This window comes from Anarhichas minor, unplaced genomic scaffold (genome assembly GCF_050575085.1).
Source record: "Anarhichas minor isolate MPS153535 unplaced genomic scaffold, ASM5057508v1 ptg000024l, whole genome shotgun sequence".
In the NCBI taxonomy this organism is placed as follows: domain Eukaryota; kingdom Metazoa; phylum Chordata; class Actinopteri; order Perciformes; family Anarhichadidae; genus Anarhichas; species Anarhichas minor.
The window spans coordinates 15,611,238-15,672,185 of record NW_027466470.1 but is presented as its reverse complement, the minus strand read 5'-3'; the positions used below and the strand labels follow the sequence as shown (position 1 = coordinate 15,672,185).

Sequence of the window (60,948 nt, the reverse complement as noted above, 5' to 3'; positions counted from 1 at the left end):
CAGAACAGGTAGCACGGCAGACAAAACAACAGTGACAGAGGACACAGGGTTTAAATACACTGGGGAAGTGCAGGTGATTAGACAGGAGGATTCAATCAGGGGTGGGGCAGACAATCACACAGGGGGGGGGACATACAAAGACAGGAAGTGAAGAGAACACAGGACACAAGAGGCAGGGAAAGTCAAAATAAAACGGAAAAAACAACTAAACAGAACCCAGAACCGTGACAGGCGTGCTACACTGACTTTTTTTTTACATACTATACTTTGACTTTTTTAATGACATTTTTCGACATGTTATACTATGACGTTTTCATAACTTTTTATAACTATGACTTTTTTACACTTTTTTCGACATATTATACAATGACTTCTTTGTGACCTATAGGGTACATCCAAAACTATAAACTCATGAAAAATAATTAGTTTATCCATTGATACATTAAGGCTCAATCTCTCTGCCCAGACAAGTCCTGTGGCTAAATACAACATTCACTTTGAAAAATCTAATTTCAATGTTTACCCTCTGCTCACATGGTAATGATAAGATTGAAAATGCTGCACAGATGACAGAAAATGTGTTGATTTGTGTCGCGAAACACAGTTGAACAACATAAATACTTGTTTTTCTCTTCTCCTCAGCTATCCACTAATGCCTCCACATCTCTCTAGAGGATTGACCATAATAGAGCCAGTGACGGGCTGAAGCTGATGAAAAGCGGCGTTGTGAGCCATCCCCAGCCTTCCATGCGCTCCTAGATTCTCTTTACATCTCACTGAACTCAGAAAGTTAACAGGTCCTGGCAGTCGTCTGAATACCAGGGAGGTGCAGCCCAGATTTCCCAGTTAGAGTCTCTTTCTGGTAGGGTTGTAAACACCGGAGCTTAATTGGGGAAACTGGCCGGTGAGCAGCTTGATTTTCACCAGCCAATCATTGATGCTCAAAGCCCCGTGAGCTGGAGTGGGGGAGCCTGCAGGCCTCATAGATCATAGAGGAACGAAGATTTAACTATTCACAACCTCAGCAGAGTCGATTGTGAGTTAAGACTTGATGTTCTGGTTGAGCATCACATTCTACAACTTAATCTGTTTTTTTCTGCTCGTCCAAATTAGAGGATCACGAGTGATAAAGAGAAAAACGCCTATTGCTGTAACAATCGAACCGCTCATTAAAGCACTCTCGAACACTTGTAATTAATTTATGAATGCATGGATGGAGCCTCTAAAGCCTTAATACTGCTTAATGAGTCCGTTCTTTGTTTTTATGGACCATTACTGAATTGTGCTCTACACAAACATATACAGCTATCCTGGTGTTGCTGATGAGGCTTGATCTCTTTTTCTTTTAGGTGAAGTTTGCATTCGTACAACTGCCATTTGTGGCAGAAACTAGACGTTTCCACAGTTTAAGTATCTATTACTTTTAGCTTTGTGTCTCTAACTAGTCTTCATGCTGTTTTAATCAGTTTACAGCTGACTCGTGTTTGTGGAAAGCGAATGTGTGTCTTGTGCAGTAAGACTACCTTGTTGGTCAGTTATAAGAACACATTTGTTATCTTATTTATGTGCTCTAGCGTTATGTTCTGACATTTTCTATTCATGATTTGAGGCCAAATAGGAAATGGAGTTTTGTTTTTCCAGTGTGCCAACAGCGCTCCTTAATAACAACCCCCGTCTGCATCAGCTGAACTACACAAAAGTCCTCGGGAGCCTTTCAGATGTGAGAGATGACACACATATGAAAGTGTCTCTCGGGGCTGCAGGGACCTGAGGGAAGAGCAGGACGAGTGCCTGTTCTTCATCACATCACATGTTACATGCTCAAGACTTTGGATAGCGATTCTTTGCAGAGGTCACAGCGCTGGAGTGTGTTTATATGTGTGGGCTCCTGTGAGAAAGTAAGATCTATTTGAGAGTGCACACACACCTAACACATGTGCGCGCACACACACACACACACAGATTGATTCACAGTTTTGAATTGAATGTAACTGAATAGAAATCATGCTAGAATGTAATAAACCAGTCAAGGAGTGTCAGGAAAAAAACCTTCACAAAAAAAGAAAAGGTTTATCTCATCACCTTAACTCCAGCTACACGAACTGTAACTCGTTTTATTCTTGACTGGAGCCAGTCGTACAAACGAATGCCTGTACTTAAAGGGGTAACATCATAGTGCTTCTGCACATACATATGAATATCTGGAGTGCATACCAACCCACACACACTGTGAAGTAAGAAAACCCAGTTACTTTTTTTGTGGGCTGAAAATGTGTGATTCATTAAGTCATTCAGATTTGACTCCCCTTCCTATGTCACATGCAGTACATTAGAATATACCGCCTCCCATCTGAGTATCTCAACCCCTCGGCTTGGAAACTACCTTTGCAAAGGTCCACCATTATGTTCCTCAGAGCAGGGAGGGGGGCTTAAAGAGACAGGCGCTGAAATGGAGTGCTTCAGACAAGAGGGTGACCACAGGTATATTCAGACAGACAGTATAAGAAAAACAATGTGTCTTTTGAATATTAAAGCATGTAAACATGCTCTAGAGGAAAACCAAAATACAAGTAGGAGCCTGAAAATAAGCATGACATATATATATACACACATATATATACTATATATATATATATATATGTGTATATATATATATATATATATATGTGTATATAGCTGGGAAAGGGGACTGAATACTGAGATAATATGGTGACACGGTGAGGAGATTAATGCTTGCAGAACATTCAATTGCTGTCATGTTGATATGAATTGAGGTTGAGCAGAGTTTTAAAGAAAATTAGTTTTATCTTTTTCCTCATTGCAGGGTGAACATTTCTATTTGAACTTGCTTGTTGTGTCAAAATGTTCCTGTAGCTGCACATTTAAATTAAGAATCTGCTTCAGTCAGAATCATTTCTGTTGTCATTTTACTTAAAAACTCACAAAAAAAGTAAAAAATAAAACAGGGAAGTGTACGTTTGTTCTTGGCTATCCCATAAGGTCATTCCACTGTCTGTCTCGCAAGAGTATCAGACATATTTCTGGTTGTAGGAAACACCAGTCAGTCTGTCTGTAAAAGATAATGACACAGCAATTATTATGTAGCATTAATGTGCCTTAACAGTCAACTGTCCATTCCCTGTTTAGATAACTCAGAGACATTATCTATCTATCTATCTATCTATCCATCTATCCATCTATCTATCCATCCATCCATCCATCCATCCATCCATCCATCCATCCATGTGAGTAAGTGCAATTCCCAAAATGTCAAACTATCACTTTCACAATCAAATGTCCGTGTCTTGTTGGAACTCAGAAACCAGTTGTTTCTTTATGACTCATCCATTTGTTTGTCCTCTAGTTGCCTCAAAACTCAAATTCCAAAATGCTGACTATAGTTTGAATGACTTTTTGTTCCCACGGTGTCTCATTTAGCCTCCTCTGTATTTGGAAGTACTGGGAAGAAAAGAGGAATTTAGAAATTCCCCATTGATTCAATTTAAGCACTAAGGAAAATAACTTCTTCACTGCTAACATACTGCGTCGCCTTTATTTGTTTATTTAGCAGAATAGAACCAAAGTTCTGTTGATCACAAACCAAGAGAAACATGTTTAATAACGTCTATTCCCAGAATACAGCCGGCTTCATTCGACAACTATTGCGTAGTTAGATGTTAAAATAGCTCCGACTGACTTCATAGCTGGAATGTGCAATTAGGTGCCCTTGTAAAAGCTTTTTGTAAAAGGTTTACGCACCAACCAAGAGCTCTTCAACGATGGCTTTTCTTGAGAGCAAAAGGCAATTCCTTATATAGACTAATCATGTCTTTGCCATGTTCTTGCTCTCTGCCTGTTTAGACAGCACCGGGCCCCAAACATTTCACAGCGCTGAATCACAGCTAAGGCTCGCCCGCAGGGGGAACTGGTTTTATTAGCAGACTATTTCTGGACACTTGTCAGATTGCACTCCAGCAACCCTTTAGTCACTTTTCATTAGCGCTCACATTCAAGACGTTACAGAGTACACCGCGTTAGCTTCATACGCACTCATATTTCAGTGTGTGTTGGCAGAACCAGTAGGTCGTAGTGATTTGTAATGGCCTTTTGCACAGTCCAGTAATCCCACAAGGCTTTTTTTAATGCTACTGGTAATGTCACAGTCACTTTTTTATGCTATCATAATTGCATGATCAGTGATCCAGTGTGAGCTCACTGGTCTTTCCTGCAATTAGTTCAGCTACAGACCAGAGTTAGATAAAGGGGTATATTGTTTAAGCTTTCCCTCATAGGTGAGCACGACCAAGAATAAGGTTTCTATGAACCGTGGGGAGGCCCATTATATCACAGGGAAGTATGTATTGAGAGTAAGGTTTCCATGGAGAAAATGGGACGCATATGAGGGTCACTGCAGGTCATTTGAACATAAGGTATACTTACAGGAAAGGGAAAGTATAATAGGGTCCTTATAATGTAAGGACAAAATAAAGTCAGACCTAAAAAGGCACATCGTTGCGTAAGATCCAACAGCTTTTTCAGATTACTGCTCACATCTTCTCACAGTTGAAAAGATCAAATCTAAGTCTAAAGGTCTAATCCAACTAAATGGAACTACGACAAACTGTGAATTTCTTGACTTGCAAAGTGATCTTTTGAATTGACAAACATCATATGTGTAGTTAATGACACAAACAAAGATTTGTCATTTGCCATTGACTACTGTACATATTTTTTCCAAAATAAAGTCGCATGGGGGACACCGGAAGGGGAGGGACTTCGCTTCTCTAGGCCTCCACTGAAACCATTCAGTGAACTATACCGCTCGTCTCAACATGGCCGTTACCGTGGCTTGCTAGCTCGCTAGGTAACTCAAGGCTGCGTTACATGCACAAATGTAACGTTATCTTGTGTTTTATCAGTCAGGAAACGAAAGAACTAGCAACATCTACTGTTCGTGCGAGTGCATCCAAGCACTAAACACACAGGCATCGTAGCTTCAGCTTCACAAAAACGCACATTTTGGGTGAGCAGTCTTTGTAATTACATATTTTCACAGCCTTATATATCAACAGTTTTACGACAAAATGCGACTTACTTGACATGCAAAATTATCTTTTGAATTGACTAACAACATATGTGTAATTCATGGCACAATTCACACGGGATCATGAAGTTATTTGTTACTCGCCAATGACTACGGTGCATATTTTTTACCGAAATAGGTTCTCATGGTGGTACATCGGAAGGAGCGGCACTCTGCCTCTCTATGAGTATCTACATGCAGTGAAGTCAGCAGTAGCTATGAAAGGCAGCAAATAGAAAATATAGTGAAACCATTTTCATGCAAACTTCTGGAAAGAAGGATTTCCATCAAGGAAAGTGCTGCTACACTGAGGTCATTAATCAACACTTGCTTGAGGTGACTGGACACTGTAGTGCCTCAACAGCAGCTGTGATATACGTAGCTTCACAGCGTGGCACTACACGCCCTGCCAGTCAGACTGCACCCTCTGTGCTCCATGCGTGTGTGTGTGTGTGTGTGTGTGTGTGTGTGTGTGTGTGTGTGTGTGTGTGTGTGTGGGCGGGTTGTTGCTATTTGTCTAAGATGGCTCAGACACACCTGCAGACATGGCGAGGCTTGTCTCATCAATTTTCATGTAACTGTGCCCCGTAGCAATGAAAAGACACACCGCATGTTCAGTCAGATGGTCACGTGTGGTTTCAAGTTTATCAGACAAAATGTAGCTGCAGTAAGTGAGGATAAAATAACAGTGGTGATCTGATCATAGTTTAGATGAAGGACACATCCAGTGATTCCTTTTATCATCAACAGTCCTGTTTATTTTATTGTTTCATATGTTCACAGCTACTTTAAAAAGGCGTCAAAGGTGAAATCCCTCATTCATTACTTAGAAATAAGCATTGTTTTATTATTTTCCAAATTCTTGAATAGTAAATAATTTGGAGACTGAAACTGTAAAAGAAACATGAGCGAAAGAAACAGTTTTACTGAAATTAAACATTAAAGTGAAATTTGGAGTATAGTTATGTGAGCTGATTATATGCAGGCCCACATGACCACTTTCTGAGTTACTGTACGTTCACATGCACACATTCTACAGTGTTCGAGTCAGTGCACTTTAACTTCCCCCTTTCAGGACAGGAGAATAAATAGACTAGGCTATAGAATAGAAGAGGCTATTTAATGACAGCAGAACACTTATTTTTCTTTTTTCTTACTTGAATAAAAAAAAAAATCCTCTTTTGGTTGACTGAACTGAAAGGGCAATGAATGACCACAAGGCAGAGTAACTGTGTGCGTATGCAGTCCACATGACCTCACTCTTTCATATCTCAATTGCATCTGGCTCTTACACCTGGTGGTACTCACAAAACACACACACACTCTTTAACAGCTTTCGTTTCTCCTTTTGTATCCCTGTTCTGGGACTCTGAGATGGGTGGAGTGGTTGTTGCTGTAATTTTGTGTTATTTGGTGCAGCCTTACCTGCAACTTAGGTTGTTGTTGCAGGGTTTTCAGATCAGTGCACCCGTAGAGGAGCCTTTCTTTTAATATCTTAACATGGGGAGATTGTTTGGAGACACATTTAATAAAGGCTTCTTATGATTTTCACATTCAGTTTACCCAAATATCCCTCGCTGTCTGACATCATTCAGCGCTTGTGTGAGTAACGTAAAGCAACCACAAGAACCCAGTTTCCCATGCAGGAAACACATAAGCAAAGACAGAGGGCCCATTCTTACACAAAGTGGGCAGGGTGCAGTGACGTTGTGACCAAAACACACACACTCACTCACAGAGAGAGGAGGAGGAGGAGGGGAAACAACGGCAGAGGGGGAAACAGGAACAGAAAGTGAAGACTTGTCAAGATGTCTGGGTGAGAGGGACCAGAAAAGAGCAGAATCCAGATGTCAAAAGAGAAACAACAGAAGTGTGAGCAGCTGACTGGAATAGACAGGAGGGCCAAGCTGACCTGCCACTTCACATGTGCCTGTGGGGTAAGTTGTCGCTTTCAAAGACATCTTGAGTTCCAGCAACTTGAAATAATTTGAGACTGTTATTATGAGTGGTTTATATAAGCTGTTGATGCTTTTTGTTGTTTGCTGCTACTGTGGCAGGCTCCTGTTGAAGAAGTGTTGTTTTGGCAGCGGTTAGACTTGACAGGATGTTTGACAAGTTCCAAAGATAAGCTGATGTATTTCTTCCTGCCTTTGAGTGCCGCGGAGTGTCACTATAAGATCCTCTTCTTATTTTCTTGACTTTTTAAAATGAACCATTTGATTCAAATTTCGTTTTATAAAATGGAAACGTTTGTCCTTTGTTATAATCTACAGTTGCTCCATCAATCACTCACTTCCCATGGGTCTTTTTTTGGCTCAAACATTTACTGATGCTGGTTTTAGTTTCGTCCTCCTGCTTATTGCTGTAAGAATGTCCTCCACTTTGCTCATTTCACTGAGTCAGGATTGAGTTGACACAAGTCTGAACAGTAATGGGCTCGCACACATGCTCTTGCTCACTGTGGAGAACTGACTATCAGCAGGCCTGTAGCTACTCGAGCGAAACAGCTGCACTTAGTGATCCAAGACAGCTCATGTTTTCTGCAAAAAAAACAAACAAACGAGTATGGCCTTTACAGCTTGCTTGGTGGCTGACTCAAGTCAAACTGAAAATGTGTCCAAGTGTCTGTATTAATACTGACTGGTGAGGGATCTGCTCTGACCGTGTGCTCGGGGCGAGTCATTAAAGATTCCTGCCTTGCCTTCTGTCACAACTTTGTCTTTTAGGTCGCACATGTTCCTTAAAAAGCAGCAGGGGCTAACTGAGTGCAATCATAACATTTTTTTCTCAGCCCCTTCCTGGCTTTGTGAGCCCCAGAAGTGGCCTTTTCCTGTATATGAATGGCTCCAGGAGAGCACAATGTCATGGGAAAGTGAAGTACCCGGGCAGAATCTTAGAATGGCATCTCATTGAGATAATATGAAGCAGGGGAATATCTAGATCCAGTGGACTCATTTAAAAATGTGTTTAGAGTCCATTTCTTTCTACAAACATGGCGATTTTCTCTTAGTAAAGTACCTCTTCTGTTTTGTACCTTAAACCGCTAAACCCCAAACTAACCTCAGCTCAGCTATGCACCATTTGCATGGTGAACGCCTTCTGTTCCTGTCACACTACTCAAAATGGCCTGCTGAGAAAGAACTGTTAAGTGTTTCACTACCTGAGCTGGAAAATGTTCTATTTTAATGCAGTGAATGACTAAATTGTTCCTGCCTTTGTATGTGAGCTCATAGAAAAGACCAAAATAATATAACTAAGTGATTTAAGATCCGCTTTTTTTCTTTTTCTCTGCCGGTTAGTGTGAACACTGAAGATCGTTTTAGGCTCATCTCACATGAGTGATTCTTTCTGGCCGTTGCTACACTTATCATAACACTTGGTGACTTATCCATTCCATTTAATGACTTCACCCCTGATACCTTCTTAGTCATCTTTTAAATAGCTCGATCACACCTCTGTGCTGCTTCCGGCCGTTGTCTCTCTGCTACGGACTTGTTGTTCGGTGACTTTGGCTTGTCGTGTTGACAGTGTTTCTTATAATGTGCACACAAAGGTTCCTCTGCTCGGTCGAGCTCATCACAACAAGATGTACCGACAGCAAAGGAAATTACCAAGAATAATGTGGCAGTGACATCGTGGCTCACAACGAGTTTCCACACAAATGTAGCGCAATTAAAAGAAAATGAATGATTTTCCATCAAATACTGTTATGCCCATTATTATAAGTATTCATGAGCATTGAAGAGGATGATGGTCCACGCATATCTGATTTGTCTTTATTTTGAGTTATTTTATTGATTTATTTGAAAAATATGTTTTCTTCAAACCTTCGTCACGCGTCACATTTGTTTACCGGTTGTGAGCAGTTCAATCAAAGAGTAACGAGTACGTTGATGTAGACTAATCTCACACGAGGATATCGAGGAGATTCTTTCAGCTACAGAGCTCCAGAAACACATTTGACAACTTTTTGAAGTCAAGTTGAGGGCCTTCGAGCAGCAAAAGTATTGCATCATTTCCTGTTCGTATGAAACAATAAGTATGTTGGTTTCTTGTATACTAACTACAAAACAATACACTGCAAAGTACAGCACAGTATGGAACTACGACACAGCTAATATTTTTATTTAAACTTTTATTTGAAAGTTCTTTTTGTGGCCTAAAGGGAACATGATCATGTAATCCACCAAAGAATAAATAAAAAATAGTGGGAAATCTGAAAGACATGAACAGAATTTTGTGTAGCACTGACATACGTTTCCTATCCTCTTCATCATCTAATGACCTCTCAGGTTTGTTTTGGACCGCTTGGTTGGGAATCACATGATGTAAGGATTCAAAAAAAGATGAAATGGCTATAACTTGCACCTGAAATTCAAAAACAAATGTACTTTTGAGCTTCATGGAGCTCAGCGATGCTTGGTATAAAATACACAGCTGTGCATGTGCAATCATTTTTTTTTACTTTAATGTAAAATTAAGTAAACAAATATAAGTTAAACAAATTTAACCAAATATAGTAGCAAGCGCAGCTTCAAACATGATGATTTTATTTTAGATCCGAGAAAAACTTTCAATCTGACGTTTTAGGACTCTTGCTACTTAGAGAGCTCAGCTTCCCATTGAGCAAATGAACAGGAGGGAAGTTAGCAGGCTGGTAAACCAATTTCACACATGAGACGCAACGCACGGCGACAGCCACGCCAAATCTATTTGCTCTCCACTTGCAGGTGCATCTTCCTCTCTCTCTCTCTCTCTCTCTCCCTCTCTCTCCCTCTCTCTCTCTCTCTCTCTCTCTCTCCGCCTATGAAGCAGCCAAATGTGAGATGAAAATCTTTTCTCCCTCCTGCCTCCAGAATACAAAGAAGCTCTGTAGCCGAGAGCTATAGAGAATCTCGGGGACATACTTGAGTCAAGTGGTGTTTGAAATCATTTGAAAAACAAAAAAAAAGTTGTTTAACTCTGTTTACAGAAAGACGTCGCCTCAAGGCCTCAGACTTAATCAAACAGCCTCGGAGAAAAAGGGAACAATATCACTGGTGTTTCTAACACTGACTTTTCTTTAGCGGACCTACTTCACCACTTGAAGCACAGCCTTGCGTTTTATTCTCCAGGAGAGCTATTAGGAGAAGACTTAATCCGAGGCCAGAAGAAAATGTTACATTCAGACATTTATGAAAATGTAAGCCAGACCCCATCTATCTCCACCAATGGGAGCCATTAGCCGGGTATATTCAGATGAATCTCCTGCAGCGGGTCTCTCTCTAGCATACCTCTCTCCCTCCTCTTTTTTTTTTCTGACACTCTCCCCGTCTCAGCGGGACTCTTAGAAAGATTGGTTACCTCTATCTGGGTCTGTCCTTCCCTCAGACACAATCTACCTCTCCCCCTCCTCTCCTTCTCTTTGCCCCTGTCTTTCTCAGTGGGACTTTTAGAGAGATCTGCCCTGAATCCTGAATTACTCCTCTGCAGTATTAATGAAGGGAAAGCTGAAAATCTGAAGCTGACACTGACATGGGGGGGGGGGGGGGGGAGAGCAGGAGTAGAGACGTTTAAGGCGGAGACAGAACGATGGATTGGAGGCAGGGAAAGGAGAGAGGGAGGAAGGGCTGTCTTCTGGAAGCCAAATTTCTGTCCATGTTCACTTTTCTCTTTCTTTTGTTCCACAGACGCACAGAAATTGAACCACATCTCTACAGAATTAAACAGAAGGCAAAAGGGCAAGAGGACAAGAGACGACTCTCGAAGACAAAGAGAAAGAAATGCCAAGCAGCGTTAAGAAACTTGGCTAAAGTGAGGATTTGGGCTTTTTTCCATCAAGATCATCACAACTAGGCGATTTCAAAGAAAATCTAGTCATAAACAAATGTGCTCTTGGTCTTTTGGATTTAAAGAATGCGTTGGCTTTGTAACCTTCTCAGAGGGCACTTCAAGGAACGAGACATACATGAAGTCACCCTCCGTGCTTCCGGTGTTTCCATTTAACATAAACACCAGCCTGAGCACGTACACAAGCCTCATCAGACAGTGCTGTAAACTCTGATCTGTAGAAGAAGGAAACAGAAGCACATGAAAGTGCAATGTTAGGTCACTAAAGACGTGACAGACGATGGGTCGGTGGATGTTTTGAGGTTTACCAGATGTATATCCTGCTGCCTAATACGCACATTTATTGACTTACAAACTTCACAAGACCCTAAAGGATTTATTTCAACTTTACAACCGCCAGACATCTTCAATTAAAAGCCATGGATGGGAGAACAGAGAGCATCCAGGATTTCTTCAACCAAGTTTGGAGCTTTGCTACAGACAAACACAACCAGGGGGTGTATAACACCGTCTGCCTGGTGGTCCTCTTAGCTCTTCCCCTGTTGGTCCTCCTCACCACTTTGGTGGTGTGCTGCCACTGCTGCTGCTGTCGCCATGCCAACTGCTGCTGCAAAGACGCCATGGCAACCACGAGGTCAGAAATGAAGAAGAAAAAGAATTCGGAGGAAGACTTGTGGATCTCTGTCAAGGCGGGGCCGATGACGCCGGACAGGGTCGCCCTGAACATGGTGTAGGAATCCTTTTTTTTTAACTTTGAGATTTCTGATCTCGGGTCAGTTGGTGCAGTGGTGCAATGAGGGAGCGTCTCAAAAGTGTAAAACCCAAACTAGCCTGGACTCAAGAGACATTGTTCAAACAATGGGAAGGACCTCACAATGTAATGGGCACAGATTTAGCTTGAATGTGGAAACAGTGTACAGTTTCTTGTCATCATGTATTCATGTGTGTGGAGAATGTTTACAACATTTTGTATGCGCTTTTAAGTGTGTGGTACATAAGGGAAGAAATATGCAGAGGCATAAACATACCTGCAAGTGTGTGTGTGTGTGTGTCTGTGTGTGAGTGGGTTAGAGACAGTGTGTGTGTGAGAGAGAAGTACAGTGTTATTGAGAGCACTTTGTTCTTAGAGCTCCCATGTGAAATTTAGTGCAGCTGCATTTAGGAGAGAGAGCCAATTTATGGTCTGCCCGGCGTTCAGATGGTTGTAATACTGCCTACTTTTCCCGTCCAAGCTGTAATCTAGACTCATGATTGAGTCTCTCTTCTAAAAAAAAAGCCACTGATGCGAAAAAAGTTTTGAAGAAAACTATAACTTTGATTTATTTCCGCCTTCCTTACTTCATACTTAATATGATAGAGTGTGTAGGCCACATGAGAGACAGTTCTACTAGTTTTGACTTTTGAATGTCACAGCATTAAGGTCAAGTGAGCTTTAAATGCAGAATGCACAATGTAAGGAAAAACACCAAAAAGCATAACATAATATTTAAATATGTTGTCCTTTCAAATTTGATTGGCAGATATTATAATGCACTGATTAATACTAAACAATAAGCATATAGTCAGTAATGTTTTCTGGGCCTGTATCTGTGTACATTTGGGATTTAAGTGAAATAGAAAAATTGAGAGTGAAAGCTAAAAATGTTTAAAATGCTCCTAAGAGATCTTTATCTTCCCTGTATGTTTGTCAGCGTGGTCCTAAATGTTCTGATGCACATTTCCTATTATTTCATCACTGTATATGAAAAAAATATGATTGTTGTTGAGTTGTTAATTTCACATGTTAATTGTTACTAGAGATATTTAGGATTAAAATGACCATATCATATCACAGAGTGAAATGCAGATTTTTTTTTTTAAAACAAAGAATGAGCAACATTCAAAGTATTCAAAGCTATTTCTGAACTTAGTCAACGTATATTCAAAATATTCAGAGAAGAGAAACCCTAAAATAATCAAATGATTTGGGCTTCAAGTGGATTGTGCCTGAAGGCTCATATGTTTTCTAAGTGTATGACATCTCAAAGCCCAATCAAGCAGAAGCGCCTCAGTAGTATCATCATGTTCAGGCATTAGCCTACACAGACACTAAGTTGATCTTCTTGCTCAAGTGCTGCTGGGAAAACAGGCCCCAACTCATTCCATTACTGCTCAGACGCATGCATTCCCATGTGGAAATCGGGGGTTTGTCTCTTCTGCTTGATGCTCACAATCATAATCATAATTTCGAAAGCTTGCCCTGCAAAAATAAAAGCCTCGGTAGGCTGCTGTCGCCCACACTGAAAGGTTTGCCAAGAAGCGACATCGTAGACATGCTCAGAGGTTGGCTGATCATGTCACTGCGGTTTGTATGAGTCAAAGAATTTTTTGCATTCATGTTTACGGAGTTTCTATTCATTATTTTAGACTGCGACAGGCTGTCGTTAAAGATAATGATAAAATAAGCAGTAGATAAAAGATAGGTACGATTGGGAAATACTCTTCTTTGCATTCTTGCCAAGAGTCAGACGAGAAGCGTGATACCACTCTCATGACTGTTTGGTAAATATGTTATATCTTGTTTGTTTAACCCATAGAAAATATATTACATATAATATATATTTTATATATTATATGTTACACATTAAGTATACATTAAGTATACAAAACTACATCAACTAGATTATAAAATATAAACAGGCTGTATTTGTGATGTTAAACATTGTTTTGACATCTCTCACTTTGAACAGATTATATTATTTGTATGAGAGGAAGTATGTAAATCAGTTGCAGGCATCAAAAGGTGTAGGAATATCAAATATACATGATTTGTATGTGTTTTGCTTTCCCCCTGTGATCAGAGGGAACGGAGGTGGGAGCGTTTGTCATCTGTTTGAACAGCAAATCCGCCGTCACTGTAGTCTTCTATACGATAGCACCTTTTCTTTTGATCCCATCCAATTATGCATGACATTGTATATTTAGAATATGTTTTCTTTTTTTTTGCGGTGCTATGGTGATTCTTTCTTTTGAATGATGAGCCTGGCTGGGCTTTGTTTGTAGCTCCGCATGCATAATTTATCCTGACATAAAGAAAGACAATGACAAAGGACAGCACAACTTGGAAGATGACAGGGAGAGAAATCAAGTTTTTTTTTTAAGCTTTGTGGAAACTCATCTTTCTGTTTCAGACGTAAACTGAAGTTAACAGAGCCTTTGAATTTTGACATAAAGTCATTATCTTTGTGTGTGAACATGTCATATACTGTATTGCACAGGCCTCTTCATTCAACGTGGCTGCTAAGGCTCAGACAATGTGCTCCACAAAAATGCAATATTTTCAGCATACGTGAACAAAGCTCTGGGTCATTTTTGCAGACTGTTAACACTGAAATGTGACTGACTATCTAAATGTAAAGTGGGGGAAAAACAACAACAATGAGCTGTATTTGTTTGTGGCGCATCCACATACAGCATGACATCTGCCTGAAAACGTTCCTATTACACCAACATCAACTTTTACTGCAGTGAATTATGGAAAATAACTCGATAAAAGCGGTGACGGAAGGTTCCTAATGTTATAAACTGTGTAAGTAAACAAAAACAAAAAAACGCTGCAGAGGCAATGCAATTAATCAGCACTTCCGCCTCTAGTGATCTTCATGAACATGTAATTTTCATCATCGCTTTGATGACCGTAGCGGAGCAATCTTTGATGCAAGTAATCAGTTTGGCTTGAGGAGCAATTAAGGCTCAGATATGTACTTTGGAAATGTGTTGCATCTCATGGATCCTCACTCTTAATTAACCTGCGTGATATATTTGTCAAAGTATTAGCATAACTTAGCAACAAGTTTGTTACATTCTTCGATGCCTGAGGTGCGACATATTATTAGTCATCTTTTCACTGTTGCATCTCGCTTTCGATCAGGAGGCGTATCCAACTCCCTGACAAATCGTTTTTCATCACTGAAGTGTTTCGCCAATTAGTAAGCTGAACACAATAATCAATGTGCTGACAGCATACTTAACACTTTCAGTTGAGTGGTTCCCAAACATTGTTGGGTACTCAACCCCTCATGGCTCAGCTGACATCTACTAGTATCCCCATTGGCACATTTGTGACTGAGCATGAGAAGTACATGTAAATAGCCACATTCAAGTCACCCAGCCATGGGACGTAAAGTAAGCTGGCCATGCAGCGGTTCTGGCTCTTGACATTTGCTGCAAGAGCATAATTTAGTAAGAGGTGCATCCGACACCTAAACTTTGTCTTCTTAGGTATTACATAGGCTGCACCCTTGGGCTGCAAAATAAATTGTATTCAATGTCAACGTACACCAGTGGAAGAGCGTCACACCCTCGGCCCTGATGTCAAAAACCAACAGTAAATTCTATTTCTACAGATGGCACTTTGCAGCCTGTGCATGCAACTGATTATCTATTATACATGTACAACCAGCTTCCTCTCCATAGACTAACTAGAACTCACCAGAAAAGAGGACTCTGCAGACAATTTAACAACAATGACTGACAGTAAATTAGAAGTCACTGCGGCGGGTGTAACACGCAACAGCCACATAAATTGAATAACCTGACACTTCTTACAGAATCAACAGTACATCATCAAGGCCAACACAAAGATGTATAATACAACAATATAGACAATACAGGCCACACACATATAGGAGAAACTGCAAGTAGCACACACACACACACACACACACACACACACACACACACACACACACACATGCAGACAATGTGTTTGTTGTTGTAGGCTACTCACCTGTCTGAATGTCCGTCTGCCAGTCTTGAGCACCTCAAAGTCCTCCACAGTCTGCTCCAGGTTCAACTTCTCCACTCATTCATTCTCAAAGCATAATATACCCAGCCCACCCAGCCTCTCTGTCCCAGTACAACCAGTCACCACTGTCAACAATTCACCATTAGCATGTTAACAATATGCACCCGTGTGTGTGTGTGTGTGTGTGTGTGATTCGTGCTACTTTATCGTGCTCACCCGGGGTGCATTAAACCAGTGATTACTTAAGGTAGATACAACTTGTATTATAAACTATGCATAATATTGGTAACCTTAACCCATAATGGCGAGCCCCGGCCCAGCTGCGACCGCACCCCGCTGTAAACATGCACAACATGTATTTCTTCCAGAGTGTCACCTCTCTCTCTGTGGAGCTCTCACCTCCTGCAGCCGCACACACACCAGCAGCTTCTTCTCCACTGCAACTGCTGATTTATCTCCTTCGTTCTGTTCCAGTCTCATACAGTGTATCGTGAATTTCTCAAGTCTTTTTAGAGGGTTAAGTACCAGTAAAGGTAAAATTACCTATTTAAAATAATACACAAGTAGTCTACACATAAAACAAACTCATTTGCCGCAGTAAAAAGAGAAAATTTGATTTTTTTTTTTGCGTTAAAACCTCAAAAAACCTTCCCTGCAATACCGGCAAGGGCCACTAGGAGCTTGACCTGGTTGAGAAACGGTGAGCTTACATGGCAACAAAATGAACACTTCCAGTTCCCTGGTATCAAAGTCAATGGGTTTTTTTGAATGAGTTTTTGTTCAGATGTCTAAAATAAGGTCTTTGATTAACACAAGCTTCAGAGATTTTAAAGTAAATGTAAAATACCTCAGTAAATACCCCTGTTGCAAATTTTGAAGCTTTTAATTGTTGTAAAAAAAAAGTTGCGAACAAGAAGCTAAATTAGAATTTATCTTCTGCAATAATCCCAAAAAAAACAACGTCATCCCTGCACTCTATAAAGTACCCTTTAATGCAAGACTTTGCAGCATTATCTTGGGAGGAGTCGGTGGTATTTTTTATGTTCTCATTTGCTTTTTGACAAACAGAAGTTAACTTCAAAGTCTCTTCTCTTCCTCTCTCTGCTTCTCGTTTATCTGGTTCATACTTCTCTCCTTCCATTTACAGCTCACACTCCACCCCTTAGAACAAACACTCCCTTGTTACAACATTACCAAGTTCTCTTCTGGAAAAAACACATCATACTGAACCCAAGGTGTAAGCTTTACCGAAGTCACATGGGCAGACAAATGGGCACGCCTGCAAGCACATACTGTATATGTGACCACACAGAGTAGACACATGGAAAGAAAGAGCTCGGCTCTTTCTCCCCTCTCTGTTTATGCTGCCGCTGAGCAAACAACTTTGCCTCGCAGAGCAACGGCAGGAACCAATCTCCTTAAAGTAATTCGCAATCACTGTGGCTGAAAAGGCCTTTCGCATCAATGAGCTTTTGTGAGACATTTCATTTTAAAGTTGAAATGAAATGCCATGCTAAAAATATTTGTTGCCAAATTTTCCGCTGAGCCCTCTCACACTCCTATTTAATTTAGACGAATAAGCACTCAAAACACATTTTCTTTTTACTTCTTCCTTTTGGCTTTCGATGAAGAAACGGCGTTCTCGAATTAGTGCAGTGTTTGTTTGAATAGATCATATCTTATAACTGTATCTTTTTTGTGTGTTTAAATGGTGGAATGTGTCGTGAATATGACACATTCTAGCAGCTGTGTGAAATGCTGTCTACAGATTATGAGATGCAGGATTGGGAAACTGTTGTGAGACCAGACGGCAAACAGTCATCGGTCCCTGCAAGTACAGTTGCTCAATTCAGTGTGATGAAAGTGTTGCACTGTGGTAACACTGCAGATCTAGACAGACAAACTATCAGTGTGTCAGCACTATTTCATTGCAAGGCGTCGACAATTCGGGCAAACAGCTAAAAAGCTGATTTTGTCAAAGTAGTAATGCAACTTAGCTTTGTGAGGAGACTGAGATGTTTGTCATCAAACTAAGAGCTACTAACAGCCTGCTGATTGGCATTGTCATTTTGTCAACACTCATAGTCCCCAGGGGATGTATCCCAATGAATTTGGTGATCCCGACTTTTCCTCTAGCACCACCAGGAGGTTCTTCAGAGTGAAATGACTCGACAACTATTGGATGGATTGCCTTGAAATTTGGGACCGAAAATTGCAAGCATGTCTGTAGACAGTACGTCTCTTGTGTTACGGTAATATAGCAATACAATATTCATTATAAACTCTCTCCCATACTAATCGTTTAACCTCTGCAAAAAGATAGGCTTCTTGTTTATTAACCTATTTGTTCAATCTGTATCCCTTAAGACCATAGAAAATTACAATATCTCAATGTAACAAAACCTTTATTCATTTACTTATGTGTGGTACGAATATGAATGGGCAGCTATAATGTAACTCTGACAATGCAATTAGTAAAACAAAATAGATTCATATACAGATTTTTTAATTCCTCATTTCTGACCTTGAAAATCCTGATTGAGGATTGGCTGGAATACAAACTTATGGGCCATGAAGGTTTCAAAAGACACTTTAGTAAAATGTATGCGGATCAGGGATTTTAGATCAATCCTGGCAGGTCAGCAGAAATGTTGATTGATGTGCTCCATCTTTGTCTCATAAAACAACAGTTTGTAATAAATGCGTAAAAATTGTACTGATGAAATAAAGTCAAAGTCAAAGCAGTATTAATAACCTTTGTCAACTTTCCAGATTGAAAACAAGGGTTTGTTCATTAAGTCCCTGAGGATGGGGCAAACACACGTCATCCTTATTGACGTTTGACGCAGGCACATCACATTGATTGATATGCGCTGTCGGTATCCTATGAATGTAAAGCAGCAGCAATATGGGCATTCAAGACAGCCGTCCATTGTTGTTCTTTGGCTCGTCCCACACACGCTAATGTGATGTGACAGTGTTTGCGGCAGCGACGACTAAATGTGACACAGCCAGCCAACTTCATAGTCAATAAACTCAGGGCAATAACTCGCCGATCGTTCACACTTGACCTTAAAACAAAACACTTTTTTTTACATTTATGTTGTTATGACAATACTACTATACACAAGAAAAGTTGCTACTGAAATTCTTCATACAACAAAAAATAAACAAATATAATACAAAAACCTTTGTAAAAGTTCAAATGAATGCAGTAATTGAAGAAAAATGGGATTTCTTGCATCCGAATTTAACTAAATCTACTGTTTCCTGATTTATAATGAAGGTTACTACCAGAATCAGTGAAACAGAAGTTTTTAAGAATAACTATTGCATCATAACTGATAAGACTAAATGTTAATAATTAACTTCAGTTCACTTCAAAACAACTCAAAGGCATTTTTCTGTTCGTCGCCCTCCAACAACCACCAGGAGTTTCTGATTAATCCCATTGTTTACAAACAGATAATAAGTTACTATTGCGTATTGGCATTTCTCTCCTCGCCCAAACAAGTGGACATATTGTCCAAGAGTTGAGACACACAGAGGCATGTAGACCAGTGGGGACATAGGTATGTACGTATGTACAGAAACACCCAAATCTAGCGTGATGGCAGGTTATTGGGACTGGTGACGACTGTTGCAGTTGAAGTGGGAGGTGCTCTATTATTTCTTTTGGAGGTGTATGGCTCTGCTCTTCTCTCTGGCCATCAACGATCGCCTCTTCCTGCTGGACAAGGCTCCCACGGGTCGGATCTTCATCTCGGTGAAGTCGAGGGACACCAGGTGGCCCTTCCACGGCTCCCAGTTCACTCCCTGACAGCAGCACAGCAGATTAAGCGAGAAAGAGATCGAAGAGGGAAACGCAAAGTATGGTTAGAGGGTGATGTTGGCGTGATGAGAGGGAAGGGAGAGGGGAAATGAGGGAGACAAGAAAAGGATGGGAGACAGAGTCACAGAAGAGGCAGGCGGCAATGACAGACAGGCGGAATGACAAACACCAATAAACACCAGCCTCTGGCTTCATTTCATGTGAGTACAAACTTGTTTTGACTGTTATTGCATTTTGCCGACAAACATTGCGAGAGACATCTGCAGCGACAATATTATGGATGAAATCTCGACAAGAGCAGAGAAATCCCCTGGCATTTTCTTCAGTATCAGACTCCCTTAGACATAATAACTGTTGTTGTTACCCTATCAGCCTGGCAAAAACACTTATGCTTTATAGCTGGTGTGAGAAATGTGTTTTCTTATCACCACTGATGGATTGAGGCCATTTCTGCTTCATCTCGACAGTCCGAAAACAAAAAAACAACCAAGAGTGGGGTTGGGGCGGAGTTGTCTTTGATTGCTGACCAGGGAACAGCCTCCCGGTCATCATTCTTTTTTTTGGGTTCTTTTTGCAGCATGTTTTGAAAGAACCCCCGAATAACACGACGGCTAGTTGTTTTTGTTGTGCTTCACTTACGCAGTAGAAAATTGAGACAGGAGAAGCAGCTCGCTGTGAGTGGCAGTCGTACAACTACTAACTGTTTTTCCTTTAGCACAAGGAAAAACAAAGAGAAGAAAACAGCAAAAACTCCTCCTTGAAACCTCCAATGAATGGAGCCTCAACTCTGAATTAATAAAGGACACTCAATTAAAATTTGATTTTCCACATTGACATTTTGAGCTACATAACAGTTTAGATATCCACTTATTATTCACGGACAAAAGTTCCAAATATAGCTTGACTTAATGAAGCAGATTCAAACTTTGCAAGTTGGAGAATGAATTAATTTGCTGGCAAGGATGGAGTGAAGGCTTGATGTTTGACAGTCTACAGCCTTATCTGTATAAGTTAGTATAAGTCTGTCATCACAGATTACAGTCAGGGCCACTTAAAGCCCTGGAGTGAGTGAGTGCGTGTGTGTGTGTGTGTGTGTGTGTGTGTGTGTGTGTGTGTGTGTGTGTGTGTGTGTGTGTGTGTGTGTGTAGAGGCACTTATTCATGCCTTAGTTAGGAGTTCTTAATAATATTTCAATAGGATGATTCTTGTTTAAATGTATGTGTTTTGATGTCCTTTGAGCTGTGTGTGTATGTGTGTGTGTGTGTGTATTGTTTTAACTCTAGATGCTGAATCTCCCGTCTGCACAACACATCTACTCTTGGTTATTAATAAAGAAACCTTGACCTTTGTCCTTGACGTTAAACCACCAAAACCTGTTTATGTTTGTTCTTTTCAATACTCTTTTCAACCCACATTGGAAGATCCACAACACTGAAGCACTGAATCACTCTCACTCACCAAACTGTGCCTGTTGTCTCCCCACTTTCCGTTGACGTTGGCAAGATGACAGTTTTTGTACCACCAGGCGCCACGGTGGGTCAGGGCACAGTTACCCAGGGCGATGTCATTGTCATTATCAACAGTAGTCCAGGGCCGGCCTTGGTGGTAGGTCATAGCATCACCTGGGATCATCAACAATAATTAACAAAAATTGTCTGTAGACTTTAAACGTTAGAAACTCTACACAGAACAGTCTGCATGTATACCTTCCTCTATCAACAATATACTCTCAGATTTTGCTGCTCACTCCTTTTTCTTCCAAGTGCTCCCTGATGGAAAACATTTAATAAAAAGCCAAAAATAGAGCGATGCAGTGTATGTTGTTTCAGAACACTGTGTAATGTTTAGACCCAACGTCCCACTTGCTGTGCGTCTGTATGTTTCTGTCTTCAAAGCCCATTAAAACCCTGCCTTCTTCTTCCCTTTAAAACTGCAGCCTATAACTGACTGAATGCAAGTTTCTCAAACAAATACTAGCACAGACCACCTACTGTCGGTGTGTATTAGCTTTCTCAGAACCCCACACACTGATGGGTGGGGTGCCTACTGCTTGTAACCCCTGTATTCCCTGCCGGTCTGTCTCATTGCCATCCTTGCCCTCTCTTCTTCTCTATGACTCTTTCTATTTGAGTTAAGTGTCAGAGAGTATATACATGTGTAGAGTATGCTGTGAATTGTATTGCTGGTAGTTTGGAAAAGATTCTAGGAGTAAAAGGCTCACCTGCTGTTCCACTGTATTTGCCGATAGTGAGTTTGAATTTCTGATTGGCCGGTGCAATCTTAAAGCTGTCGTACACAGCATAGGCTCTCTCAGCACCCAGGCCCAGGTCAAACCTCAGCTCATACTGAGTAGGAGTGTTGGTGAGCTCATATATCTTATCCAGACCTGAGGGAACAGCCAGACAGAGTGAGAGTAAGAAGAAATACTCCATTACCGTTTCATATGTGCATGTTTCGATGTCCGCAGAGAATCAGCGCTCACCAATCCAGAACTCCTCTGTCATGTTGCCAAACCCGGCTATGTACTGTCTCCAGCGCTTCATAAAGTCAAGTTTGCCAGAGGTACGTCGTTGGAGCACCTGAATGCAGCGAGCACAGGATATTCACTCACAGCTGTTACACAAATGTTTCCAGGTGGTTACCGTCTCCACCACCAAAATTCCAGTAGCATCAACTACAATCATTAACTGGATACTCAAGCCTACTGGGACAATATTTCCATAAAGTTGGGGGGACTGTCTTAAAAAGAATAGTCAAAATCAAAGCGTCAAAGGTCCAGATATCTTGACTTTTAGTCCTTAGCTCTAAAGTCACTGGGTCCTACATTACCCATAAGGCAACTCAACAGCATGTAGAAGTCATCAGGATATTTTTTTATACCATACTTCTTTGGCTTTTTTAGCCAAAGAAGACATTACACAACTTTTTTTAGAGGCTGTGTGAGTCAGTGGAATACCCCTTTAATATGTACTGCTATAAATTCTGCCCACATAATAAACATTACTGTCAATAAAGTTATAATACAAAAATAAACAATACTATTAATATCCTGAAGCCTTATTCAAAAGATAGTCTTTCCTTATTTTGATATGTGCAGTTTCATCAGTGATTCATACCAGCCAGCCGCCTCCATCAGTCTCCATGTCACAGTAAGCCTCAATTGGTTTGGAGCGGTCGTTGTTAATATAGACGGTGTAGATATCACTCTTCTTGTTGCCATTCTTCATGATCTGAATGCAGTCCATGGGGAAGGGGTACAGGATGCCAACTAGGGGAGAGGTGTGACTGTATTATTAATGTTTATTTAATACTCGTGACGTGACGTTACAGCGCAGAATAACATGTCACACAAACTGACTGATAAAATGATAAAAATAGAAAGGAATCCGAGCAAAGAGCATCATACACAGAAAACAGTAGTGACTCAGTAGGCAGCAGTGCACAGACCTGTTCTGAAGATGGTCTCCACCACCTTGCTCCTCTTGTTTCCCCTGTAGGCAATGATGGTGACGATGTATCTCTTCCCCATCTCCAAACTGGATACAGCAAAATTGCTCTCGCGGGCGCCAAGCTGCATTTCAACCATCTGGAGAAAAAAAATAAATAATAATTGCAGTTAATCTTACTGAACACATGACATGGTATTGAGTTTCAATTAGAGACAGACATTAAGTGGGCTCCTAAATCTTTATATAAAATCTTAAAAGAGTGTCAAGTAAAAGATCGATCACCTCATCCATGAATCCAAAAGTAGATTCATTATACGTCTGACCACAAGGGGTCAGCATTTAACAGAGCTTAAATTGAACATGCAGCTTTGCTGTTGCCTCAGCCTTTTTCAAGCAGTGAAGAAACTGTTTTCCAAATGGTATTTGTATGCTTGAAGAGACATAGTTCAATACTTAGTTCAATATTCCCATTTGGCAAAAAATAAGTCCAAATATATTCCGACACAGAATCTGTATTTACAAATTGTGAGACAAAGAGTGTAATACCTTAGTTGTCGCACATGTGAATATGTTTCGGTTTGGAGTCAATTATATGGCTAAGTACCTCCATGTTGCCATCCTCATCTCTGTAGGTGAGCATGTACCCCTCAATGTCAGCAAGAGGAGGAAGCCAGGTCAAAAGAGCAGACTCCAGCGTCACATCTGTCGCCTTCAGCTCCTTCGGGGCATCAATGTCTGTTGGAGTGTAAATCAGAGTGGATTACAGCACAGGGACATGGAGTACACTGTAAATTCATGAGTACATCTTTACTCAGGTCTGGATTGGGTAAGCAGAGGATTTGTGATGCTATTTACTTGAGTTTCTTCAATAAAACTGGAATAAAATAATCAATCTTGAATGAAAAGAGTCTCTTAAATTAAACAGCTGTTTTAACATTTTTGTTAAATCATCATTTTACCCGAACCTCTCATTGGTGCTTCAAAAAATTAAGTTTTTCTCACACTTAAAATAAGTGTTTCCTAGGACAGACATAACTTTGCAGTGCGGTATTAATCCCTCTTTATTTCCTTTTTCCACTTCAATGACAAGTTCAACATTAATGTATCTAACTCTGTAGCTTTTCAGCCTCTCTCCACCTGACACACAACACCAGAGATGACTACCAGCCTGCGAAGTTACAATTTGCCTGTGCAGATGAACTGGCGGTTATTCCTCTGCCTTGCTTTGGGAGGTTTGACCTGAAACACACGCTGAAATAATTTGTCTGACACAAAGATGCCTGCTGTCACCGTGGCAGCTTTAACCTCCCACGGCTCAGGGAATCATGTCACCATGACGTACAAAATCAGCTCAAGCTATCTATTATTTATTCAAGTCAAGACTCATTCTTTCAGTCCTCTTCTAGTATAAATAAAGCTGCTTTTATTCAGGATTCATCCTATTCTTGTTTTTACCAACGCTGAACAAATTTAACGGCTTTTCTGGTAATTAAATTGTAGTGGGAGAAAATCGTGTGAACAGTCATACATTTTGTAGGATCAACAGTGGAAACAATGACGCTGAAAAAGTCTGTGGAACACACTGGTGTCGGTTTGAGACCGTTCTAACAGACGTATTAATGGTGCTTGTTACTAGGTCCTATAAAATCCCAAATGTAATAACACATGCTTTTATGTGTCCCAGATGATATTGTCTGACACAATGGCTTTCCTATCTGAACCCAGCACCACGTTGGTCCGTAGCCACAGACCGTTTCTAATGAGTTACGACAAGACAAGTTTATAATCCCAAACTTTGCCATTTGCTGCCTAATTGAAAAAGATCCAGCTTTCCCTTAGAGCTCCCAGGTGATTTTACAGATCATCTGGCTCACACAATGATACTCCTGTTTGTAACCCGTTCACCAGGTGCTGCCGCTGCTATTTTTACCCCACGCTAAGTTACCAGACATACCCATTGACATGGCCTCGCCTGTGGGATGCACTTCCTGCCAGAGTTTTGGTGCTCCTTGGTAGTTTGCATCAAATTCATTTTGACTTTGTAAGAATTGTCCGGTTGATTGAATCAAAGATCATAGGTCGTAAGAATTGATGGATTGCTGTTTTGTGTGCACATTAATCACAAGTATCATCATTATTAAATGAATAAATAAAGCAATTTTCAACTACACTAAACATCAGATTAAGGCCTCTCTTGATAGGATAAAAATAGCTTTGGATAATTACCATTGGTAAATGTTTCCATATGCAGTTTTTCCTGTGTATCAATATCCTTGAAAACAGAAATCTAGACTGCCAGAAGTGTAAAATCAATTACCTCTTTTAAAGATGTTAACTGACAAATAGTTAACAGAGAGGAGAGCTTTATCATAACTATAAGAAAATCCTGCCTATTCGTATTAACCTGTCTGAGCTTGTGTTGAGATCTTCCTGCTGGCTTTGCTTCCCTTGATGGCCCAGATGTAGACAGTGTAGAGGACACCAGGCCTCAGGCCAGTCAGCCTGTAGGAGGAGCTGTCAGACCCGGCTGGGATCTCCCCACTAGAGCCCTCAGAGGAGCTGTAGGTGAGGACGTAGCCATCAATTTCTGCCTGGACTGGATCCCATGACACGCTGAAGCTGGACTCTGTTTCATCTCGGGCGGAGAGGTTAGCGGGAGCGTCCAGTTCTAGAGGGAGTAGTTAGTAGAGGATATTAATACACTACTGATGCAAACTACAGTCTACAGACCAGTCCATCAACTTGTAGACACAATCGCTGAAGCTACATTTAAAAACCAGGTGTCAGGGAATCATTTAGGAAAGTTTTTAAAATGTATTTTTCATCAAGCACATAACCCAACATTTTGGCATAAGCTGGTCAGAATGTGTTAGATTTGAGACCTGTCTGAGCTTGTATTGAGCTCTTCCTGCTGGCTTTGCTCCCCTTGATGGCCCAAATGTAGACGGTGTAGAGGCCACCAGGCCTCAGGCCAGTCAGCATGTATGAAGTACTGTCAGACCCGACTGGGATTTCCTCACTTGAGCCCTCAGAGGAGGTGTAGGTGAGGACGTAGCCATCAATTTCTGCCCGGGTGTGATCCCAGGACACCCTGAAGCTGGACTCTGTTTCATCTCGGGCTAAGAGGTTAGCAGGAGCATCCAGTTCTTGAGGAAGATGTTAGTTGAGTTGGTTATTATACTACAAAGATGCAAACTACAAGAACTACTGATGCAGACCACAAAATGTAATGTTTCATTTCTCACCTAAAGGCGAACAAACAAAATCTTCTGGCATGCATTTGATAAAAACATTAGTAATATGATGGTCATTACAAGAAAAATGATGTTTACCTTCATATATTGCATCGTAAAAATAAATAAATATATATATATATATATATAGATATACCCTCTATATATCTCTCTCTCTATATATATATATCAGATGCAATATATGTTTAAATCTTTCCACTAGCTTTGTCCCAACTCACTGCCCAAATGTAGACAATGTAAAGGACACAAGGACTCAGGCAGTAAGCTTGTAGGAGACATCATGGGATCTCAGAGGTGTCTCTGTGCTTGAGCTCTCATCAGAACTGTAGCTAAGCTTATGTCCATTGAACTTTTGACTGCACTTTGTCTCACGACACACTGATGATGGGCCAAGAGTTTAGTTGAAGCGCTCAGTGCTGCATATGGAGTAACGGTTACAGCAAGAGCTAAGAAAACCTGTTAACGGATGAATCCTTGTAGCTCAGCCAAAAATGCTGTAAGTTGGGTGCAATACCTGTTTGGAAGATGTTATGGACTGAGCACATTGTGACTATACTTGATTGTGCATCACTCGGAGAAAGAGCATCATAAATCATATCTATCCTGCTTTTCCCTGGAGGAGGGAGCCTGGTGCACCTGCATCTTGCAGGGAGGAAAACGAAGATTGGTCAGAACATTTGGCCTTCTGGGTTTGCTGAAAATACCTTGTATCTCTGCCCACTAATAAATCCAACTCTTAACTCCAAGCCTCCAATTTTCCTCTATCCATGTATAGGTTCTATACAGAATGGACTCTGTTCAAAATCCCAATCATGCAAGCAGCTGCAAGGAGCCCTGGTTAGAAGGTGCTTGTCTGGTGGTGGACAGCAGGAGTGAAGAAGTCAGTCAAACTGAGGAGGGATTCCTTCAAGGCATTCAGTTGTCCTCTTCTGGCAAAAAGTGTATTTTTCTATTCAGATAATTAGGCAGCTGTTCCAAAGATCCAGGGAAATTTGGATTTCACACACCAGCGAAAACGTAGGACAACAACAACACATTAGGGGAATTGGGTGCCAGTGAAGAGACAGCTGAGCCAAAGAGTCAATCTTCAATCCAACCTTCATCTGTGGTCACAAACGTTGGGTAGTACAGCACATGTAGATAAAATGATCATATTATTGGATAAAAGAGGCTGAGATGAGGTTCCCGAACATGTTGGCTGACCTCAGTCTGAATGACAGAGTGAAGAGTCTCTTTCAAAGTAGCAGGTAGAAGTGTTTTGGTCACTTGGAAATAGTGGCCCTGAGCGCCCTCTTATGCTCCATGCATGAGTGGCTGAGGGGAGACTGCAGGGTAGTTGCCGGACACGCTCGAGGGATTACACCTCTGAGCTGGAGTAAGTAATTGGGGAAAAATGGATGTCTGGGCTACCTTGCATGAGAAGTTGGCAAGCAGATAGATGAAGTGATGGATTTGAAAACTTCTTTAAACAAATAAGCTGATTATTCTTCCATGTGAGAGACACATTTTCCTTTTGGGGTTTACAAGAGACTTGTCTTGTCAAAATAACTGTAGAAGGTATGATGTATTAAACATAAACATGGCCCCACAAAAGAATATGTGAGGGGCGTATTTAAATCGAGGCATGGCTTTAATTTGTCGGTTTAACAGAAAAGGGTAGAGACCTGTGTGAGCTTGTGTTGAGATCTTCTGGCTGGCTTTGTTTCCTTTAATGGCCCAGATGTAGACAGTGTAGAGGACACCAGGCCTCAGGCCAGTCAGCCTGTAGGAGGAGCTGTCAGACCCGGCTGGGATCTCCCCACTAGAGCCCTCAGAGGAGCTGTAGGTGAGGACGTAGCCATCAATTTCTGCCTGGACTGGATCCCATGACACGCTGAAGCTGGACTCTGTTTCATCTCGGGCGGAGAGGTTAGCGGGAGCGTCCAGTTCTAGAGGGAGTAGTTAGTAGAGGATATTAATACACTACTGATGCAAACTACAGTCTACAGACCAGTCCATCAACTTGTAGACACAATCGCTGAAGCTACATTTAAAAACCAGGTGTCAGGGAATCATTTAGGAAAGTTTTTAAAATGTATTTTTCATCAAGCACATAACCCAACATTTTGGCATAAGCTTGTCAGAATGTGTTAGATTTGAGACCTGTGTGAGCTTGTATTGAGCTCTTCCTGCTGGCTTTGCTCCCCTTGATGGCCCAAATGTAGACGGTGTAGAGGCCACCAGGCCTCAGGCCAGTCAGCATGTATGAAGTACTGTCAGACCCGACTGGGATTTCCTCACTTGAGCCCTCAGAGGAGGTGTAGGTGAGGACGTAGCCATCAATTTCTGCCTGGACTGGATCCCATGACACGCTGAAGCTGGACTCTGTTTCATCTCGGGCTAAGAGGTTAGCAGGAGCATCCAGTTCTAGAGGAAGATGTTAGTTGAGTTGGTTATTATACTACAAATATGCAAACTACAAGAACTACTGATGCAGACCACAAAATGTAATGTTTCATTTCTCACCTAAAGGCGAACAAACAAAATCTTCTGGCATGCATTTGATAAAAACATTAGTAATATGATGGTCATTACAAGAAAAATGATGTTTACCTTCATATATTGCATCGTAAAAATAAATAAATATATATATATATATATATAGATATACCCTCTATATATCTCTCTCTCTATATATATATATCAGATGCAATATATGTTTAAATCTTTCCACTAGCTTTGTCCCAACTCACTGCCCAAATGTAGACAATGTAAAGGACACAAGGACTCAGGCAGTAAGCTTGTAGGAGACATCATGGGATCTCAGAGGTGTCTCTGTGCTTGAGCTCTCATCAGAACTGTAGCTAAGCTTATGTCCATTGAACTTTTGACTGCACTTTGTCTCACGACACACTGATGATGGGCCAAGAGTTTAGTTGAAGCGCTCAGTGCTGCATATGGAGTAACGGTTACAGCAAGAGCTAAGAAAACCTGTTAACGGATGAATCCTTGTAGCTCAGCCAAAAATGCTGTAAGTTGGGTGCAATACCTGTTTGGAAGATGTTATGGACTGAGCACATTGTGACTATACTTGATTGTGCATCACTCGGAGAAAGAGCATCATAAATCATATCTATCCTGCTTTTCCCTGGAGGAGGGAGCCTGGTGCACCTGCATCTTGCAGGGAGGAAAACGAAGATTGGTCAGAACATTTGGCCTTCTGGGTTTGCTGAAAATACCTTGTATCTCTGCCCACTAATAAATCCAACTCTTAACTCCAAGCCTCCAATTTTCCTCTATCCATGTATAGGTTCTATACAGAATGGACTCTGTTCAAAATCCCAATCATGCAAGCAGCTGCAAGGAGCCCTGGTTAGAAGGTGCTTGTCTGGTGGTGGACAGCAGGAGTGAAGAAGTCAGTCAAACTGAGGAGGGATTCCTTCAAGGCATTCAGTTGTCCTCTTCTGGCAAAAAGTGTATTTTTCTATTCAGATAATTAGGCAGCTGTTCCAAAGATCCAGGGAAATTTGGATTTCACACACCAGCGAAAACGTAGGACAACAACAACACATTAGGGGAATTGGGTGCCAGTGAAGAGACAGCTGAGCCAAAGAGTCAATCTTCAATCCAACCTTCATCTGTGGTCACAAACGTTGGGTAGTACAGCACATGTAGATAAAATGATCATATTATTGGATAAAAGAGGCTGAGATGAGGTTCCCGAACATGTTGGCTGACCTCAGTCTGAATGACAGAGTGAAGAGTCTCTTTCAAAGTAGCAGGTAGAAGTGTTTTGGTCACTTGGAAATAGTGGCCCTGAGCGCCCTCTTATGCTCCATGCATGAGTGGCTGAGGGGAGACTGCAGGGTAGTTGCCGGACACGCTCGAGGGATTACACCTCTGAGCTGGAGTAAGTAATTGGGGAAAAATGGATGTCTGGGCTACCTTGCATGAGAAGTTGGCAAGCAGATAGATGAAGTGATGGATTTGAAAACTTCTTTAAACAAATAAGCTGATTATTCTTCCATGTGAGAGACACATTTTCCTTTTGGGGTTTACAAGAGACTTGTCTTGTCAAAATAACTGTAGAAGGTATGATGTATTAAACATAAACATGGCCCCACAAAAGAATATGTGAGGGGCGTATTTAAATCGAGGCATGGCTTTAATTTGTCGGTTTAACAGAAAAGGGTAGAGACCTGTGTGAGCTTGTGTTGAGATCTTCTGGCTGGCTTTGTTTCCTTTAATGGCCCAGATGTAGACAGTGTAGAAGACCCCAGGTCTCAAACTAGTCAGCCTGTAAGAGGTGCTGTCAGGCCCCACTGAGATCTCCCCACTGGAGACCTCAGAGGAGCTGTAGGTTAGGATGTAGCCATCTATTTCAGCCTGGACTGGATCCCATGACACGCTGAAGCTGGACTCTGTTTCATCTCGGGCGGAGAGGTTAGCGGGAGCGTCCAGTTCTAGAGGGAGTAGTTAGTAGAGGATATTAATACACTACTGATGCAAACTACAGTCTACAGACCAGTCCATCAACTTGTAGACACAATCGCTGAAGCTACATTTAAAAACCAGGTGTCAGGGAATCATTTAGGAAAGTTTTTAAAATGTATTTTTCATCAAGCACATAACCCAACATTTTGGCATAAGCTTGTCAGAATGTGTTAGATTTGAGACCTGTGTGAGCTTGTATTGAGCTCTTCCTGCTGGCTTTGCTCCCCTTGATGGCCCAAATGTAGACGGTGTAGAGGCCACCAGGCCTCAGGCCAGTCAGCATGTATGAAGTACTGTCAGACCCGACTGGGATTTCCTCACTTGAGCCCTCAGAGGAGGTGTAGGTGAGGACGTAGCCATCAATTTCTGCCTGGACTGGATCCCATGACACGCTGAAGCTGGACTCTGTTTCATCTCGGGCTAAGAGGTTAGCAGGAGCATCCAGTTCTAGAGGAAGATGTTAGTTGAGTTGGTTATTATACTACAAATATGCAAACTACAAGAACTACTGATGCAGACCACAAAATGTAATGTTTCATTTCTCACCTAAAGGCGAACAAACGAAATCTTCTGGCATGCATTTGATAAAAACATTAGTAATATGATGGTCATTACAAGAAAAATGATGTTTACCTTCATATATTGCATCGTAAAAATAAATAAATATATATATATATATATAGATATACCCTCTATATATCTCTCTCTCTATATATATATATCAGATGCAATATATGTTTAAATCTTTCCACTAGCTTTGTCCCAACTCACTGCCCAAATGTAGACAATGTAAAGGACACAAGGACTCAGGCAGTAAGCTTGTAGGAGACATCATGGGATCTCAGAGGTGTCTCTGTGCTTGAGCTCTCATCAGAACTGTAGCTAAGCTTATGTCCATTGAACTTTTGACTGCACTTTGTCTCACGACACACTGATGATGGGCCAAGAGTTTAGTTGAAGCGCTCAGTGCTGCATATGGAGTAACGGTTACAGCAAGAGCTAAGAAAACTTTGCCTGGAACAAGAACACGAGAACCCCTATTAACGGATGAATCCTTGTAGCTCAGCCAAAAATGCTGTAAGTTGGGTGCAATACCTGTTTGGCAGATGTTATGGACTGAGCACATTGTGACTATACTTGATTGTGCATCACTCGGAGAAAGAGCATCATAAATCATATCTATCCTGCTTTTCCCTGGAGGAGGGAGCCTGGTGCACCTGCATCTTGCAGGGAGGAAAACGAAGATTGGTCAGAACATTTGGCCTTCTGGGTTTGCTGAAAATACCTTGTATCTCTGCCCACTAATAAATCCAACTCTTAACTCCAAGCCTCCAATTTTCCTCTATCCATGTATAGGTTCTATACAGAATGGACTCTGTTCAAAATCCCAATCATGCAAGCAGCTGCAAGGAGCCCTGGTTAGAAGGTGCTTGTCTGGTGGTGGACAGCAGGAGTGAAGAAGACAGTCAAACTGAGGAGGGATTCCTTCAAGGCATTCAGTTGTCCTCTTCTGGCAAAAAGTGTATTTTTCTATTCAGATAATTAGGCACCTGTTCCAAAGATCCAGGGAAATTTGGATTTCACACACCAGCGAAAACGTAGGACAACAACAACACATTAGGGGAATTGGGTGCCAGTGAAGAGACAGCTGAGCCAAAGAGTCAATCTTCAATCCAACCTTCATCTGTGGTCACAAACGTTGGGTAGTACAGCACATGTAGATAAAATGATCATATTATTGGATAAAAGAGGCTGAGATGAGGTTCCCGAACATGTTGGCTGACCTCAGTCTGAATGACAGAGTGAAGAGTCTCTTTCAAAGTAGCAGGTAGAGGTGTTTTGGTCACTTGGAAATAGTGGCCCTGAGCGCCCTCTTATGCTCCATGCATGAGTGGCTGAGGGGAGACTACAGGGTAGTTGCCGGACACGCTCGAGGGATTACACCTCTGAGCTGGAGTAAGTTATTGGGGAAAAATGGATGTCTGGGCTACCTTGCATGAGAAGTTGGCAAGCAGATAGATGAAGTGATGGATTTGAAAACTTCTTTAAACAAATAAGCTGATTATTCTTCCATGTGAGAGACACATTTTCCTTTTGGGGTTTACAAGAGACTTGTCTTGTCAAAATAACTGTAGAAGGTATGATGTATTAAACATAAACATGGCCCCACAAAAGAATATGTGAGGGGCGTATTTAAATCGAGGCATGGCTTTAATTTGTCGGTTTAACAGAAAAGGGTAGAGACCTGTGTGAGCTTGTGTTGAGATCTTCTGGCTGGCTTTGTTTCCTTTAATGGCCCAGATGTAGACAGTGTAGAAGACCCCAGGTCTCAAACTAGTCAGCCTGTAAGAGGTGCTGTCAGGCCCCACTGAGATCTCCCCACTGGAGCCCTCAGAGGAGCTGTAGGTTAGGATGTAGCCATCTATTTCAGCCTGGACTGGATCCCATGACACGCTGAAGCTGGACTCTGTTTCATCTCGGGCGGAGAGGTTAGCGGGAGCGTCCAGTTCTAGAGGGAGTAGTTAGTAGAGGATATTAATACACTACTGATGCAAACTACAGTCTACAGACCAGTCCATCAACTTGTAGACACAATCGCTGAAGCTACATTTAAAAACCAGGTGTCAGGGAATCATTTAGGAAAGTTTTTTAAATGTATTTTTCATCAAGCACATAACCCAACATTTTGGCATAAGCTTGTCAGAATGTGTTAGATTTGAGACCTGTGTGAGCTTGTATTGAGCTCTTCCTGCTGGCTTTGCTCCCCTTGATGGCCCAAATGTAGACGGTGTAGAGGCCACCAGGCCTCAGGCCAGTCAGCATGTATGAAGTACTGTCAGACCCGACTGGGATTTCCTCACTTGAGCCCTCAGAAGAGCTGTAGGTGAGGACGTAGCCATCAATTTCTGCCCGGGTGTGATCCCAGGACACCCTGAAGCTGGACTCTGTTTCATCTTGGGCCAAGACGTTAGTAGGAGCGTCCACCTCTGTGTGGGGAGTTATGGTTAGTAGAGACTACTAAAGGACATCACGACATCCAGTGCATACATAACAACAAAAGCAAACAGCTAATCCAAATCAGTATAATGCGATTCCCTCTTACACATAATCTTCGGTCTCTGTGTAAGAGGGTTGAAACGTCAAACTTGGATCAATGTGTTTTGGTCCTTTAATCAAAATGTGCCATCAAGAAGATGAAAAAAAAAATATAAATAAAATGACTAACCAAAAATTCCCATGTGACAGGTTTCGAATCCAAGTTTGACGTTATATCACATTGTTATATAAGCAGGCTTACTATGAGTACACTATGAGCTATGTTAATTAGATAACATGCAAACTACTATAGCAAATAAAAGATGGTGACAGAACATTGTTGCAGTGAAGAGAAATCTGAACCAGTGATGTTTCCTGATACGATGTCAGTGCTCTGGCTTTCAGATGAACTTATATCTCATCTCAGCTGCTCCATATCACTCGGATTGTTTGTATTCTCCAAAAACAGGCAAGGAAATGCACACACACTGAAGATATGTAGCTAATTATTTCACACATCTGTCCCTCATCATTACATAACAATAACAACAATAATATGAATTGCTCTTTCCCATATTGCTCATGTTATAGTTAATTATGATCACAATTGCTAAGATCACCAGCTAGCAAAGTGAGTTTCAAGCCTCTTCAGATATTTGCATGCAAGAGCCATCCCGCCGGTTGATGTATGAGTGGTGTTATTGGAGCTAACGTGTCTGCTAAAAGTTTTTGGCTTCTAAAGCAATTTGGATGTCCGTCAGTTGGTACCCAAAAGCCTTCTTTTTCAGCTTTTTTCTTCAGAGACATGAAGGCAAGCAGACAGCAACAGCTGCTAACCTTCACAACAGCAAAGATGAAGAGACAGGATCAAATTGCAAAATTGCTGGCTTTGTTAAAGAAGCAAAATTGGCTCTTCTGAAACTTCTTTAAGACATTCAGCCCCAGGCTAAACTAAATGGCCTTTAAACAAGGTGTCCAGCCTAATTATATTAAATAGCCTTTTTCAAAAGTTTCTGTCCTTGCAGATAGACAAATCTGTGTGACTAAGTGATAAGTGAAGAATTTCTATGCTTTTGACTTCTTGCCACCACAAAAAAAGACACGGAAGAGTGTAGAAAACCCACACAGTGAAGATCAAAGTTTCAGTTAAAAGCGTCTTACACAAAGGAGTTTAAGAAAAAGAGGCACTTAAAATATCCTTCTCTCTGCTCACAGGCTGGAAAGAAAGAAATTAAATACGCTGACTGGGAAACTTGAGATATCGGAGACTCCCAGGTCAAAGTTGTGAAATTTCTCCGATATAACCAAAAATGCTGGATCAGGTATCGGCAAATACGCAAGTCTATGCATCCAATATCACATCATCATATAACTTATGAGCTCATTTATGCTACACAACAACACCAACATGTGTCACTCGCTATGCGATTATGGCTGATCAGCACAACACATCTGCAAACTAGCACTACACACCTATGGTTCACCACTCTTATGCAACCTATTTTCCCCCTGATATTGCTCCATTGTGAACAACAAATACATGTTGAAATCGGCAGGAGGAGAGCTAGTTAACGTTAGCTGTTAGCAGCAGTGGGGCAGCACTCCAGCTTTGCTAAATAACGGAGCTAACAGCTAAAGTTAACAGAGGTTGCACTGAGTTACATTATGATGCGCTCAAGCTAAAAATTAGTATTATGCGAAGGTAAATTATACCTTTATGATGATGTGTTCGAATGTAATCTTGTAAAATTTTGTTTTTGTAGAGAAACTTGAATAAATACAGCAATATAAAAATATATAGTAGAGAGGGAATTTTCACCCTCTTTAAACTTAAAAGGTCATTCTTGAAGATCTTTAATTGTGGACACACACAGAAGACCAAATTCATCGACCACTCCTGTAATGAACCAGGGTCCCATTCAAAGTTTACCTGTTTCAGCTACTATTGAACTCTTCGTGCTGACTTTGTTGCCCTTGAAGGTCCAGATGTATACGGTGTGGAGAACTCCAGGCTTCAAGCCAACCAGCCTGTACGAGGTGCTGTCACGTCCTACGGGGATCTCGGTGCTGGAGCCCTCAGCAGAGGTGTAGCTCAACATGTAGCCATCTATTTCTCCCTGGACATGATCCCATGAAACTGTTGCAGTGTCCTCTGTTACTTTAGTGATGATCAGGTTGGTAGGAGCATCCATGTCTGAAGAAGATGAGATTAAAGTAGGAATAAGAGACAAGCCGACAAAAAAAAATAAGGAGTTCTTGTTCACTTCACTGATCCTTCCCGTCCATTCACATTGGCTAGAAACTCAGTTGAGAAGCACAATCTAACAGCACCCAGGGTATAGAAAACAGAAACCAAGTGACATAACCCTAAGATATTGAACACACTGTATATTGTTTGAAGGTTACAGATATAGAGGGGTTTCACTCTATATCTGTAAAAGTTTGGTGAGGCTTAGGCGTTAAAACGACTTGCCTTAGGGAAAGATCAGGGGTTGGGTTAAAGAAGGACTTTTTTAAGATTAGCGAACCACGAGGTTTGGGTGAAAATGATTACTTAGTCAAGGTAAGGGGACCTTAATCCTCATGGTTACAATGATTATCACGTCGTGAAGGTTCAGGGACGATCGTGATCATGCTCTGAAAAAAACATAACAATAGTGACTATCATTTGTAAATTGGAAATGAACAGCGGTCTCCCGAGTTGAAGCCTGACGTGTTGTTGATCCATCCTCCCTCTGCGGCTCTACAATCACATCACTTGACTTCCTCTTTTGCTCCTGACATATAACTGCTACGGCCACTAGAAGGCTACAGCTACCAGAGGGCTTTGTCACCTGAACACAAACATAATGTTGTTATATAGCTGAAAAGACTAATGCTGTTGTTCTCCTTGGGATAACAGCCTCAGCAAAACCGGAATTATTGTATTGTATTGTATTATTACTTAAATTGCACGGGGCAGGATGAGCATAGTATGACAATAGTTTCATGTACAGTATGGCTAGAGTGAGTCTGAGTTTAGACTCTCGAACAAAAGTCCCAAAGGAAGAGCTCTGTGAAGCACTTCAAAAAGGACATCACTAGCCCACAAACCCAACCGATGGTCTGGTCCTCATCACTGAGCTCCACAGGATGAGCTGCAGTGGGACGAGGACACAGCAGCGCAGCAGAGCCTCTGTCTGTGGGCTTGAGGAATCACTGGAGGCATATGGGAAACGCAGGCGGAGCAGTTGGTGGTGCATGTGTGTGGATGGGTGTTAGTTTCTGTCGAGGGAATCTCGATGAAAGCGAAGAGAGGGAGGGAGACAGAAAATAAAAAGAGCCACAGAGGCACCGTAAGAGAGACAGAGGAAGTGAAGGGGAATGTAAAAGCAATCATCATTTCGGATTATTCCTCTGTGGCAGCGGCTCAGTGGAGGGTCAGTCTTGTGTCAGTGCGCAGTCTGCATCATGAAAACTGATTGATGATGCATCCAGGAGAAGAAAGGAACCACGCAGCTGTCTAACTCTGTACCCCCTCTTTGTCTTTCTCCTCTTCTCCCGTTGGCACTTTTCTGTCCTTGTGGCTGCACTGCTTGACAGTCTGTCATGAGCTAAACCACAGGAGGAATTTATTACAGCTCAATTTTATTCGGGTTGGGTGTTTCCTCCGAGGCCTAAAAATGAGAGGTCAAAAAGTAGTCTAAGTGGCCCTAAGTGAGCGCTACTAAGGGAGCCCAGAAAGCATCACTACGCATACACAATGACACAGCATCTAAATGTTTGGTTTCTCTGAATACTACACTGAAGACTATGAAGTGACTGTGAGGCCGTTCACACAGACTGTGTAGTTTTTACTATTACAACAAATAATTTCACTGTCTCACACCAGGACTGTGTGAGTATGACTTGACACACAAACCACATGGGCCACCGTAGGATTACTGTCCATCAGCTGCAAAATCTAGGTTTTTTTGTAGAAAAAAAAGGACTTAATTAAAAAAGGTTTTTAGGAAGTTGTGAATCAATTCAGAATCTCAGAAGAATCTTGATTGTTACATGAATATATTTGGTTTGTAACCATCTGAATGAAGCTTGTATTCAACCATGCCTCGTTGTCCAAATCAAAGGTTTCTCCTCCCTCTTTGGTGTTATTTTGTTTCCCTCTGCAGCTCCTTTGGCTCTTATAGGCAGTACAGCTGCTTTCTTGGCTGTCTGATATATTGTTTTTTCCAAGCACGGCTACTTTCTAAAGGATCCCTTGCATTTGCTCTGAAGTTACAGTGTGTGATGGATTGAGTTTCTCCAGACGTTCTACCCCACTAGCTGCAGAGCGATAGTGGCTACCGGGCTACAGAATACGAGCTGTGGCTTCGGTCGTTTGGAAAACAGCTTATCCATTATGGCTGGCATGTTCAGCAGAGGCATCGACCACAAGACGCACAGTAACGTGCCGTCTTTCATCATGTACAGCCTCACCGTACCGTGGAACCCATACAGTACGTCTGTGGATGGAGCCCAGGGAAAATATGTGTCGATAGGTGCCGTTCTTTTAGACACTATACGTCAGGTGTAACATATGTATTGTTGTGGAGTCCTCTGGCTACCAAAGTCGTTATGTGTTTATTCAACAATCTATTTGTACCGTATGCAGCTCGTAATTCTTTATGACAGGATTGACTTTTTTGTCAAATCTAGAAGTGGCAGTAACATACGATATGGATGACATGAAATGCTGCTTTTGCCATCATAAATCATCCATCATTATCCATCCACTGTACTAGCAGGCATGCACATGTCACAGTTTTGATAAACCCATTAGACCAACAGTTATTTTTGTATTTTTTTAATTAAGCTCTACAAATGCTGTCAAAAAGAAACTTTTGAAGATACAGAGCTGTATGTAGAGCTTAAGTATGTATCCATAAATAAGGGCACAGCTTGCAGATATTCCTCCAAATGCCAGACATTACTATAGCTTCATGGCGCTCACTGTGTGTGTGTTTGAGAGAGAGAGAGAGAGAGAGAGAGAGAGTGACACTAGAGGGAAAGGGGAAGAGAAGGTGAACTATTGCACGCCATGTTTCTGTAAAAAAAAATTCAGCCTACCCAAACTCGCCAGACCCGCCGGACCCACAGACTGTGGTTAGACTCCTGCGCATCACTACCACACATAGAAGAGCCTTTCCACAGACACATGCCTGTACACACACACACATGAACAGGCCAATAGTGCTGTCTCTTTATAGTGTTGTTATCTTTATAAAATGTCCCTTCTCACATTTTCACTTGTCATATTTCTGGCACCTACTGTACAGAGCTGATGGACAAGTCTGAGCGGACAGGGTGCTCCCACTGGGCCACATGAGGTGCTATAGTGTGTCCAGATAACACAAAGACTAAACATTCTTCTCCTCTACCAATGCCAAGTCCATCTGCTTTTGGTTATACAGCCCATGGTGGTGACTTTATTGAATCTGAATCAGCGGTGCAGCCGTGGTGGGTTGCGTTTATACGATTTATAATCTCTTGGCAGCTTAGTGAATGTGAAACGTCTGCTCCGGAGAGAGAGATCCATTTGACTCTGGTGTGTTTCTAAATGTTAGCTGTCATTGAATCATTTTATTCTGGAACTGATGGCAGTTAAAAGACACCAGATACAGCCACCCACAGAATATCACACACACACTTACACATTTATATACTATAAATTAATATTATATTATTGTATTCTTCTATTCCTGCTAATTTGTTCCCATCATTTCTTGCTGTAACCGTGGCACTTACGGTCCTCATTTTCTTTATTGCTGTTGCTTTTTTCTACATTTCCTCATTTAGATCCTTTTATCTCTCATTGCATTCGACCACGCCGGCCCAATAAAAACAGCATGGTGGGTGAGATAATAGGTGTGTGTGGTCTCTGTTGCACCACACCAGACATCATGAAAGCAGCACATCCTCGCTGGAGAGCAGAGCTGGGGCCTATCCTCCTCAATCACCTCTAAGCCTTTTCATGTAACACCGAAAATGAAGGATTGTAGCTACTGGAGTGGAGACAAGCCACTGTCTGTCTGGTGCAGATTAGCACATTCCCTCACACACACATGCAATTACTACACGAGTAGGTGGCACACTCACGCGCAGAAAGATTAGCAGTGACAGAGGCCCTTGAGTACCTGACTGGCTGCAGATGAAGAGAGGTGAGTCTTGAAAATACCTAGCTAACACTGATGACTAAAAACCATTAAATTGGCTGCCTCAGGGTCAAAAAAATGAAGAGCCATCAACCCGGAGACTGCTTTTGAACTGAGTGAGCTCCAAGGGTGGATGAGAGCGCAGGTGGGCGAGGAAAAAAAGGAAGGGAAATGAAAGGCAGAAAAGTTAAAAATAACAAAGCACGAATGAGCAGAATAATGGGAGAAACTGCTGACATGTCATGCCATTGTGGACTATTCCTCAGTAACTTAAATAATAACATTAAGGAACCTGAATAACATCACCAGCTGTTAAAGTGAAACTGTTAAATTAATTCCTCCTCACGTCCTAAAACCAAATGTTAGACTAAATGCGTCAAACTCAATGCCACACTGGTAAAAAACAACATTACCAGTTGGACTCAGTATGGACCTTCTCACCTCAACCATCAGGGAGCATCTTGTAGTCGTTACACCATTCATATCATGTTTCCTCTTGGCGAACAGGCTCACCACAGCCATTACGACCTGTCCAGATTAATAGGCTGCAAATTCCAGCCTTACATCATTAACCCATAATCGTGCTCCTTGCCGGCTGTATTTATTATGCTATTATCATTGGCTGTGTGTGGAAGGGAATACCAGGATGTATCATACCGCATGTCACAATTGTGCATGACAGATTGTGTTTTTCCTATTAGGTTCTGCCCATAGGTGAATTACTGGTGGCTTTACAAGAGCTAAGAACTGTTGTTGATGCTGCATCCAATTCAAAACTAAGTGGAATATGGATGTCCTCGCATTTTCTTTAATGTGTTTCACTCCCACAAGTGGCTGATCTTTCATTTTGAATGTCATCCAATTCAGACATAGTCGGTGGTGGCACAAACCCAAGTCTCTGCCATTTCTGCAGCGAGAAAATTTGCGGAAAATTGGTTCCATTTTGTACTTACCGATAACATGCAGAATTGGCACTGAGTAACACATTAGGTTAAATGGATCATGGACGCTTATGTGTTGACACTGACCTGTGGCACCGGTGACAGAGGAAGGTTTTCCCTCAGTAGTTCCTTTGATGGCCTGCACTGAGATCTGGTACTCTGTTCCTGGAAAAAGACCTGCACGAAGACACATTTTTTGACCTTGATTATATTTTTGTTCCACCATTCCACATTTATTTTTCTGACTTTTCTTTCTTTGCGAAATACTCGGGATGCTTTCGTCTTGCCAGTCCTAAAAATCCATCAAACTATCCAACTACTATCTGAGAGGGAAATTCACTATTTGGTTAACTTGATCATAACTTGTGTCCACAATGAGGCCATAATCCATGAGGAAGCTTCTCAACTAGACATTGCTTAGTTCTAAGGGCTTAGAAGTGAAAATAGCAGGGAACCACTGCTCTATACTGTGATCTGTGTTGTAATGATATGCAACTTAAATATATGATAAGATATGCAACTTTTTTATCCATTTGCATTAGATGCTTTTATTTTATTATTTTTATTTTATTTTTATTAAATATATAATGTATTGATGTGATACAATTCAGAGCTGTATTTGCATATACTGTACATGCATACTGAGTGTATGTGCAAGAGTATATGTACTTTATGTGTCTTAAGTAAGTAATGATTATAAAATGTAGCAATTTCTAAAGGAAAGTGCTTGGCAATAAAGGCATTTCCCACAAAGTATCAAACAGTCAGAATAGTAACAAATACCAGAGTAAATAAATATAATTAAAAATTATAATAATGTCAACAGAAGGGCAAAATATCAGTTAAGAAAAGCAAGGAGTATAAGTGAGTACTTTGAAATGCATGATCATGTTATGAGAGGTGGGGCAATATATTAGGGGCAAAGACAGCAAATGGCCTCCCTTCATTTAAAGGCAAGCTCTGGTAACACCCGGTACTAGATACTGGTTAGCCAGCCTCAGAGACTTCAATATAAGGACACAACAATTCATTTTTAATTCAAATCTTTTTATGTATTCAAAACCACTTCTTGTATGCAAACTATATATAAAAGCTGCAATGATCAGCTGACTACTCGATTAATCGAAAAATAATTGCCTACGTTATTACGTTGTTGATATTTGATAAAATGTTAATTAAATGTTATTAATTTTTCTTGCAAAATGTCAGGAGATGCTGATTTCAGCCTTTCAAATATGGAGACTCCTGCTTTTTTTCTGTTTTCCATCATATTAAAGTGAATTGAATTGACAAAACAAGACTTTTAAAAGACATAACCTTTTGGATGGTTATTTTTCACTATTTTCTGAACCAGAACAAACGATTAATGGAGCAAATTATGGGCAGATTAATCTGATATGAAAACAATCATCAGTTGCAGCACTACTGTCTATTACAACACCTACCAACAATAGTGTGTTTGGTGCGCGCCTCTTGGTTCCTCTGTACGTTCTGCTCCTCCTCCTGTCCTGAAGGGTGAGTGTGTATGAGCCTGAAGTGATCCACTTCAGCCGACGGGTTCTTCCAGTCCACCTGGATAGACACTTCTGTCTGGCCGAGTACTCTGATACCATCAATAGCGGAGACATCTGGGTAGGACACAAGTGTTGAACAGCAAGGTGGAACTGGAAGTGCAGATCTGACCCTTAAACTTGAAAGCCTTAATTAAAGCCCCTGTAATCACAAGCACCTGCTCTGCTCTAGTCCCACGTCCTTGAGCTAGATGATGAATCCCTTTCACCATGAAATGTGACCTTCCTGGCAAGGGGGCCTCACAGGAATATATCTTTTTGCTATCAAGAAAATATCATATACCAAACATGATATTATTATAGTAACATGATATAATACCACATACTGTGTATTACATCTTCACTTCAATGTCAGGAAAACTGCACACTGAAGTTTATGCATGGATGTAAAACAAATACCAGCACCGAACCCCTCTCAATTATTATTATAGGAATCATTAGGAATGATATAAAATAGTTATGTAAGCATTGTGCATTGCTCATATCACATGATTTTATCAAATTCAGTGTAAATAAAGCAATTGTATTATTGTTTTTCTTTCTCATGTTTCGGCCCAAGTCATTACATAAAAATGTGCACATATTTTAAGCAACATTTAAAAGGTTGAGCCAGCAAGTCTGGAGAAAGATTGTTGATTTTCAAACTCAATACCTAAACAAATACACCCTCATTAATACCCATTCATACTCTGATGGCAGGGGCTACAATGCAAGGTGCCACATGCCCATCAGAACTAATTAATCATTCACACCGATGGCAGAGCCTTTCGGGAGCAATTTGGGGTTAAGGGTCTTGCCCAAGGACACATTGACATGGACTGGAGTAGCCGGGGATCGAACCGATCTTCTGATTGAGGGACGACCCGCTCTACCTTCTGAGTCACAGTCGCCCGCATGATCAGCCCTGTTGTTGATTGGCTGGAATTGTGTCAGTCAGAGGCAGAGTTTGTTTTCCATTTACAGAGCCAGGGCTGCGTTTGAACACACATTTTTTTCAGCACACACACAGAGCGGACAGCTGGCAGACGATGAGAAGATATTTGACATTATTTGACAAAAAGGGTATTGGATTATAATAGCTGACTGCACCTTGAAGTGCAGAAACACATCACTGGCTTAACTTGTCTCTATGATACTGTGATTCTATCCTACCATACCATACCCCTTCTACCAAACCCAGACATAGGTATTTGCCAAAGATAAGTTTACAATATTAACATTGCAAGGAGGGATGTCAGAAGTTGCAGCATATGGTGAAAAAAGACCAAAACCATAAAACAAATGGTACCAAATGAAAAGAGTTTGCATATTATTATGCCAGCTATTGGATTTTCACTCACACCCTCTTTTGAAGTCGATCATCGTTTGAAGTCGAAAACTATGTGACCAGTCTGCCTCATGCCGTGTGCTCCTCACACAACCATAAGCCAGATGATGCCGTTTTTTCCCATGCCCTTATGGGAATGCCATGCTCTGTGAGTTTTTCCATGGGTAACCAGGCTAACCACACATTAGAGTCAAAGTCAATCTCTCCCACTTTCTGTCCGCCTTGCTCATGCTCACAAATCCTAGTAATCTCTTTCTCTTCACATCTGTCTCTACCACATCTGTGAGCAAGTCCGCTTTCCATTATACACATCCGCGTAGCCATTTTTCCTTGTAATTACCTTTAAATGTAATGGTTAAAAAACCAGCACTTAATGAAACACTAAGTAATGACAGGCCTGAGCTTGTTCATTGCTTTTTAGCATAGCATTTCCGTAAAAGACATTTCCGGTAGATTTAAAAACAGGAAAAAAACCTCCACATCTTGGGTAAGTCACTGCAAGTAATTCTTGCTGTGTACTTGCCTCTTTCCTTAAAACTAGACTCTAAACCTGCAACATCTCCTTCCTCTAAACATATAAGAACTTGACTTTTAAGTGTTTTCATGCCTCATCATGCCCTCACTTACATTTGGCCTCAAATGTGAGCGCTTAATCCACAGAAAATCTAACAGAATCCACCAGACCTGCAGGCCATACCTGGCCTTTCTGTCACATCAGTCTTTACTGGGTCACTTCTGCCTTTGAATCTACACCACCAACACATTTAAAGAAAACACGCAGCTCACAGCCCTCTCACACTTCACCAGTAAAGGATCCTAATCTGCGTCATGCACACATTTTAAGACCCCGTTGATGTTTTTCAGTCCCACTAACTGCGGTCTGTTCTCACCTGTGGTAGCTTCGATCTTTTCTGCTTCACTTTGGATCTTTTTGATGACGGCATACACCTGGAGAATGTAAGTGACTCCAGGAGTCAGTCCTGTGATGAGGTAGGAGTTCTCTGTGTTGGAAACCCGAACCTAGGATACAGTGGTTTGAGACAAAGGTGTAAATTAAAGAAAATGCTTCTATGCTACATTTATTTGACATACCCATACATTTTTTACACATAAAAAAACTTACATGCTCCTGGGTACTCTCATCATTTTTGGGATGGTATGTCAGAATATAATACTCTGCCCTACGAACTGATTCCCACTTAACCAGGAGGGAGACGTCGGTCACCTGGACCAAGCGCAGACCCTGAGGACTGTGGACTGACAGGGAACGAGAGGTAGACAAAGACAAAAGAATTAACAGAGGTTGTCGCATATTTTAATAAAATGCTCCATCACTTTAAGGGGCGACACCAAATAGTCGAACATTCCACGATTCCATCCAAGGAGCCCGATTCATCTGCCACTCTCATGGAAGAATCGTCACAGTGGCGGAAAAATGTGGTTAAGAAACAAAGGATCATTCCATCCGGGTTACATGGGGGTGCTGAATGTTTCATTTGACACAGAATTGCTTGATTTCTTCAAATTAATCAGTCTATTCGTGAAAAAAACTCATGTGTTTTCAATCAATGCGCTTAGTGTGCATGAATAAATCACCATTATACAAGGTTGCAATTTGCAGGACCATTGGAGCAGTACTTGGCGACAGCCTCAGAAAGACTTAATAACAATACCATAAGGCTACTGTTTCAGGCTTTTCAAACACCTCAATGAACTCAAACTTATAATAAAACCAGAAAATAATGAACAAAAGCGATGCATTGTTTTGAGGTTTCTTCCCAAATATGAGATGGAAACAAGAAAAACATTCTGTGAGTATAATAGAGGGAAATAAATGTTAGATGGGTGGTAAACACTTCCTTTGGCAGTGAAGGAATTCACATCAGGTTGCCGTTCCACAAGGCAAAGTCAGGAAGCTTAATATTTTTCTCAAATGCAGCAATCCGTTTCCATCCAGTCACAGTAAATATCCCCCTGTTGCTACTCGAAGCACAACCATCAACAATCTCTACCCTCAAATAATATCTCCGCACAGCTGGGGTGAATAAATTAACCTATTAAGATTGGAAAAAGTAGAAACTAATAGTGATTTGTGTCTTATCTGAGGAAAATATAACGGAAACAACATGTTTGGACTTCTTAAAAAGGCTATAAATCTGCAGCGAGTGAGCACTAAGGAAGCACAAGTTAATGTTCAGGACAAATGAAATGGGAATTAAGTCAGTTTCTTTCTATTTGGTCCTCTGTGTCCTATTATCTTTCCCATCCGTTTGTGAATATTAAACGTCTCTGAGACAATTCACTTACTCACAGAACTTGGAAAAGTGGCCAAAAATGAAAGGGTTCACTTTGTTGAACATAATCTCAAACATTTTTGAGGGAGTCAAAGGAGCTACAAAAAGAACGTTAAATCCATAGCATCTGCAATGTGTTGATATGGCGCTAAAGAAGTTACTATGTTCGCTTTTAATAATCTCACCCGCTTTATATCGAGATTATCTCATTCGATGCGGTTGCTAAATCTGACGGATAGACAAGAGTTCAGGCTACAAAAGGTGTATAATTGTTAAAGCACCACTGATTCTCTAAACCACACGGCATCTGCCTTTGATAGTGGAGCTAAAAAATAGTAATATTGAAGCTATATTAACATCAGTGGCAAGGAATGAAACTGCACTATACTGGATGTATAGCAGGCTATATCTAAAACCATAAGTAATGTCATCACCCAGGGAGCTGACTGACATCCATCGTCCAGGTGCTGAAATGGCAAGTCGCCACATAAAACAAAGAATGTCTCTTCTTCTCCCAGTGCTTATTACCACTTCTGCTACTAACAGCTAAAAACAACACGATGTATTTTTTGTTCTCCTACCTCCCACTTTCCCTTCCTCCCTAACTTTCCCTCTGACATGGTGCCACTGTTGATGTTGGACTCCCTTCAAAAAGCACCTACACACGAAGCTGCAGATCTGTTTCTAGCTGTGGTCTGCCTGTGCGGAGCAAAACTCAGCTTGAAGAAATCAAATCACGATCAAGGGCTTGACATAGCTGACCTACTGTGAAGACGGGGGTTCAGGACCTGAAATTGGTTGTGGAGCTTCTTTTGGTGGGCATGTGTAGCAAACGTCAAAAAATCCCTGGCTTGTGCTCTGGGTTACATTTAGAGGAAGAAATACCATGGACACATTTAGCCAGAGGTTTCCGTTTATAGATTATTATTTTAAAATGTATTCTGCAGTCCAAGATACAAGCAGTATGAAAAAGCTACATTTTGTGCCCTTCACCTGCAGCTAAATCTTCAAGATATCCTTAGAAATAACTGTCACATGAACCTCGGTGAATTAAACTGTCCATGCCTGACTGCTGCTGCTCACCTTTCTGCTTGCCTGGCCTTAAATTGCCATGAAATGCAATTTTGTACTCAGCTCCTGAGGCAGTAATAGCAGTATGGTGAGAAGTGCATTTAGCAGGAAAGGCAATGATTCTTCTTGGAGGGTCAAAAGACTGATGGGTGTTCTTATGTTCCCGTGGTATTACACGTGGTATTACAGTATGTGACCTGATGTCATATGTAGTGCAGAGGCCATAACGGTCAGAGGTGATGGGGTCAGTCCACTGAAAAGGCCCCATCAGCTGCTCTATCTGAAATAACTGTTGGAGAGATGCTTTGAATTCCCAAGAAGTAGGTCACTGTGGCTATCATGATAACTGCTTTAACTTTAGGTTCAGCCTGAGCCGTTTTCATCAATGAACCGACCATTTATCGCAAATAGCTAGGACTGAAATTTTTCAGAAAAGACTGCTCGTTTAGGGAGCTCTCATAGTCAGCTGGTTATAATCATTATATCTTTAAAAAGTCAACAGTATCAAAAGCATTCATTTCCTTCTGGATTTTTCTTCCACTTGGCAAAATAGCTGTGAAGCTCGGAGAGAGAAATGTAGAGAGGAATGTACAAAAATGATCATTTACATCAATGAATCGTTTCCTTAAATTGTGCTGCACTTCTAGTTTTTGGAGCAAGTAGCTCATTAAAATAAGGTATGAAATGTGCAGGCTACAGCTGTTATTTGTGTATATGTGTCAGGAACATTTATCCAAAATGTTATACTGTATACGGTTCATCTCCTTTTCAGGTTGCATGCAGGTTGTAAACATTAGTTTGACACCTACTCAAAACTGAAGTGTTTCTACAGATCTTTATATCTTTAGAGTGATTTTAATGTAAAGTGTCTTTGAGTATTCTGAAAAGCTCTCTATAAATAAAATGTATTATTATATTATTATTAGATCTTAGGGTTGTAGCAAGTCATTTTAGTTACTTGCAAATGTAAAAAAGTCAACTTAGTTGGATTTAATAAATGATTTAAAAGGATTCCTATTAAATACTATATTCGCAGCATAGCGAGTGACTAATGACAGGAAGAAAAAAGACAACCCTGAACACCTGTTTGAATATACTGGCTTTAACGCATTAGCTGATAAGACTTTTGACATGACATTTTGACATAATAGAAAAAAAACTATTGTAAATACTAAATGAATAAAATGAATGATGGCTGAATTTAATTTATTTGTATTGTGCATGCTGACTCACTGTCACGGCTGGAGCACTTGAATAGAACGGAGCCGTCGTTAATGTTATTAGTAACGCTTGAGCTTTACCTACTATGACAGGTTCAAATGTTTGCTGTAAAAAAGGAATATTACCACCCGGTAGATGAGAAAAAAATGCTGCAGCAGGAATCAAACCAATAAGCTGGTACAAGCATGAATTAATTGCTGCAAGTTTTAAGAATTCATTCAGGTATATCCTAAAAGTTTTTACTAAATGAAATATAAGAAGATTTATATTAAGGTGAACTGTTATTAATGGTCCCAGAGCTCCTTGTAGCCTCTGTGTTTTTTCCATGAGATGGCAGTTAACATTCACAGCTTAATAACAGCAGAGCCACAGAGGTGACTCGAGAAAAAGGGTGAAATGTGAATCTTAATCCTCACGAGAAACACAGATCAAACTGAATGCAAGCCTGGGTCATAAAGAGTTATTATGCGTCACCCCAGATATATAATTCACCCATAAGTAGATCATGATGGAATATGCGTACTCTGACACCATTCATCCCTTAGGGACACATTGGAAATGTCACTGGTAGCTGGCATAACCAAAAAAAAAGTATTATTATTAAAACCTGTATGAATGATCCTTGTCTCACTCTGCAAGGATCAGACAGAAACATATGGTGTGAATATTTTTTCGTTCTCACCAGAATTGTCAGACTGTCTGATCATAGTCAACAACAATGCAGATTTACTCCAGTTTAAGGCCCCGGTTACACATCAAATAAAATGGCAAAATTTCATGGTGAAATCAAGAAATTTGCTGCAATAGGTAGATTCACAAGCAAGGGGCGAAGTGAATCTACATTCACTAAGTGTTTCAAGTTCAACTTCAGGAAGTTGTCGTAATGCCCCTTGAGCGAATGTAGAGCCGATCATGGATTATTATAACCCGCTATAAAAGTTTCCTGTTAAAAGACTGGAGATGTTGCGAATGATGTTACTTGCTAGTGTATTCGCCGTTAGCACTTCAGTTAACGTTAGCTAACCTAGCGTTAGTAAAAGTTCACAACTCAGTTAGTCATGCAGTACTTCCTACATCACCAAGCCTCAATAACCACCTACTTCACGAGTTATTATACATAACGTACACAGAAACGTTGGCGTCGTCACACATTTTAATAGCTTACCTAATGAACAGTCTTCGCCATAAAAGCCCTCTTCACAGATGCACTGGCCATCCACACACTGGCCGTTACCAATGCAGTCATTGGGACACTTCTGGACACTGCAATCCTCGCCGGTGAAGTGCGGGAAACAAACACATTTTCCATCCACACATTGTCCCTTGTCGTTGCAGTTGTCTGGACACATCAGCTGGCTGCAGTCCTCTCCCATGAAGCCCTGTTGGCACACACACTTCCCATTCACACATCGGCCGTTGTCGTTGCACTCATCAGGGCAGGACGAGACAGAACAATCTGGGCCTTCCCATCCCGGGTTACACAGGCAGCTGCAGGTGTTGGGTTGGTAGGTACCATGGCCACTACAGCTTGTGTCCACACCTTGAGAAAGAGCAGAGTGAAAAAGTGTTGTTGTTTAATTGGCAGGTAAATTATTTTATAGGCCTACTGAATTACTCATATCCTCATATCAAACTCCTCTTTCCACTTGTTTACCCTAGTATCTAAGTATTTACTCCAGACTTGTTGAATACATTTAGTAACTATACTTTACAGAGTGATATCATCATGACATACATGGTATATTATTGTATATTGAGCTACATAGCAGTATATAAAGTAATATAAATTAGCTCCACCTCTCGCTGCAACATTAAAGCGATAATAATAATAATACATATGAAATGGGACATTCTGCATAGTGAGTACTTTCACTTGTTGTACTTTCAGTATATTTAGTTGTTAATACTTTTATGCTTTTACTTAAGTAAAATCTTGAATGCAGGACTTTTACTTCTAGTAGAGCATTTTACTCTGTGGTATTGTTACTTTTACTTCAGTGAGTTATTCTTCCACCACTACCTATTGAATTGTGGGTCAACTAGGTTGTGTCACAGTTTACCTGCAGCCCCACCGCTTCCACAACATCCCTGAGTACATTGGGTCTTTAGGTAGTTGACTTCTTCCTCCAGCCCGTTGACTCTGTACATCAGTGACTTGAAGCTTTCAGACTCCTCGCAGTCACACTTTGGTGTCTGCAGCCTGATGTTGTGTCTGAAGATGATGTCGTTCTCTCCATTCGTAGTGGTCTCTGGCTGCAGACCTACATAATAGAACATCAATTTAACTTTTTTGACTTCTAGATGTACTGCCATGGGTCACATCGCTCACACATGATACAGTAAACAAATATTTAACAAATATAAATAAGCATTTCATACTATTGAAAGAGGCCAAAAAACAGTTGCATTCTCTCTAGCTCTAATTCTTAGTTTTGTTCATGACCTGTTTGGTCCTGGGTTGGCAGGAGCTCAAGTTTACAACTAGGGCTCCCCTGGATGTCGATTTTATAGACGTTGCTGAAGGTGACTCCCTGCTCTGGGGCTGACGGAGCTGGGTGGTTGGTGGCGGAGCTGAACGGTGACACGGTGCAGAGTAGGACCAGTAGGCACAGGGCCCTCCTCAGGAGCCTCGTGGTCATGGCTAAAGGACAAGATAAGTGCAGATAATTGTTACATTTTCTGACCCTTCACACTGTTTTTTAAAAGCACCATCTGTTTGTTGGACAGCATCTGTGCATGTAGAGCACTGACTGGGAGGTAATCCATTTAAAACTGTGATAACTCAATGAAAGTACAGATTGGCTTCTACCAAACTAAAAACCTAAAGCATTGTTTCCATGAAATAATAAAAAGGAAAAGGGGTAGATTGTGGTTTGAGCAGCAGTTATTTTTGCAGGATAGAATACAAAAACACAAAACAACATTTTATAACAAAATGGTACGCTAAACTTGGCAAAAAAACCTGCTCAACTCATGATTACATTTCCCAAAAGGTAGGGTTATTCAATTCGCTAAAGCTGTTTTTTACCTTGCACAGTAGAAACATCAATAGGAACAAAACTAAACTCCTCACTGCTGACTGTAAGGCAAATCAAGTTCACTTCTAAGATTCTCACACAGAGTGCCATGAGACAAATCTTCATATATATATTCCATCCGTTTTTTAGTGCAATCCTATACATTTAGTAGAGATTGGATCTTTTGGCATGAACTATGTGTCACAGTCTACCGAAACTGTAGATGTTTGTCGTCATGGCTGACTGGACCTGAGTCTCCGGGTCGAAAGAGGGTCACGTTTGTACTTTCCAGTCAGCGTAGAGAGCTGAAGACTGAAATACTAACTGAACAATGCACAAGTTACATTACATTCAGTGGGGCACACTACTGTATATTTAATCTCAGGACACCTGAGCCATTGTGTCAATGTGGTGTGTGTGTGGGTGTGTGTCTATGTGTGTGTTGTGCTCTCATTAAACAGTAAGGCAGCAGAAAGTGAGCTGTCATCACTTTGCCAGAGACCATTCTGCTCTCGTCTGAACCATGAATTGTGCTCAGTCAGGCGTTTCAGAGCTTCAGAAACTTGTCCTCGGTGATGATGTCATTGTTGCTAATGACAGTGATGTCATGTGAACTTAAAACCTTGTAGCAGAAAGTGGTTTCTCCAGGAAACCAAATTACATGCTTTCAAAATAGTAGGCCTGTTTTAACCTTCAGTACGTCTTTTTTGGACTTTGGTCTGAATTTAACATTCGGGTGTAAAAGTTTGAATTGCGGCAGAAGAAACTTCAGATCTAACTGTGCTGATCCTGTGTGGTCTATGGAAACACAAACCCTCTAATAGAGTGACTGAAAAGAAAGCTCAGTATAAATTTTGCGGGCTCTGCTGTGTGATGCTTGACAGCTGGAAAACTGCAATATAGTAGCATACTTAAATAAATATGTTGGATTTGTTTGAAATCATACAGGATAATTCAATGGAATATCCATACACTGCAAAACCCCAAAGTTGTTACAATACTGGACACAGTGTATGTAACCAAAGACAGAAACGGGAAAGAGAAACCGGAAAGTGTTCTCCCAGAATTTAGTTGCATGGCATTGTGATGAAAGACAAAATTATTTCTTCATTCTTTGTTATTTTGAGCAAAGACTATTTCACTGCTGAAACTATAAAAGTTAAATAGAACAATTTGTACTTTCGTAAAATGTAGTAAAATAATTGTGATTTCTGCTTAAAGTCGACCAATTGGAGCATCAAAGACTGAAACAGATGGAAAAGTAGAACATCTGCAGAGAGAAAAACAGATCCTAAAAGTCCCACTGGACACTGCGTGAGTATTCGCCAGAACATTAAAATGTCAACAAGTTGATCTAAAACCTGCCATTGATACCATCATCAGATAAACAGAGATTCTAAGAAATGATCTTTTGAGTTTCTTTTTCAATAGCTACGGTGAAAAGCTACTCTATCGGACACAATTTGTTTTCAGTTAAATAAGCTTTGGCCAATGAATCCTCCCTCTGATGATTTACACAGATTGTAACTCAAGTAGTTCTGTGATTCAAAAGTCTCCACATGTCCTTCGGATACACATGTAATTATCATGACCTGTTTCTAACTTGTACATACTCAATACAGCCGACTTTATTTGCTTATTTTAGCTCTTTTAGTCTATTTGATTGCTGCTGGTCAAAAGCTTGAGGTTGGAGACCGATGCCTGTGCAAGAAATACAAGCTATGACATCACTGGGAAATTGCTTTTTTCACCCTATGTGGTGGCCAAAACGTTCGTGGGTCTTTAATCAGTGTCCAAGACTTTGGAGGGCAAACTAGAGATGAGGTATAAAAGACATTAAGAGAAGGAGGGAGACAAATGGAAAGTAAGGGAAATAGAGAAGAAACGACTGGATTGAGAGAGAGATTAAGTGAGTGAGAGAGAGTGAATAGGTGAGAGAGGGAATGATAGAGAGAGTGTGATTGAGTCGGTGACTGTCTAGCAGTTAGCCACATTATAGACAGTAAAGTATAGCCATGTGGAATGGCACTGACCACTGGCACACAGAGATGCTTAACAAGCATGTTTATAGCTCCCTGTCGGGGTTTTTATTTGATGCTTGCCATTTTCAGGCCCTTTTCGGATTTCTCCAGGAGGAGATAGCACTGTGACCTTCCAAGCATAGCAGAGGGCCGCTACTGAGAGCTAAGAATGTCCCGGTGTGAAAGAGAGACAGATGGAGGGATTAATATAGAGAGGAAATGGGGACTAGAGAGGGAAGTGGAGCAGTCACAGTTACTGCCAGAGAACTGATTGATGGATGGATGATGGATGATTGAGTTCCTGTCTACACGTAGACAGATATTTCAATACATAAACAGATAGTTTTGAAAACTGACCTTTTTCCTCTCTGTTTAACAAAAAAGTTGGTCCAAACGACTCCAAACGCTCGCTGTGCCAGTAGGTGGCGATACAAAAGCTGCAACGACGATACGGCAAATACCAGTTACTACTTTGGCAGTAGTAAAATAAGATGTCTGTCTCCGTTCGTCCATAAAAAGTGGTGCAGCAATACTGAGTTAAGATGGAAAGTAGTCATTAGACTTAGCAGTGCTAACAAAACGTAAATAAACCGGTAGTCCACCATTGTTATTATTGCTTTTGGCACCTGTACACAAAGCAACAATGGGCATGTCCGAATTGAGGAAATGATGGATGGATGGATGGATAGATAGATGGATATATGAATTGATGAACAAATGGATCAATGGATGAATTAGAGAAATTATGGATGGCTGGATGGATGGAAGGAATGAGGTAATCCAGTATAGTATACATTGTATAGACCACTTGAAGATATATTAATGAATGAAGGGAACAGGTCGTTGGACAGTGAAATAACAAGAAAGAGAAGCCATAACTGAATGAAATACTAGATGTCTGCAGCATTAACCGGCTGTCGTGACACAAAGCAGGACAGAAGGCTTTTGCGCAATTATTGTGAAACGTTGACTGTCATTTCTCATTTCGGGACAACATGCTTAATACTAAAGCAGGAAAACAGAATGGCTTCAGTCCAGTGGACGCTCTCACTCATCACACGGGGTATTCAGATTGCATTTCAACCTGGCTTTCAAACCATCTCAAGTAAAATTCAATATGTCCATAAACACAGTTTAAAATTCCTTCCTGACAATAACTTCTCTATGTCAAAGCAGAGCTACGTCAATGGGCCTGTAAAATGTGTGTGATGTGTACTCAGTGTTTTATACGGGAGAAAGAATGTGTGACTCAGCCCATGTGTGTACAGTATGTGTACAACATGTGCATTTATAACTTACAGAGACACATGTAACAACAGCAATTTAACCACCCAGAGACAATGCTGTCTGGATCCAATCTGAAGGTCTCTTGACAAGCTGTATTTGGGTCTGTGTGTGTCTTTCTAAAAAATCTGTGTTCTCTTAGCGACAAACAGTGAACAGTGGGTTGAGATAAACAGGGAATGGGAATGGAAGACCACAAGTGAAACCGAGACAAAAAGCTGGAAAGAGAGAAAACTTGTATTGGGAATACAGACATGCACAGAGAGACAAAGTTTGAGAGTGGCAAATTTGTGGACATTCCCTTCCCTTCTCCCTTTCCTTCCTCCACAGCAGCTTGCATACAGAACGGGGAAGCTAAAATGAATAAAACGAAGCTGAAAGCAATTATCGTCTGAGAGCAGAGCTCATATCGTCACAATTCTGTCTGCCTCCCGCTGCCACGCAGACCACAAGTAGCCCTCGATAAGGCCCTCGCTTCATCAGAAACCATAGAGGCTTCATTCCCCTTAAGTGGGGCTGTCCGATGAAAGCATAACCAAGTGAAAAGAAAGAAAAATAACACAACCTGAGCATTAATAAAAACCTAAGCCTAAATTCTAGACAGAGATAGGTTTTTGAAATAATACAAATGTGTGCCCTGGGGACATTTTCAATCAGTGAAAGGAAATGAAATAACCTGGAGTTGTGAGGTTTCTGTGAAAGCAGTCATGGTTATGCAATCTGAACACTTTTTTACAAGCCACCCACTCAGAGTTGTGTCTCTCTTTCTCTCTCTCTCTCTCTCTCTCTCTCTCTCTCTCTCTCTCTCTCTATCATTTTGCATGGCTGAAAGCCCACATCTGTAGCTCATTTTGCGAGGGCTTCTGTGTATTCCCCAAGCCAGCACGGTAGCATTAAAGGTAAATCTACTCGATCGACAGCCCTGTGAGACTATCTATCACACCGGCACATAGTTATTATGAATATTTATGTTATTATCATAGAGAGAAATGTGTGGAGGCAGCTTTGTTGACAGACAATATAAGCTTATCTTCAATACAATATGGAAATGGATATACAAATCATAAATAATAACTCACATACACTTTTGCAGAAATTAAAGGCTGTCACAGCTGCTCCGAAGGGAAAATAAAAGTGTTAATTTATACAATATTGTCTGAACATTTATGAGTTCAAACGGTCTTTAAACTGATCCAAATTTCCTCCAATAATACGTTTTAAAAAATACAGGATTCTTTCGGCAACAGACTACGAAAAAACAACTTCAGTGGTGGAGGAAGTATTCACATCATTTACTAAATAGCATTGCCACACTATGAAAATATTCAATTTTAAGTTAAAGTCCTGCATTCAAAATTTCACGAAAGGAAAAGTGCTCATTATGCAGAATCACCCCAGTCAGTGCAATATTATTATATTATTGGTGGATTTATGACTCACTCATCAACAGGTAGTGGTGCTTAAATGTTGGGTTGTTTAATCTATAGCAATTCAGCATAACTTATAAAATAGTTATTATCAGTTAAAAGGTTAGTTTGTAAAATAAGTAAAGCTGTTAAATAAATGTACTAGAGTACAAATTACAATGTTTGAGAGGTAGTGAAATAGAAGTATAAAGTCGCATAATATAAAAATGCTTAGTTAAAAGTACCTCAAATGTACTCTAGTACAGTACTAAATAAACTTTCCACCTCTGAACAACATACAGTGCTTTCAAGGTTTTTGTATGCATTCAATGTCTCACACCCCATCCCATATCAATATTCATCACTGATGAAGATTTCCACACCGTTCTTAATGATTAAGTGCTGCCATGCAAACCCAAACTAACATAAGACGAGCATCAGTCCCGGGACACTTCATAAATTCCTGGTATCAAGTTAAACTTTAGACTTTCATATAACTGACAACAAAGTCGAGGTGAAAGGCTGCAGGTGTGGACTGTTAGATCCAAGTCTTACCTGATCATAGACCGCTTGATATAAAAGAAGAGGTGAGACCTGGATAAAGAGAAAAGGAGAGAGTGAGGGAAATACAACTACTGTTCAGATAGATAGAGAGGAGGAGAAAGAGATGGGAGAGAAAGAAATAGCTGAGATTTGTAGTGTGAATCAGAAAAAGAGTACCCAAAGGGCAGAAAACAAGTAATTGGTCCCATTGGGATGATGTAGAAATAAACAAGAGCAACGGAATTAACAACTTTAAAATACCAACTGTCAGCAGAGGTATTTCTTTCACTTGATGAATTTGCTTCCATTTAGTATAGCACCATGTTTAGAAGTGTCTTAAAATACATTCATCTTAATCTTACATTGAACTGAAAAATGTAATAAAAATAAAATACAAAAAGCGTAACCTTCAGGTTAATTGGACTGATATGTTAACTATATAGTATAATAAAAAAAAGATATATTGAAGACAGGACAAATTAAGTCCCATGCATAAATCACTGAGACTGATGAAATTAAACTGTTTCCTTACCCTTGAGGGTTTTTCTTTAACTCTCTCCTCCTCCACTGTCTTTCTTTCTCTCTTTTCTTCGAAGGACTGAACGTTACCAAGCCTCTCCCTCTGCCACCTGTTGACAAGCTCGGGCCAATGACTCAAAGACCTCCACACTGCCAGGAACTTTTGCTCGCTCCCTCTCTTCAATTGTTAAAATCTCTCCCAAATGCCTGTAGGCCAATGGGCAGTTAGTTTGGGAGTGTCTCCTCTCCTCCTGAAGTGATTGAATGAAAAGGGAGAGGGAGTGGAGAAGGAGAGCGATAATGGGCAGCATTTACTCCTCTTTTCTCCTGAGTTAATCCTGTCTCTTACCTTGCTTCTTCATCGCCTCAACACGTTTGTCACTTATTAAATAACCATTTATTATTATTAATAATAATAATAATGTGTTTCCCCTTCCTGTATATGTTTGGTTACTGTAGTAGAGGAGGTTGAAATGAATCTCTTTAGCAGAAGCAGTATAGGGTCTTTAGCACAGTTACTGGATAAAGGTTGGATTCAAGTGGGAAAGATCAAAGCCAAGGAAAACGTAGAGTCAGCTTATAGAGGGAACCACTGGGGCGAGGTTATATTTGACAAAATACAATTTAGGGCAAAGTTGGATTCAAAGGACACGGCATACGTGGCATACAGATCCCATTAAAGATGGAGACAAAAAAAGCTGCTCTATTTCCTGGGTAAAACCTCTGGGGTGTGCATTTTTTGAAAATGGTGATGATAAACACAGGAGTCCTTTGGAGCTTGTATTGTTGGTTGGATGATTGGCAGTGAGACACCAAGAAGTCTTGATTTGAGTTGACATTTATGTACTATTCTCTCCGAAAGGTTCCTGTCTGTAAGGCCACCGCTAAGGCTGAGTCCTTCAAGCCGACAGAAAGAACGCGAAAATCAAAAATCACTTCAGACTGCATTATGGTCACTTCAATGCAAGCAAAGAAAAAAACATTCTGTTTCAGTTTGGTTTCATGTTACGTATGTATCTTTACACTAAAACGCAAGCAGCTAAGTGCACACAAACAGAACACACACATCAGCTTCTACGTACCCCCACGACCATCACCACAGACCCCAGGTGTCAAGGTTGGCAATACTTTACGCTGACAGCGGCTATTTGTCTCTAAATATATAAGGTTTCGAGTTTCTGCGGGAACACAGAGGACTGTGGGATTGTTGAAGTGAAACTGGAGCTGAAGCCGAGGAGCCAGGTGTAGCTGTGTTTGTGCAGAACAAATGTGGCTTGAACTTTTAATTCTACCCTTTGACATGTTGGACAAGTATCGCTTTTTGGTCTTTCTTTTTACCCAATATTCAAACTGGTTTACTTAAAGAAATGTTGTCTAGCTATTTGCTCATTTTGTTGGTCTGCCATTTGGTGCTGCAGGTAGTGTGTAGTGAGTAAATCAGAGCTTTTTTTTGCTGAAAACAGCTTCATCTTTAAATAACGCTCATGAAAGGTGTAAGATTGAACCGAAACGAGATGCAGGCAGTAAAACCAAACCAGTGAGCTAAAAGTGATCCTAAATCTGAAGGGACTGTACAGTTGGGTTTGTCACTAATGATACATTTCCCATTACACATGGCCAGTTGAACCGTGGTTACTGTGAAAGTATTTTCTAGAACTGCTTTAAGGTGTGGTCAGTAAATTGTGTGTTTATTGAGGAGTAGTGATGACCATGAATTAATTAATATCATATTTGCCAGTTTTAGAACAAAGAACGAGGACTATGTTGTTGGAACTGAGGGGCAACACAACAAAGATGATATCTGTCATTCTGCTACAGTGCTTTCTAGAAGCACACTGCTCCTTGGACCGAGGACAGAGATGAATAAATCACCGGATGCTCCATAATGACACAGTCATTACAGAGGGTTTACACTTCTTCTGGAAGTTAAGATGTAACCTTGGAAAATTAGTGTATGTATACTGTTCAGCCTCAGATTTGGTCCTGCAGCACAGCTTTCTCCCCATCTCATTTCCATGATCAGAGAGGACACTTTCCCTTATGTTCTACAGAGGGAAAAAAGACCACAAAGATGAGTCAAGTTGCCTTGAATTTTCATGTCATCGCGTTGAAAGACTCTTTTTAACAAGTACAAAGCTCTGCAGTCTTTGTCATTAGAAAGAGGAATTTGGAAATGTATTATTTAACACAGAGTGGAGGGGAAAATCATCTGTAATCAGATTTTTATGAAAGAACGAAAAGAAGAAAGGAAGATGAAGATTAAGAATGATCTGATCTCCCCATAGTGAGCCTCAACAAACCTTTCCCCTCACCGTATTGCTTATACTTCTGAAATCAGTGACTGAAGAGTGCTGTCATATGGTATAGCATAAATAAAACTACTTCCATGTTTGTCTGAGGTCCATAGACCTCTTATACTTTAAATGGGAGTCACATTGTACATTAATAGCAATATAGTATTTCTCATGAATTCTGTGATATACTACAGAAATACTATGATATGCAACAGCAGGAGTTTGCATGTCCGGTATGTTTGTATGGCGGTATCATGATCGGCATGAGCAGACTATTAGTCGCTTATCTGAGATCAGCTTCAAATGTTTGGACCCAATTACCGACTCCTTGATTTGGACATATACGTAAACTGATTCCAAACCAGCACGGAGGAATGCAGTAACACACACACACACACACACACACTCACACACAAACACCTACTGACCAATCACTCAAAAAGCAAAGTTGTCAACATGTTTGTCACAAATGTCATCAAGCTTTAAGTTTGTATTTCAGCTGACAACTAGTCCACAAGTGCATTTACTAATTTTGGGAACATCCGGTACATGAAAAGATCTTTTTGCTTTGGCCCTTCGTTATTTGGTTGAAAATATCGACCAATCACAGCCATTAAAAACATCCCTGCTCCCGTCCTTTCTGTGAAGTTACGACTACAGCCAGCTGCTGTTTAGTTACTCTGAATGAAACTAAAAAAATAAATGTAGTCGGTTGATAGCCTCTCCATCCCATTATCCATTCATCTCTCCTTCCTCATTCAAACTTAACAAATGTGTTGATCATTCCTAACAAAACAAGGGGAATCCTCAGCTTCAGTGAATATGAAAGATACGCAGAATGTCAAATCGTCGTTCATGCACTCGTCTGTTTCTATGACATGCTGGGTGAGAGGCGATGACATGTACAGCACTTCATGGGACAATGAGAAAATATCTCATCCATGTCACGACACTTTCAGGGAAATCTGACTGTTGCTTGGTGGTTTCAGCCCATGTCGGGAAACGTACCCAACATCAGCAGCAGATGTAACAGAGCTCCCACAGAACTCACAGCAGGGTGAATTTTATATTATATTTCCTTTAATGCGAAGCATGTCTGTACTCTGTTTCCTCTCCTTATCCCTGTTCTTTCTCTGGCAGACCAGAAGTTGACAATATCAAAATGCGAACCATGACAAGCTAAAAGGTCAACCTACTTGTTGTATATCTGGTCCTATGTTCATTTGTCCGTATATTTTACTGTCTTTTGCTGCCTTGGAGTCCTCATTAAAGCAAAGTTATAGCCATCATTATGCGGGACTGAGGTGGATCTGCTTCCTCTCCCCTGTGATGCTTTCCCCTGAATTTGAAGCACCTTGACTATGCATCAGCAGCCTTTTACTCTATGAGATGGATGAGGCTGCCTTATTTTAGTATCGCGCACTTGCTGTCACATGCTGGATGGAAAAAAATCAAATAAATAAATGAACTTGAAAAAAATTGTGGTAATAGATACTGACAGATTTACAATTCACAAATTAAGGA

The 60,948-nt window shown here is 40.8% G+C and overlaps 2 protein-coding genes across 2 annotated transcripts; one reads left to right on the top strand and one right to left on the bottom strand.

Moving 5' to 3' along the window:
• Positions 1 to 6,830: 6,830 nt before the first annotated feature.
• kiaa0040 (KIAA0040 ortholog) lies at positions 6,831 to 12,740 on the top strand. Its single transcript, XM_076097934.1, has 2 exons — positions 6,831 to 7,020; positions 10,753 to 12,740. Exon 2 carries the CDS (start codon positions 11,332 to 11,334, stop codon positions 11,644 to 11,646), a length of 315 nt encoding a protein of 104 aa, XP_075954049.1. The 5' UTR covers positions 6,831 to 7,020; positions 10,753 to 11,331; the 3' UTR covers positions 11,647 to 12,740.
• Positions 12,741 to 19,236: 6,496 nt separating this feature from the next.
• Positions 19,237 to 50,979, bottom strand: tnn (tenascin N). The gene is made up of 18 exons (XM_076097933.1): positions 50,784 to 50,979; positions 50,401 to 50,601; positions 49,506 to 49,880; positions 44,878 to 45,011; positions 44,645 to 44,774; positions 42,302 to 42,484; positions 40,944 to 41,033; positions 35,673 to 35,936; positions 33,430 to 33,693; positions 32,952 to 33,215; positions 25,384 to 25,647; positions 23,584 to 23,714; positions 22,978 to 23,116; positions 22,647 to 22,798; positions 22,013 to 22,109; positions 21,752 to 21,916; positions 20,989 to 21,152; positions 19,237 to 19,514 (listed from the first exon to the last, which is right to left on the bottom strand). Exons 1-18 carry the CDS (start codon positions 50,977 to 50,979, stop codon positions 19,365 to 19,367), a joined length of 3,363 nt encoding a protein of 1,120 aa, XP_075954048.1. The 3' UTR covers positions 19,237 to 19,364.
• Between the last annotated feature and the right edge of the window lie 9,969 nt (positions 50,980 to 60,948).

What these genes read in the sequence shown, in the direction of transcription:
- kiaa0040 (XM_076097934.1), top strand. Translation starts at nt 11,332, where the DNA reads ATGGATGGGAGAACAGAGAGCATCCAGGATTTCTTCAACCAAGTTTGG.
- tnn (XM_076097933.1), bottom strand. Translation starts at nt 50,979, where the DNA reads ATGACCACGAGGCTCCTGAGGAGGGCCCTGTGCCTACTGGTCCTACTC. An exon ending in ATGAGGATGGCAACATGGAG is followed by an intron (nt 23,117 to 23,583) that starts GTACTTAGCCAT and finishes TTTTTTCTCCAG; the next exon opens with ATGGTTGAAATGCAGCTTGG. An exon ending in GAGACAACAGGCACAGTTTG is followed by an intron (nt 19,515 to 20,988) that starts GTGAGTGAGAGT and finishes TGCTGCTGTCAG; the next exon opens with GGAGTGAACTGGGAGCCGTG.